The following is a 69,425-nucleotide window of genomic DNA, read 5'->3' on the forward strand; positions in this document are numbered from 1 at the left end:
ATCCAACTTTGTGTTCCAAAGTACAAATACAGTCGCTTCCCCTCGGGACTTGATGGCTGAAATTGCTCGTCCCTCTCGGAACATTCCAGCAGGGTGGAGCCGTGTTACACTTAAACAGCGCTGGGATCGATGTCCTCGCGGGGAGGTTAACTCGTGCTGTGGGGGAAGGGAACAGGGCTGAAGCATCAGAGAAAAGAAACAAGGTGCACAGAGGACCGAGAGAGGCAAACAGCATTAGAATAAAGAGTTCAGGATCAGGCAGGGGGGGAAATGCAAAACAGGCTAAGGCGGGGTTGGCGTGTACGTGTGTAAATGTGCAGAGCCTGGTAAATAAGGTTGGGGAGCTGCAGACACAAGTTGCCACATGGGGTTATAGAAACATAGAAGATAGGAGCAGGAGTAGGCCATTCGGCCCCTCGAGCCTGCCCCGCCATTCAATGAGATCATGGCTGATCATCCAAACTCAGTACCCTGTCCCTGCTTTCTCCCCATATCCCTTGATCCCTTTAGCCTCAAGAAATATATCCAACTCTTTCTTGAATATATTTAATGAACTAGCCTCCACCGCCCTCTGTGGCAGAGAATTCCACAGGTTCACCACTCTCTGGGTGAAGAAATTCCTCCTCATTTCAGTCCTAAATGGCTTACCCCTTATCCTTAGACTGTGACCCCTGGTTCTGGACTCCCCGGCCATCAGAAACATCCTTCCTGCATCTAGTCTGTCCAGGCCTGACAGAATTTTATAGGTTTCGATGAGATCCCCTCTCAATCTTCTAAACTCCAGTGAGTATAAGCCCAATCGACACAATCTCTCCTCATACGTCATTCCTGCCATCCCAGGTATCAGCCTGGTGAATCTTCGCTGCACTCCCTCCATGGCAAGAACATCCTTCCTCAGATAAGGTGACCAAAACTGCACACAATACTCAAGGTGCGGTATAGTATGATATAGTGGCAATAACGGAGACCTGGCTCAAACAAGGGCAGGAATGAGAACTTAACATTCCTGTCTGAAATATATTCAGGAGGAATAAGGAAGGGAAAAAGGAGAGGTGGGACCAGTATTGATCAAAGATACTGTTACAACACTAGAAAGGGATGATGTGCTTGAGGATTCAAAGGCAGAATCTATCTGGCGAGAGTTAAGGAGAAGAGGAGCTGTGTCGCTGCTGGGTGTTTACTATCGATCACCAAATAGTGGGGAGGAGATGGTGGAGCAGGATATCTGCAGGAAAATTACAGAACAGTGTAAAAGCAGTAGAGTAATGATAATGGGGGACTTCAATTATCCTAATATAGACTGGGATAAAAACAATGTAAAGGGAGGGGGAGGAATTCCTGAAATGTGCTCGGGAGAATTTTATTGATCAGAATATTTCCAGCCTAATGAGGAAGGAAGTGCTGGGTCTACTGGGGAATGAAGTGGGACACGTGGCGTGTGTCAGTGGGGGAGGAAGTGCTGGATCTACTGGGGAATGAAGTGGGACACGTGGCGTGTGTTTCAGTGGGGGAGGAAGTGCTGGGTCTACTGGGGAATGAAGTGGGACACGTGGCGTGTGTCAGTGGGGGAGGAAGTGCTGGATCTACTGGGGAATGAAGTGGGACACGTGGCGTGTGTTTCAGTGGGGGAGGAAGTGCTGGGTCTACTGGGGAATGAAGTGGGACACGTGGCGTGTGTTTCAGTGGGGGAGGAAGTGCTGGGTCTACTGGGGAATGAAGTGGGACACGTGGCGTGTGTCAGTGGGGGAGGAAGTGCTGGATCTACTGGGGAATGAAGTGGGACACGTGGCGTGTGTTTCAGTGGGGGAGGAAGTGCTGGGTCTACTGGGGAATGAAGTGGGACACGTGGCGTGTGTTTCAGTGGGGGAGGAAGTGCTGGGTCTACTGGGGAATGAAGTGGGACACGTGGAGTGTGTTTCAGTGGGGGAGGAAGTGCTGGATCTACTGGGGAATGAAGTGGGACACGTGGCGTGTGTTTCAGTGGGGGAGGAAGTGCTGGGTCTACTGGGGAATGAAGTGGGACACGTGGAGTGTGTTTCAGTGGGGGAGGAAGTGCTGGATGTAATAGGGAATGAAGTGGGACACGTGGCGTGTGTTTCAGTGGGGGAGGAAGTGCTGGATCTACTGGGGAATGAAGTGGGACACGTGGCGTGTGTTTCAGTGGGGGAGGAAGTGCTGGGTCTACTGGGGAATGAAGTGGGACACGTGGAGTGTGTTTCAGTGGGGGAGGAAGTGCTGGATCTACTGGGGAATGAAGTGGGACACGTGGCGTGTGTTTCAGTGGGGGAGGAAGTGCTGGGTCTACTGGGGAATGAAGTGGGACACGTGGCGTGTGTTTCAGTGGGGGAGGAAGTGCTGGATCTACTGGGGAATGAAGTGGGACACGTGGCGTGTGTTTCAGTGGGGGAGGAAGTGCTGGGTCTACTGGGGAATGAAGTGGGACACGTGGAGTGTGTTTCAGTGGGGGAGGAAGTGCTGGATGTAATAGGGAATGAAGTGGGACACGTGGTGTGTGTTTCAGTGGGGGAGGAAGTGCTGGATGTAATAGGGAATGAAGTGGGACACGTGGCGTGTGTTTCAGTGGGGGAGGAAGTGCTGGGTCTACTGGGGAATGAAGTGGGACACGTGGCGTGTGTTTCAGTGGGGGAGGAAGTGCTGGATCTACTGGGGAATGAAGTGGGACACGTGGCGTGTGTTTCAGTGGGGGAGGAAGTGCTGGGTCTACTGGGGAATGAAGTGGGACACGTGGAGTGTGTTTCAGTGGGGGAGGAAGTGCTGGATGTAATGGGGAATGAAGTGGGACACGTGGCGTGTGTTTCAGTGGGGGAGGAAGTGCTGGGTCTACTGGGGAATGAAGTGGGACACGTGGCGTGTGTTTCAGTGGGGGAGGAAGTGCTGGATCTACTGGGGAATGAAGTGGGACACGTGGCGTGTGTTTCAGTGGGGGAGGAAGTGCTGGGTCTACTGGGGAATGAAGTGGGACACGTGGAGTGTGTTTCAGTGGGGGAGGAAGTGCTGGATCTACTGGGGAATGAAGTGGGACACGTGGCGTGTGTTTCAGTGGGGGAGGAAGTGCTGGGTCTACTGGGGAATGAAGTGGGACACGTGGCGTGTGTTTCAGTGGGGGAGGAAGTGCTGGATGTAATGGGGAATGAAGTGGGACACGTGGCGTGTGTTTCAGTGGGGGAGGAAGTGCTGGATCTACTGGGGAATGAAGTGGGACACGTGGCGTGTGTTTCAGTGGGGGAGGAAGTGCTGGATCTACTGGGGAATGAAGTGGGACACGTGGCGTGTGTTTCAGTGGGGGAGGAAGTGCTGGATCTACTGGGGAATGAAGTGGGACACGTGGCGTGTGTTTCAGTGGGGGAGGAAGTGCTGGGTCTACTGGGGAATGAAGTGGGACACGTGGAGTGTGTTTCAGTGGGGGAGGAAGTGCTGGATCTACTGGGGAATGAAGTGGGACATGTGGCGTGTGTTTCAGTGAGGGAGGAAGTGCTGGGTCTACTGGGGAATGAAGTGGGACACGTGGAGTGTGTTTCAGTGGGGGAGGATTTGGGAAACGGCGATTACAATATCATTGGGTTTAGAGCAGTTATGGAAAGGGACAAGGAACAATCAACAACAACTTGTATTTATATGGTGCCTTTAACATAGTAAAATGTCCCAAGGCGCTGCACAGGAGGATTATAAGACAAAAAATTTGACACCGAGCCACATAAAGAGAAATTAGGGCAGGTGACCAAAAGCTTGGTCAAAGAGGGAGGTTTTAAGGAGCGTCTTAAAGGAGGAGAGAGAGGTAGCGAGGCAGAGAGGTTTAGGCAGGGAATTCCAGAGCTTGGGGCCCAGGCAACAGAAGGCACGGCCACCAATGATGGAGCGATTATAATCAGGGATGCTCAAGAGGGCAGAATTAGAGGAGCGCCGAGATCTCGGAGAGTTCACAGAATCATAGAAAGTTACAGCACGGAAGGAGGCCATTTCGGCCCATCGTGTCCGCTCCGGTTCTGGGGCTGAAGGAGATACAGAGATAGGGAGGGGCGAGGCCATGGAGGGATTTGAAAACAAGGATGAGAATTTTGAAATCGAGGCGTTGCTTAACCGGGTGCCAATGTAGGTCAGCGAGCACAGGGGTGATGGGCGAACGGGACTTGGCGCAAGTTAGGACACGGGCAGCCGAGTTTTGGATGACCTCAAGTTTACGTAGGGTAGAATGTGGGAGGCCAGCCAGGAGTGTGTTGGAATAGTCAAGTCTAGAGGTAACAAAGGCATGGATGAGGGTTTCAGCAGCGGATGAGCTGAGGCGGGGCGGAGATGGGCGATGTTACGGAGGTGGAAGTAGGCGATCTTAGTTATACTGCGGATATGTGGTTGGAAGCTCATTTCAGGGCCTAATATGACACCAAGGTTGCGAACAGTGTGGTTCAGCCTCAGACAGATGTTAGGGAGAGGGATGGAGTCAGTGGCTCGGGAACGGAGTTTGTGGCGGGGACCGAAAACAATGGCTTCGGTCTTCCCAATATTTAATTGGAGAAAATTTCTGCTCATCCAGAACTGGATGTCAGACAAGCAGTCTGACAATTTAGACACCGTGGAGCGGTCGAGAGAAGTGGTAGTGAGGTAGAGCTGGGTGTCGTCAGCGTACATGTGGAAACTGACGCTGTGTTTTCGGATGATGTCGCCAAGGGGCAACATGTAGATGAGAAATAGGAGGGGCCAAGGATAGATCCTTGGGGGACACCAGAGGTAACAATGTGGGAGCGGGAAGAGAAGCCGTTGCAGGTGATTCTGTGGCTACGATTAGATAAATAAAAATGGAACCAGGCGAGTGCAGTCCCACCCAGCTGGATGACAGTGGAGAGGTGTTGGAGAAGGATGGAGTGGTCAACCATGTCAAAGGCTGCAAACAAGTCAAGAAGGATGAGGAGGGATAGTTTACCTATGTCACAGTCACAAAGGATGCTATTTGTGACTTTGATGAGAGCCGTTTTGGTACTGTGGCAAGGGCGGAAACCTGATGGGAGGGATTCAAACATGGAATTGCGGGAAAGATGGGTACGGATTTGGGAGGCAACAACACGTTCAAGGACTTTGGAGAGGAAAGGGAGGTTGGAGATGGGGCGGTAGTTTGCAAGGACGGAGGGGTCAAGGGTTGTTTTTTTAAGGAGAGGGGTGATGATGGCATATTTGAGGGAGAGGGGGACAGTACCTGAGGAGAGAGAACCGTTAACAATGTCAGCTAACATGGGAGCCAGAAAAGGAAGTTGGGTGGTCAGCAGTTTGGTGGGAATAGGATCGAGGGAGCAGGAGGTGGGTCTCATGGACAAGATGAGCGCGGAGAGGTCATGAGGGGAGATTGGAGAGAAACTGGAGAAAGATGTGAGTTCAGGGCTAGGGCAGGGGGGAACCTTAGAGGAAGTTTGGCCCAGTGGGCTAGGGGAAGGATGGGAAGTGGCAGAGGGAGCTGAATGGATGGTCTCAATCTTAGAGACAGAGAAGTCCATGAGCTCCTCATACTTGTTGACGGAGGTGAGGGTGGAGGAGACAGGGGAGAGGAGTTTAAGAAGACGGTTAGCAGTGGAGAATAGAAGCCGGGGTTTATCTTTGCATTCCAGAGTGATTCTGGAATAGTGAGCAATATTGGCAGACGAGAGCAGGACCCGATAATGCTTTATGGTCCAGCCAGATCTGGCGGTGAATGGCTAAACCAGTTGTCCGCCATATCCCTTAAGGGAGTGAGGATGAGAGCCGTACCAATGGGAACAGCCAGGGTGAGAGTCGGTAATTGTTTTAGTAGGGACTAGGGCATCAAAGGTGAGGGTGTGGCTGAGCAGATCAGTAGCTGCAGAAATGTCATAGTGAATGGAGGGCCAGAGGCTGGACAGTTGGGATTTCATAAGTGCAGTTGTAAGAGAGTTGGGAGAGAGTGTTTTCCAGGGGTGGACACAGAAGGAAGTAGAGTTGGTGGGGGGAAGGGGGATGTGGGTGGAGAGCGATACGAGGAAGTGGTCAGAGATGGCCTTATCTGTGATTGACACGATGGGAGTAGCGAGGCCGAGAGAAACGACAAGGTTGAGGGGGTGGCTGTGAATATGGGTTGGGGAGTTTACATGGAGGGAGAGATTAAGGGAGGGTAGGAGGCTAGTGAACTCAGAGGAGAGAGAGCATGATGGATTGAGATGGAGGTTGAAATCACCGAGGATGAGAAGTCGTTCGGTGCAGAGACTGAGGGAGGAGAGCAGTGAAGATATCTCAGTAATAAAATGTTATGGTACTTGGGTGGGCGGTAGAGAACAAGAATTTTAAATGAGAGGTGAGGGGGGTGGAATAAGGTGAGATGCTCAAAGGAGGAGAAAGTGCCAGAGGAGTAGGGGGACAGACCCAGGTGTGATTTGGTGATGGGAGCCACACCACCGCCACGGCGGTCTGAGCGGGGCAAGTGCTGGAAGGTATAGCCGGGTGGGGAGGCTTCATTTAAGGGTAAGGTGTCATCACCCCTCAAGCAAGTTTCCGTCAGGGCCATGATATCGTGGCAATCATCCACAATAAGTTCATGGATGTGAGTGCAAAAGTCAAGGCTGAAGCATTTGCAACTATCTTCAGCCAGAAGTGCCGAGTGGATGATCCATCTCGGCCTCCTCCTGAGGTCCCCAGCATCACAGATGCCAGTCTTCAGCCCATTCAATTCACTCCTCGTGATGTCAAGAAACGGCTGAAGACACTGGATACTGCAAAGGCTATGGGCCCTGACAACATTCCGGCAATAGCACTGAAGACTTGTGCTCCAGAACTAGCTGCACCCCTAGCCAAGCTGTTCCAGTACAGCTACAACACTGGCATCTACCCGGCAATGTGAAAAATTGCCCAAGTATGTCCTGTCTACAAAAAGCAGGACAAATCCGACCCAGCCAATTACCGTCCCATCAGTCTACTCTCAATCATCAGCAAAGTGATGGAAGGTGTCGTCGACAGTGCTATCAAGCGGCACTTACTCAGCAATAACCTGCTAACTGACGCCCAGTTTGTGTTCCGCCAGGGCCACTCAGCTCCTGACTTCATTACAGCCTTGGTCCAAACATGGACAAAAGAGCTGAACTCAAGAGGTGAGGTGAGAGTGACTGCTCTTGACATCAAGGCAGCATTTGATCGAGTGTGGCATCAAGGAGCCCTAGCAAAACTGAAGTCAATGGGAATCAAGGGGAAAACTCTCCATTGGTTGGAATCATACCTAGCACAAAGGAAGTTGGCTGTGGTTGTTGGAGGTCATTCATCTCAATCACATGACATCACTGCAGGAGTTCCTCAGGGCAGTGTCCTAGGCCCAACCATCTTCAGTTGTTTCATCAATGGCCTTCCCTCCATCATAAGGTCAGAAGTGGGGATGTTCGCTGATGATTGCACACTGTTCAGCACCATTCGAGACTCGTCAGATACTGACGCAGTCCGTGTCCATATGCAGTAAGACCTGGATAACATTCAGACTTGGGCTGACAAGTGGCAAGTAACATTCGCACCACACAAGTGCCAGGCAATGACCATCTCCAACAAGCGAGACTCTAACCATCTCCCTTTGACATTCAATGGCATTACCATCGCTGAACCCCCACTATCAACATCCTGGGGGTTACCATTGATCAGAAACTGAACTGGACCAGCCATATAAATACTGTGGCTACAAGAGCAGGCCAGAGGCTGGGAATTCTGTGGCGAGTGTCTCACCTCCTGACTCCCCAAAGCCTTTCCACCATCTACAAGGCACAAGTCAGGAGTGTGATGGAATACTCTCCACTTGCCTGGATGAGTGCAGCTCCAACAACACTCAAGAAGCTCGACAACATTCAGGATAAAGCAGCCCGCTTGATTGGCACTCCATGTTGTATCCGCGTGTTAATGGAGACACGGAATGCAGGAGTTGGTTTCACAGGTGTTTACTGAACAAAGTCTGGAGGTGAACTAACAGATACAAGACACTATACAGGCTTATATAGCCCGAGTGGCCATTACCGGCATTACAGTACACAGGGGCTCTTAAAGGTACATACACTACAATTCCTCCCCTTTTAGATAATTAGTACATAACATTTTAAGTAATCATTAATGAACATGTTACAAGAACAATAATCTACACATTTGCTGCAGTTAATCAATTATAAGTCAGTCTTTCTGGAGGCTTCCTGACTCGGTCCGGCTAACGCCTCGGTGGTGTAGTAGTTTTTGGTGGTGTAGTAGGTTCTTTTGGCAAGGTCGATTTGGCTTGAATGCCAGTGTCGGGTTCATCTGGTTCCAGTATCATGGGTATCTCTGCTTCATCATTAGGCGTATACAGTTGTGGTGTAGGTTGTCCCTTTTCGGATGACTCTATGATCTGGTCAGCATGGTGCCTTATTATGCTTTCTCCAATGTCCACGGTATACATCAGCGGTCCTAGTCGTGTGCAAATAGTTCCAGGCTGCCATTTCTCGGTATGGTAGTCCCGGGCCAAAACTTGTTGACCTATCTGGAAGGTTCTAGTTGGCCTTTCATTCATGCCTTGAAATTGCCGGTTCTCCACGTCCCTTCTGATGTTTGGCTTGATCAAATCCAGCCGGCATCTTAGGCTTCTATTGAAGAACATCATGGCAGGAGTTTGGTTTGTAACCACGTGTTCCATTCCTGTATGCAAACAAGAAGTTATCTACCTTATGCTGTAGATTTATGTCTTCATTACCCATGGCCTTTATGGCCTTCTTGAAGGTCTGGACAAACCTTTCAGCCAATCCATTGGTGGCGGGATGGTATGGGGCAGACGTGTAGTGCTTAACCCCATTGTTTTTTAAGAACTTCCTGAATTCTTCGGACACAAATTGCGGTCCATTATCAGAACAGATCTGTTCAGGCAGCCCATTCCTGGCAAATATGGTCCTTAATACTGTGATGGTTTTGTCCGTGGTGGTGGAGGACATCTTTATTACCTCCGGCCACTTGGAGTGTGCATCAACCGCGATTAAGAACATTGAGTCCATAAATGGACCAGCAAAGTCGATGTGTACCCTTTGCCATGGAGATGAGGGCCACTCCCATGGATGTAGAGGGGCTTGTGGTGGGGCGTTTTGGACCTTCTGGCATCCTAGGCAGCTCTTGGTCATTTCTTCGATGTCTCCATCGATACCTGGCCACCACACAAACGCTCTGGCTAGGTTCTTCATTTTCACTCCACCCAGATGCCCCTCGTGAAGCTCCTTTAGCACTTTATCCTGGAGTTTGGGTGGAATCACCACTCTGGATCCACACATCAAGGTTCCTCGGCACACTGACAGCTGTTCTCTTCTTTGCGAGAATGCTGGCAACAGTGGTTCGCCATGTGCTGGCCATCCCTTCACCGTTAAATCGTAGACTCGTGAGAGAGTCGGGTCATTTCTCGTTTCCTTTTCAATGGCAGAATTTGTTACTGGTAGACATTCCACTATGGTAGAGTGGAACATCTCCATTGGGTCTACTGTAGGTGCCTCTTCTACCGTTGGCAACGGTAGGCGCGATAAACCGTCAGCATTCCCATGCTGTTTTGATCCTTTGTATTCTATGTCATATTGGTGTGCCCCTAGGAAAAGGGACCACGTCTGTAGCCTTTGCGCTGTCATAATGGGAACACCCTTTTTAGGGTTGAATATGGAGACGAGGGGTTGATGGTCAGTCAACAAGGTAAATTTTTGTCCGTGTAGGTAATGGTTGAATTTCTTCACTCCCCATACCAGGCTGAGTGCTTCCCTGTCAATCTGGGCATAGTTACGCTCAGCTGAGTTCAATGAGCGTGACGCAAAAGCTATCGGCCGCTCTGAGCCATCAGGGAATCTATGCGATAATACCGTTCCTACGCTGTAAGGGGATGCATCGCACGCCAGTCTGATTGGCAGTGATGGGTTGTAATGAGCCAAAACTTCCTTGGACGCGATCAAGCCTTTGCATTTATGGAAGGCACGTTTACAGTCTTCGCTCCATTTCCAAATTACTCCCGTTTGTAGCTGTTCGTTAAGAGGGTGCAGAACAGTTGACAAGTTCGGTAAAAATTTATGATAGTAGTTTATCAATCCCAGGAACGACCTTAATTGTGAGACATTTTCAGGTGCTGGGGCTTTTATGACCGCTTCAATTTTTTCAGGTGACTTATGCAACCCTTCCTCGTTAATTATGTGGCCACAATATGATATTTGTTTCTGGAAAAATTCACACTTGGGGCGATTTGCTCGTAGGCCCCGTTCTCTCAGCCTAGTGAGCACCTGCTCCAAATTGGCAAGGTGCTCGTTATCGTTTTCTCCTGTTACAAGGCTGTCGTCTAGGTAGCATTGAGTCCCCGGAATCCCTTGGAGGACTTGCTCCATAGCTCTTTGCCAGATAGCTGGAGCTGATGCTACTCCGAAAACCAGTCGATTGTACTGGTACAGGCCTTTGTGTGTGTTTATCGTGAGATACTTTTTAGAGGCCTCTTCAACCTCCATCTGTAGATATGCCTGTGCCAAGTCAATTTTGGTGAAACGTTTCCCTCCGGATAGTGAGGTGAAAATATCTTCTATCCTCGGAAGAGGATACTGTACCGTGTGAAGGACCGGGTTTACAGTCACCTTGAAGTCCCCACAGATGCGAATTTTTCTCTGTTCTTCAGATTTATCATTATTCAACGTTTTCTTCATGACCGGGACGATGGGTGTTGCCCACTCGCTTCAATCTATCTTGGATAATACGCCTGCCTTTTCCAAATTCTCCAGCTCTGCCTCGACTGCTGGACGAATTGCGTATGGCACCGGCCTTGCCTTAAAAAACTTGGGAATTGCCGCATCTTCCAATTTTATTGAGGCTGTGACGCCTTTCAAGGTTCCTAGTTCCTGTTGAAACACTTCTTTGGCGTTGGCCAAGATGTCTTTTAATCGTTCAGGTATGACGTCATCATCATTTTTTTTCTTACTGGTCACCGTCAGTGCCTGAATGGAGTGCCAGTCTAAACGTATCTTCCTGATCCATTCACGTCCCAACAGCGGTGGACCACCATCTTGCAGAACGTATAAATACAACTTCTGTATTTCCTTGCCGTTGTATACAACAAGCACCCTTATTTTCCCTTTGGGGTATACTTTCTGCCCCGTATATGTTTTCAAGATAATGGATGTGTCTTTCAAAGGTATATGTGGAAATAGCCGCTCGTAATCCCGTCGACTTATGATGGTCAGAGCTGATCCTGTATCTAGCTCCATTTTAATTGGGGACCCCGCTATCGTGAGGGTAACCCAAATGGTCTGGTAATCTTCTTTGGCAATTACATTATGTAATTTGAGACAGCTTAGTCTCTTGTTTCCGGAGTCGCTATCGCTCTTCTGGTCTTCGGAGCTACTGTCTGTCATCATTTGTACCTTTATGTACTTTTCCTTATTGATTTTTTTCCTGTCTGTGGATTTTTTGTTTCCAGATCGGCATACACGTGCAATGTGTCCAATCTTTCCGCATTGCCTGCATGCTTTGTCCTTGAACCAGCAGTCCCTCTGGTCATGGGTGGATCTGCCGCAGCGATAACATCTCTCGAAACCCTGTGTCATTTCATGGGGGCCGAAGTCCTGTGGCTTTTGCTGTATCTCTGCAGCTCCTCTTGCGGCTGCTTCGTATGATACAGCCACACTGAAAGCCTTGTCCAGTGTCAAATCTTTCTCAGAAAGTAGCCTTTTCTGTGTTCCTTCACTTCGGAGACCGCAGACAAATTTGTCTCGAAGAGAATCTGCCAGTCCTGCCCCGAATTGGCAGTGCTTTGACAGCTTCCTTAATTCGGTGAGGAAATCAGCGTTACTTTCATTCTTGTGCTGATTCCTCCTGAAGAATTTGAATCGTTCCGCTATCAGCAGTGGTGTTGGGTTTAAGTGGTCCTGTAGGGTATCAACAATCTCGTTAAAATTCTTGTCCCTCGGTTTGGCTGGAGTGATTAAGTTTCGTAACAGCCCGTATGTCCTTGCGCCCATTAGATTTAGAAGTACTGATGCCTTTTTATCATCCTCTATTTCATTTGCTGTGCAATATACCTCCACTCTTTCCACATATGTGGTCCAATCCTCTATATCGCTATCGAAAGCAGTAATATTGCCAGTCTTAGGCATCCTGAAAAAAAAATGGCGCCTCCCGCGCTTTCCTTTCTTCCCCGCAGAAAAAAAATGGCGCCTCCCGTGCTTTCCCGCCGCTGCTGACAACGCTGTTCTCCGCGGTTTTTATTTACACGGGTATTTTTTTAATAGGTGGAGACTCGTTCCCGCCGGACTCTCTGGGACTTTACCCTCCCTCTGCTTGGTCCGAACGCCGACCTGCTTTGCAGCACTGGCCGTCTCCCGAGTGCTCCACCCTCTGTCTCTGTTTGCCTCTGTCTTCGCTGCTCGGCCCCGCTGCAGAGCCAGCCGATGGAGCCCCAGCCCGCCACCCAGGAAGGATTATTGCAGTACCTGCCACCAGCTCGGCTAGCTGGTGAAACCACAGTTTTTTGGTTTTTTTCTTTCTTGTTTTTCTTCGACTTTCGTCTGAGGAATCGATCTCCTTGAGGTGCTGCCGAATTGCAGGTAAGTCCGTTTCCAATTCGTCGCCACTGTTGTATCCGTGTGTTAATGGAGACACGGAATCACAGAATCACAGAAACCCCACAGTGCAGATAGAGGCCATTTCAGCCCATCGAGCCTGCACCGACACATATCCCACCCGATCCCTATAACCCCTACACCAACACATATCCCACCCTATCCTGTAACCCCACGTATTTAATCCCCCTAACACTAAGGGTCAATTTATCATAGCCAATCAACCTAACCTGCACATCTTTGGACTGTGGGAGGAAACCGGAGCACCCGGAGGAAACCCACGCAAACACGGGGAGAATGTGCAAACTCCACACAGACAGTCGCCCGAGGCCGGATTCGAACCCGGGTCCCTGGCGCTGTGAGGCAACAGTGCTAACCACTATGCCACCGTGCTGCCCATGCAGGAGTTGGTTTCACAGGTGTTTACTGAACAAAGTCTGGAGGTGAACTAACAGATACAAGACACTATACAGGCTTATATAGCCCGAGTGGCCATTACCGGCATTACAGTACACAGGGGCTCTTAAAGGCACATACACCACACTCCATCCACCACCTTCAACATTCACTCCCTCCACCACCAGCGCACCGTGGCTGCAGTGTGTACCATCTACAAGATGCACTGCAGCAATTCGCCAAAGCTCCTTCAACAGCACCTTCCAAACCCACGACCTCTACCACTTAGAAGGACAAGGGCAGCAGACGCATGGGAACATCACCACCTACAAGTTCCCCTCCAAGCCACACACCATCCTGACTTGGACCTGTATCGCCGTTCCTTCACTGTCGCTGGGCCAAAATCCTGGAACTCCCTTCCTAACAGCATTGTGGGTGTACCTACACCATATGGACTGCAGCGGTTCAAGAAGGCGGCTCACCACCACCTTCTCAAGGGCAATTAGGGATGGGCACTAAATGCAGGCCTAGCCAGCGACGCCCACATCCCATCAATGAATTAAAAAAAAGGGCCTTGTTCACAAGTGAACAGACATTCTGGAGGGAGATGCGGAGAGGGTCGGTGATGGCTGACCCACTGCCAGCATCCACAGGGTCAGTGCTGGGGGGGGGGGTGAGTTGGACGCGGAGGAGATTGGCAAGATTTGCCCCCAGTGTGTGCACTGAGCAGGAAGGTCAGCGAGAGAGTAGGATGGGACAGTTGGGGTTGCTACTTGTGAGGAGGCAGTGATGAGTGCCTCGATGGGCCCTTCGTAGGATGCCAAGAGAGGCACAGAGGGAAGCTGTAGGCTTATCCAAGAGGGAGTCAAGGCTGGAACGGCGGCAGGAGAGTAGGAAGATGGAAGAGTAATGAAGGATTGGGGTAGGGATTTGGGAGGGCAGAGTATCTGAGAGGAGAGATGAAAGGCGGCATGATGACAAGAAAGAGCGATCAGGGAGGGATAGAGAGAAAAGGAAAAGGGGAGAAAAAGTGGAAAAGTATTGAATGGCTCGGGTCTGGAGTGGTGGCCAAAGTGCGCAGGCGAATGGACACGGGGAAAAGCTCAGGTTACATAGGCCTGGTTAAATGTAGTAATTAATGGGATAGATATTTCCTGGTAGCAGGGAATATGTTGGAAACAATAGTAAGGAGACCAGGGTCAAAGTCAGAGGTCCCATGGGAGGACAAAGCCAACGTAGGTGAAGATACTGAACTGGAGGAGGGCTAATTTCAGTGGGTTGAACAGGGATCTGGCCCAGGCGCATTGGAATCAAAGATTGGCAGGTAAAACAGTAATTGAGCAATGGGAGGCCTTCAAGGAGGAGATAGTTCGGTACAGAGTAGACACATTCCTATTAGGGGGAAAGGAAGGGCATCCAAAGCTAGAGCTCCCTGAATGACTGAAGATATAGAGATTAAAATGTAACAGAAAAGGGAGGCTTATGATAAATATCAGATTTATAACTCAGTCGAGAAGCAGGCAGAATACAGCAAGTACAGAGGAGAGCTGAAAAAGGGAATAAGAGGGGCAGAGAGAGAGTGTGAGAAAAGATTAGTGGGCAACATAAAAGGGAACTCAAAAGTCTTTTATAAACACATAAATTGTAAAAGGGGAGTCAAAGGAAGGGTGGGGCCGAGGTACTAAATGAGCACTTTGTATCTGTCTTCACCAGATAAGAGGATGCTGCCAGTGTCACAGTCAAGGAGGTAGAAGAGATATTGGATAGGAAGGAAATAGATAAAGACGAGTTACTTAAAAGGTTGGCAACGCTCAAAGTAGAAAGTCACCTGGTCTGGAGGGAAGTAAGGGCGGAAATTGTGGAGGCTCTGGCCACAACCTTTCAACCCTCCTTAGATTTGAGAGTGGTGCCGGAGGCTTGGAAGATTGCAAATGTTACATCCCTGTTCAAAAAAGAGGGATAAGCCAGTGAAAGAGCTATCCATAAGCACACGGGATTGAGGGTAAGGTACTGACTTGGATAGAGAACTGGTTGGCAGACATGAAGCAAAGAGTTGGAATAAACGGGTCTTTTTCCAAGTGGCAGGCAGTGACTAGTGGGGTACCGCAGGGATCGGTCCTAGGACAACAGCTATTCACAATATATATTAATGATCTAGATGAGGGAACTAGATGTAATATCTCCAAGTTTGCAGACGACACAAAGCTGGGTGGGCGTGTGTGCTGTGAGGAGGATGCAGAGAAACTCCAGTATGATTTGGACAGGTTGGGTGATTGGGCAGAAGCATGGCAGATGCAGTATAATGTGGATAAATGCGAGGTTATCCACTTTGGTGGCAAAAACAGGAAGGCAAATTATTATCTGAACGGCAATAGATTGGGAGAGGGGGAAGTGCAACGAGACCTGGGTGTCCTTGTGCACCAGTCGCTGAAGGTAAGCATGCAGGTGCAGCAGGCGGTTAAGAAGGCAAATGGTGTGTTGCCCTTCGTAGCGAGAGGATTTGAGTACAGGAACAAGGATGTCTTGCTGCAGTTGTACAGGGCCTTGGTGAGACCACACCTTGAGTATTGTGTGCAGTTTTGGTCGCCTTATCTGAGGAAGGATGTTCTTGCCATGGAAGGAGTTCAGCGAAGATTCACCAGGCTGATACCTGGGATGGCAGGAATGACGTATGAGGAGAGATTGGATCGATTGGGCTTATACTCGCTGGAGTTTAGAAGAATGAGAGGGGATCTCTTTGAAACTTATAAAATTCTGACAGGACTGGACAGACTAGATGCAGGAAGGATGTTCCCGATGGCTGGGGAGTCCAGAACCAGGGGTCACAGTCTAAGGATAAGGGGTAAGCCATTTAGGACTGAAATGAGGAGGAATTTCTTCACACAGAGAGTGGTGAACCTGTGGAATTCTCTACCACAGAAGGCAGTGGAGGCCAATTCATTAAATATATTCAAGAAGGAGTTGGATATATTTCTTAAGGCTAAAGGGATCAAGGGATATGGGGAGAAGGCAGGGACAGGGTACTGAATTTGGATGATCAGCCATGATCTCATTAAATGGCGGAGCAGGCTCGAGGGGCCGAATGGCCTACTCCTGCTCCTATCTTCTATGTTTCTATGTTTCCATGTATGTTTCATTTGTCCCACTGCTCTGTTCTTTCCCCAAAGCCCTGCAAATTTCTCTTTTTCAAGTATTTATCAATTTCCCTTCTGAAAGTTACTAATGAATTTGCTTCCACCGCCCTTTCAGGCAGTGAATTCCAGATCACAACAACTCGCTGCATGAAAACAATTGTCCTGGCGGGAGGACTCCGCCGGGCCGGGGGTGGCGCTGTGGCGGGAGGACTCCGCCGGGCCGGGGGTGGCGCTGTGGCGGGAGGACTCCGCCGGGCCGGGGGTGGCGCTGTGGCGGGAGGACTCCGCCGGGCCGGGGGTGGCGCTGTGGCGGGAGGACTCCGCCGGCCCGGGGGTGGCGCTGTGGCGGGAGGACTCCGCTTGGCCGGGGGCGGCGCTGTGGCCGGAGGACTCCGCCTGGCCGGGGTGGCGCTGTGGCGGGAGCGGGGACTCCGCCTGGCCGGGGGTGGCGCTGTGTCGGGAGGACTCCGCCTGGCCCGGGGGGTGGCGCTGTGGCGGGAGCGGGGACTCCGCCTGGCCGGGGGTGGCGCTGTGGCGGGAGGAGTCCGCCTGGCCGGGGGTGGCGCTGTGGCTGGAGGACTCCGCCGGGCCGGGGGTGGCGCTGTGGCGGGAGGACTCCGCCGGGCCGGGGGTGGCGCTGTGGCGGGAGGACTCCGCCGGCCCGGGGGTGGCGCTGTGGCGGGAGGACTCCGCTTGGCCGGGGGCGGCGCTGTGGCCGGAGGACTCCGCCGGGCCGGGGGCGGCGCTGTGGAGGGAGGAGTCCGGGAGGAGCGGGGACTGAAGCGGCTGTCATGGCGGCGGCGGGTTGTTTGCGAGCGGGGTCGGCGCTCCTCAGGGTCGGCAGGGTGAGTAGCCGGGGCCGGGGCCCCGGAGGTGGGGAGCGGGGCCGGGTGAGCCGCGGCTCCCGGAGCCCGGGGCGATGGACGGGCGGTGGGGAAGCGGCCCGGGGAGAGCGGCGGGGCCCAGACACCGGGAAGGTCAAACAGTCCGCGGGCCCCGGGGGGGATTAACCCTCCCGGGAGGGGGTTCCCGACCCGCGGCCTCTGACCCCCCCCCGGGGCCCGACCCGCGGCCTCTGACCCCCCCCCGGGGCCCGACCCGCGGCCTCTGACCCCCCCCCGGGGCCCGACCCGCGGCCTCTGACCCCCCCCCGGGGCCCGACCCGCGGCCTCTGACCCCCCCCCCCCCGGGGCCCGACCCGCGGCCTCTGACCCCCCCCCCCCGGGGCCCGACCCGCGGCCTCTGACCCCCCCCCGGGGCCCGACCCGCGGCCTCTGACCCCCCCCCCCCCCCGGGGCCCGACCCGCGGCCTCTGACCCCCCCCCGGGGCCCGACCCGCGGCCTTTGACCCCCCCCCCCCCGGGGCCCGACCCGCGGCCTCTGACCCCCCCCCCCGGGGCCCGACCCGCGGCCTCTGACCCCCCCCCCCCCCGGGGCCCGACCCGCGGCCTCTGACCCCCCCCCCGGGGCCCGACCCGCGGCCTCTGACCCCCCCCCCGGGGCCCGACCCGCGGCCTCTGACCCCCCCCGGGGCCCGACCCGCGGCCTCTGACCCCCCCCGGGGCCCGACCCGCGGCCTCTGGCCTTTCCCCGGGCTCCCTCTCTGGGCCCAGGCCGGGGAGAGGGGGGGTTACTGGGCCCAGCGATGGGAGCCCCTCCCCCGGGTCCTGAGCACCGGTGCCCGGGGTCGATCCCGGGGTGAAGGGGGTTCCGGCCCCAAAACCCCACTCTGGTCCGGGACCGCCCGAGTGGAGAGGCCCACCTAGTCGCGGGGTGACCCTGGGGTGCGGGACAGTGTAACCACTCCCAGCGACTCCCCTCCCCTTAATAGCAAAATACTGCAGATGCTGGAAATCCGAAATAACAGGGGAGACTGTGTATGGGGGAGAGAGAGACTGGGGGGTGGGAGAGAGAGACCACGGGGGGGTGGGGGAGAGAGAGACCACGGGGGGGTGGGGGAGAGAGAGACCACGGGGGGGTGGGGGAGAGAGAGACCACGGGGGGGAGGGAGGAGACCGCGGGGGGTGGGTGGAGGGAGACCACGGTGGGGGAGAGACCGCGTCGAGCTCACTGAGTGTCTTCTCTATGTTTAGCCGACTCTGTTTGGAGCCCAGCGTTTTCAGAGTGCCGTCTCCTACACTCAGACCATCGAGAACATTCTGGAGACCAAGCTCGCGACGTTGGACAATGGAGTGCGAGTTGCCACAGAGGAGACTGACCACCCCACATGCACGGTGAGTCTGCTCGCTGCTGGTCCAACCTTCCTGCTGCTCGAGGGGTGCCGGGCCCTGATCCTCGGTTGGGGGGGAGGGGGGCAGTGGGCTCAGGCACCTCATTACAGTTCTATTCAGAACTCCTCAAATAATGAAGCGGTCCGTGCCCACATGCAGCAAGTCCTGGACGACAGTCATGCTTGGGCTGATAAATGGCAAGCAACATTCGCTCCACACAAGTGCCAGGCAATGACCTTCTCCAATAAAAGCTGACATTCAACGGCATTACCATCGCCGACCCACGACCATCAACATCCTTGGAGTCACCATTGACCAGAAACTTAACTGGACCAGCCACATAAATACTGTGGCAACAAGAGCAGGTCAGAGGCTGGGTATTCTGCGGCGAGTGTCTCACCTCCTGACTCCCCAAAGCCTTTCCACCATCTACAAGGCACAAGTCAGGAGTGTGATGGAATACTCTCCACTTGCCTGCATGAGTGCATCTCCAACAACACTCAAGAAGCTCGACAGCATCCAGGACAAAGCAGCTCGCTTGATTGACACCCCATCCACCACCTTAAACATTCACTCCCTCCACCACCGGCGCACCGTGGCTGCAGTGTGGACCATCTACAAGATGCACTGCAGCAACTCGCCAAGGCTTCTTCGGCAGCACCTCCCAAACCGGCGACCTCTCCCACCTAGAAGGACAAGGGCAGCAGGCGCATGGGAACACCACCACCTCCAAGTTCCCCTCCAAGTCACACACCAATCCTTCTTCGTCGCTGGGCCAAAATCCTGGAACTCCCTCCCTAACAGCACTGTGGGAGCACCTTCACCACACGGACTGCAGCGGTTCAAGAAGGCGGCTCAACACCACCCTTCTCAGGGTAACTAGGGATGGGCAATAAATGCTGGCATTGCCAGCGCCGCCCACATCCCATAAAAACAAATTTTTAAAAATTGATTTAATTGAGACGCCAGAGCTTTTTCCTTTTATGAACAATGTTTCCCTCCCTCTCTCCTATGGTGCCAATCCCTCGTCTGACCGCAGCTCCACAGGCTCCTGCCCCCCTCCAGACCCTCTCCCAAACGGCCGTTGTTTGTGTGTGAGCCCAGACAGTCACTCTCAGCTGACTGTTTGACAGTGGAGGCCATCGTGGCTGATTGCGATGCTGACCTCACCCGAGGTCAGTGCCGCTGGGCAGTGAGCCGGAGCAGGAGCCTTGGCCGAGTTACCCCTCTCGGTCCAGCGTCCCTGTGGTCAGCTAACTCCGCCAGGACCTTCCTGGTCCGTATGGCCGGCGGCTCACCGCACTTTCGCTGCAGCCCCTAAGCTCAGCGGAGCCGTGGATGTTCCCAGTGTCATGGCGAGCTGCAGCATTCCTGTCTCAGAATCCCCGCTCTCACTCTGCTCCCACTCTCACTCTGCTCTTTGCTCTCCCTGTGTAGGTCGGCGTGTGGGTCGAGGTCGGGAGCCGCTATGAAAACGAGAAAAATAATGGCGTTGCAAACTTCCTGGAACACTTGATTCTGAAGGTATGAGACTGGGTCCTCGTGCCGTGTGCGGGTCCGGGTCCTCGTGCCGTGTGCGGGTCCGGGTCCTCGTGCCGTGTGCGGGTCCGGGTCCTCGTGCCGTGTGCGGGTCCGGGTCCTCGTGCCGTGTGCGGGTCCGGGTCCTCGTGCCGTGTGCGGGTCCGGGTCCTCGTGCCTGCCGTGTGCGGGTCCGGGTCCTCGTGCCTGCCGTGTGCGGGTCCGGGTCCTCGTGCCTGCCGTGTGCGGGTCCGGGTCCTCGTGCCTGCCGTGTGCGGGTCCGGGTCCTCGTGCCTGCCGTGTGCGGGTGCGGGTCCGGGTCCTCGTGCCTGCCGTGTGCGGGTCCGGGTCCTCGTGCCTGCCGTGTGCGGGTCCGGGTCCTCGTGCCTGCCGTGTGCGGGTCCGGGTCCTCGTGCCTGCCGTGTGCGGGTCCGGGTCCTCGTGCCTGCCGTGTGCGGGTCCGGGTCCTCGTGCCTGCCGTGTGCGGGTCCGGGTCCTCGTGCCTGCCGTGTGCGGGTCCGGGTCCTCGTGCCTGCCGTGTGCGGGTCCGGGTCCTCGTGCCTGCCGTGTGCGGGTCCGGGTCCTCGTGCCTGCCGTGTGCGGGTCCGGGTCCTCGTGCCTGCCGTGTGCGGGTCCGGGTCCTCGTGCCTGCCGTGTGCGGGTCCGGGTCCTCGTGCCTGCCGTGTGCGGGTCCGGGTCCTCGTGCCTGCCGTGTGCGGGTCCGGGTCCTCGTGCCTGCCGTGTGCGGGTCCGGGTCCTCGTGCCTGCCGTGTGCGGGTCCGGGTCCTCGTGCCTGCCGTGTGCGGGTCCGGGTCCTCGTGCCTGCCGTGTGCGGGTCCGGGTCCTCGTGCCTGCCGTGTGCGGGTCCGGGTCCTCGTGCCTGCCGTGTGCGGGTCCGGGTCCTCGTGCCTGCCGTGTGCGGGTCCGGGTCCTCGTGCCTGCCGTGTCCGGGTCCTCGTGCCTGCCGTGTGCGGGTCCGGGTCCTCGTGCCTGCCGTGTGCGGGTCCGGGTCCTCGTGCCTGCCGTGTGCGGGTCCGGGTCCTCGTGCCTGCCGTGTGCGGGTCCGGGTCCTCGTGCTTGCCGTGTGCGGGTCTGGGTCCTCGTGAATGTAACAATGGGTTTCTTTTTACAAGCAATTAGAGATTCTTGTGTCCGGACTGTGTAAATGTTTTTAGGAAGACGAAAAGGTCTTCAAACCTATAGAAAGGAAGAACTCCCACTTATATAGCATCTTTCAGATTCTCGAGGTCAGCAAATGCTTCATAGCCAATGACTTAGTTTGAAAGTGTAGTCATTCATTCTTGTAGGGAAAAGTGGCAGCTTCTATTTGTAATGCAAGGTCCCACAAGCAGCAAGTGATCAGATAATCTGTTTTAAAGAAAGACTTGTATTTCTATAGCACCTTTCACAACCTCAGGACGCCGGGTATGGTAGCGTAGTGGTAATGTCACTGGGCTAGTAATCCAGAGACCTGGACTAATGATCCGGAGACGCGAGTTCAAATCCCACCACGGCAGCTGGGGAATTTAAATTCAGTTAATTAAATAAATCTGGAGTAAAAAGCTAGTATTGGTAATGGTGACCATGGAACTACCGGATTGTCGTAAAAACCCATCTGGTTCACTAATATCCTTTAGGGCAGGAAACCTGCCGTCTATATGTGACTCCATCCCACAGCAATGTGGTTGACTCTTAACTGCCCTCTGAAATGGCCACTCAGTTGTACGGACTGCAGTGGTTAAAGAAGGCGACCCACCACCACCACCTCGAGGTGCAATTAGGGATGGGCAATAAACGCCGGCCTTGCCAGCGACGGCAACATCCTGTGAATGAATTTTAAAAAAGGTCCCAAAGTGCTTTACAGCACTTTTGAAGTGTTGTCACTGTTGTAATGTAAAAAAGGCAGCAGCCAATTTGTGCACAGCAAGCTCCCACAAACAGGAATGACGTAAGTGACCAGATGCAAAGGCAAAATACCGCGGATGCATTAAATCTGAAATATAAACAGAAAATGCTGGCAGTGCTCAGCAGGTCAGGCTGCATCTATGAGAGAAACAGAGTTAATGTTTCAGCTCGATGACCTCTCCTGACCAGATAATCTGTTTTAGGTATTGTTTGAGGATTACATGTTGGTGGGAACAGCTCTTCTTCAAAATAGTGCCATGGGATCTTTTGCATCCACCTGAGAGAGCAGACAGGGCCTCGGTTTAACGTCTCATCCAAAAGACGGTACCTCCAACAGTGCAGCGTTCCCTCAGTACTGCCCCTCTCACAGTACAGAGTTCCCTCAGTGCTGCCCCCCTGACAGTGCAGAGTTCCCTCAGTACTGCCCCTCCGACAGTGCAGCACTCCCTCAGTACTGCCCCCCTGACAGTGCAGCACTCCCTCAGTGCTGCCCCCCTGACAGTGCAGCACTCCCTCAGTGCTGCCCCCCTGACAGTGCAGCACTCCCTCAGTACTGCCCCCCTGACAGTGCAGCACTCCCTCAGTGCTGCCCCCCTGACAGTGCAGCACTCCCTCAGTGCTGCCCCCCTGACAGTGCAGCACTCCCTCAGTGCTGCCCCCCTGACAGTGCAGCACTCCCTCAGTGCTGCCCCCCTGACAGTGCAGCACTCCCTCAGTGCTGCCCCCCTGACAGTGCAGCGCTCCCTCAGTGCTGCCCCCCTGACAGTGCAGCACTCCCTCAGTGCTGCCCCCCTGACAGTGCAGCACTCCCTCAGTGCTGCCCCCCTGACAGTGCAGCACTCCCTCAGTACTGTCCCCCCTGACAGTGCAGCACTCCCTCAGTACTGTCCCCCGACAGTGCGCACTCCCTCAGTACTGTCCCTCCGACAGTGCGGCGCTCCCTCAGTACTGCCCCTCCGACAGTGCGGCGCTCCCTCAGTACTGATCCCCCGACAGTGCGGCGCTCCCTCAGTACTGCCCCTCCGACAGTGCAGCGCTCCCTCAGTACTGCCTCTCAGTCCTGCCCCTCCGACAGTGCGGCGCTCCCTCAGTACTGCCTCTCAGTCCTGCCCCTCCGACAGTGCGGCGCTCCCTCAGTACTACCCGTCCGACAGTGCAGCACTCCCTCAGTACTGCCCCTCCGACAGTGCGGCGCTCCCTCAGTACTGCCCCTCCGACAGTGCGGCGCTCCCTCAGTACTGCCCCTCCGACAGTGCGGCACTCCCTCAGTACTGCCCTCCGACAGTGCAGCACTCCCTCAGTACTGCCCTCCGACAGTGCGGCGCTCCCTCAGTACTGCCCCTCCGACAGTGCAGTGCTCCCTCAGTACTATACTGGGAGTGTCAGCCTGGATTATGTGCTTAAGCCTCTCGAGTGGGACCTGAGCCACGACCTCCTGACCTCTTCAGAAACATACCTAGCTGCCCTTGACTGAATTTGCACTATTTACTGGTAACTGATCCTACAACTCAGCCTTTGAGTCAAAGTTCCCCCAGGTTTCTTTCTTACTCCTAACTCAAGGGATGTGGGAATTGGGTGGGAAGGTGGAGTTGAGGTCAAAGATCAGCCATGATCTTATTGAATGGCGCAGCAGGCGCGAAGGGCCGAATGGCTGACTCCTGCTCCTATTTCTTATGTTCTGTGTTCTCTCTGCTGTAACCCATGTCCCTGCAATGTGGCCCCTTCATTATCAGAACTATTTACCTGCATCAACTTGGTCAGTTTCTCCTCTTGTTACTTTAACCCTGAGACTGGGGAGGAAAAGGCCAAGAGAGCGTTTAATTGGCAAACATTAAAATCAGTTTGTATAAAAACAGAAAATGCTGGAAAAACTCAGCAGGTCAGGCAGCGTCTGTGAAGAGAGAAACAGAGTTAACGTTTCAGGTCGATGACCTTTCATCATTAAAATCTGCTGGTGTATTGTATCCAATTCTGGGCACCGTATTTTAGGAAGGACGTGAAAGCTTTGGAGAGGGTACAGAAGAGATTTACTAGAATGGTTCCAGGGATGAGGGATTACAGCTACATGGATAGACTGGAGAAGCTGGGGTTGTTCTCGTTAGAGCGGAGAAGGCTAAGATGAGATTTGATAGTGGTGTTTAAAATCACAAAGGGGGGAAAACTGGTCCCCTTGCGCCATTAGGGCGCTAATGTGGCGTTGAGACCAGAACCGGCAGGGCGAGGCGAATCCAGCGCTGCACGCCAAATCAGGATTTCCCCCCGTAGCACTGCCAGTAACAGCAATCGCCAGGGAGATTGTGACGTCAGTGAGAGTGCAATGCTCACTGAACGCCTGAGCTGCTAAATTACCTCACCACCTGGAGTTAACGACAGGAGAGCTGGTGTGCAGCACCAGGAAGCTGGCTCCAGGGACGTTATTTAAAGGGATCAGCTACAATCACTTGCACCTGACCGGTTAGTGAAGTTTCAGTGCCTGTGTGTTAGTTCCTGATACGACAACAGTTTTATTTAGTGATTTGAAGGTTCTTTGGTATCAGGAGTCTTGTGGCAAGTAGAAAAGTGCAAAATGTATTCTTGAAAGATTCAACCTACAACACTTGCTATAAGTCATGGAGGCTGTATTGGTGAATCCACCTCGCCCTCCAGGATCTACGGCGGAGGGAGCAGAGGCAACAAGGAAGACGGGAACTGTGCGCAGAGGGAGGAGGCAGCGAGACAATCGTCCTTCTGGACCGGCTGTCCGTGACCGGCTCATCAGACTCCGATTCACATGAAGGAAACCCCAGATCCCCGTAGCTCACCACATTACTATCCCTATCTCATGGCATATCACAGTGTATCCTCCTGGGTGCAAAGGTGAAATGAGAGAGACCACAAAATATTCCAAACACCGCTATTAAATTTATCTATAAACATATCACACATATCACATGAATTTTAATAACTAATGACCCTTGTGCCTGCCATAGCTGAATAGCTGTGATTGTGTGCAAGGTGTGAGATGTGAGTGTTGTTAGGTAGAGATTGTTGGTGGGTGAATGCTTGGGGGGGGTCTGGTACATTGAGCAATGTGTGAAGCTCGTGGTACAGATGGTGGTATGTAGCATTTGTTAAAGCCTCACTCACCCTGACCACCCGTGTGAGCTCGTTAAACTTCCTCCTGCACTGGGTGTGGGACCTGGGGATCACAGTGCTGCTCGTGACGTGGTGTGGCGAGGGCCTCCTGCCAGTTGGTACAGGACCGCCTGCCTTCCCTCCACTGCTAAAAGCAATGCCTCCAAAGCTTCCTTGGAAAACCTCTGGGCTCTCTCCCTGGGCGGCAATCTGCCATCAGCATTTGTAAATAAGTGCGCCTTCTCTTTGTCCTCCTTATGGTTGTTGAGGCAGCTGTACACCCAACAATGCTGAGAATGAGGTGCTGCAGCATCAATGGACCGCCCCTTTAAGCAGTGAAAAAAGCCTGTGGCAATCATTACTTGCATTTGGACTACACCCGATATTGGTCCATCTTTTCAGTGTAACACCGATGAGCTTGGGTATTTAGACTATATTTATGGCTCCAGTCATTTTAATGAGGAGTGAGGACGAATTTTGCGTGCAGCCTAGACCATTTTCACCTGGTGCTAATTTACCATTTTTAGTCTTAACATTGCCCATTCCTTGGCTGTAACAACATTCTAGCCCAAAGGGTTTAGATAGAGTAAATAAAGGGAAACTGTTTCTAATGGCTGAAGGGTCGATAACTAGAGGGCACAGATTGAAGGTGATTTGCAAAAGAACCAGAGGCGACATGAGGAAAAACTTTTTTACGCAGCGAGTGGTGAGGATTTGGAACGCGCTGCCTGAAAGGGCGGTGGATACAGATTCAATCGTCGCCTTCAAAGGGGAATTGGATAAATACTTGGAGGAGAAAAAATTGCAGGGATCTGGGGAAAGAGCGGGAGGAGCGGGTCTAACGGGATTGCTCTTCGAAAGAGACTTGATGGGCCCAATGGCTTCTATCTGTGTTGTACTATTCTATGAATTTAATAAATGTGAAGGCGCAGCACCAGGTGTTGCTCAAACCTGTGTATTAACTGTTTCTCGACTGTATATTTCTGAATGTAGTCGATTCAGGGGGGGATAACGGACACCAGTAACTGTGTGATGGGAGAAATGGGTAAGAGGAGTAGAATTGGAAGCAATAAAAAGCTTCGGAAAAAGGTTTGAAATGTTAAACCTTGTTTTCAGGGAACCAAGAAACATTCTCAGGCGGTCCTGGAGAAGGAGGTGGAGAGCATAGGGGCTCACCTGAGTGCGTACACCTCTCGCGAGCAGACTGCCTACTACATGAAGTTGTTGTCCAAGGATTTGCCAAAAGGTGCTGAACATTCCCACCATGTTCTTGGGGATAAATGGAATATTCCTGTGGTGTTTTTATCTGTAAACTGATAGCTGGGATGTAGGATTTCTGTTTGTATAAACTCCATTTCCTTTGCCCACAAGCTTGTGTGATGTTGATCATGACCCTCACAGCACAGAAGGGGGCCATTCGGCCCATCGTGCCTGTGCCTGCTCTGAACAAGCTCTCCAATTAGTCCCACTCCCCCTGCTCTTTCCCCATATGTGATTGCGTGCATCCTTTAGCATTTTAACAAATGCAGCATTTTTGCCTGGGATTCATCTGAAACGTACAGAATATAACTGGACAAATGAATCCTCAAATGCCACACCGGCGGGTAGTTGAAGGCTGCAATTCCTGATCTGTGCAGAGCTCGCTGAACTCAACGGGTGCACAGTACTGGCCTTGGCAACCCCCGGGTTAGGGAGGGGGGAAATCACCAATGTATAAATCTCAGCGAAAATGTTCGAGAGAATCGGGCTCAGATGTGCTTCATGGTTGAAGGGATGGGTGGCACTCACTGTTCTAAATTTACACTCGGGCATTCATCATGGGTGGATGCTGGAGCGGCTCACTGATCCCGAGACAGGAAGAAGCTCTTGGTTGTCGTGGAAACCCTATCCTGCCGTGTGTCTACAGTGAGTGGAGAGGGGTAGGGTGAATGAGTGTCACTGGTTGTAGCAAAGAGATTAGCCACCTGTAAATGACCCGATCACACGCTGCCCCTGTTAAACTGGTCACACGCTGCTAGTTACTGCTCCTGTTAAACTGGTCACACGCTGCTAGTTACTGCTCCTGTTAAACTGGTCACACGCTGCTAGTTACTGCCCTGTTAAACTGGTCACATGCTGCTAGTTACTGCCCCTGTTAAACTGGTCACGCTGCTAGTTACTGCCCCGCTAAACTGGTCACATGCTGCTAGTTACTGTCTGTCACTGTTAACCTGGTCGCATGCTGCTAGTCAAACTAGTGCATTTCCCTTTTGCAGCCGTGGAAATCCTCGGTGACCTGCTACAGAACAGCTCGCTGTCAGATTCTGAGATAGAGCCTGGGCGAAGGCTGATCCTGCAGGAGATGCAAGAGATGGAGAGCAACCTGGAGGAGGTAGTGTTCGATTACCTTCACGCCACCGCCTTCCAGGGAACACCCCTTGGCTACACCGTGGTGGGGCCCACTGAGAACGTCAAGTGAGTGGTTAGGGTGCGAAGGAAGAACTTGCATTTATATAGCGCCTTTCATGACCGTAGGATGTCCCAAAGCACTTCACAGTCACTTTTGCAGTTTAGTCATCGTTGCAAAGTAGGAAAGAAATGTAGGCAGCCAATATGCACACAGCAAGATCCCACCAACCGGGGCGGGGGCGGGTGGTTTTATTTTGAGGGGTATTTGGGTAAACACCCCCTGGTTGTTTTGACGATGTCTACAAGTGTGAGGTGGATGCTGGAGCGCGGCTCAGTGTTCCCCCTCGATAGCTGCTGCAAGACACGCGACCCTCCCTCTGCCTCCACGGTCTCCTTGCTGGATAGCACTCGCTCCGATCTGTACCTGGTGCCAGCTTTTCTTTGGCGCGCTCTCCAGTTTTCTCCCCTGAAGGTGCTGACTAGCCCCACCCTCGCCCCGGCCGTTCTCCATGTGTGAGGCCAGGCGGTGAGTGTCAGTAGGCTAATTGACTGGAGGGCATCGCAGTCTGAGCCTGTCCTTGCCCGACACCCAGCCGCCTTCCAGCGAGGGTGAGGGGCGGGAGTCCCGCCTGACTGACCCTCCTTAACCCACGGAACTGAGGCCAATTGGAGCATCTCTGCTGACCCCGGGAGTGTCGGGATTCTGGTTCAGACGTCGTAATCCTGAGTTCAGATCACACTACGGCAATTTGTGAGCTTGAATTCAGCAACGTCAAAAACTCTGAATTTATATTGCGCCTGTAACGTAGAAAAGGCATCCCAAGGTGCTTCCCAGGATGTGTAATCAGGCAAAAGTCTGGTGCCACGGGCTGGAACCAGACAAAGACAATGAAGACTGTCATTGTTGTACAAACTCAATTGGTTACCGGATCTCCGCCAGGGTCAGCAGGCCCGGCCCGGCCTGGCCTGCACGTGGTCCTGACGGGGCCGAGCAAGCACTCCGATCCGGAATCGAACCTGGAGCTTCCCTGCTTTGTGTGGCTCGGCTATTCACTTGACCTTGGGAAAATGCTTGCTGCACTATTGATGAAGGATGTGGGCAGCTCCCTGTGTGGTGAGGTCTGTTTTAGTGTTCATGTTGTTACGGTTGGTTTTAACTCTGGCCACTGCTGAATTTGTTCCAACATTTGCATTGCAATAAAATCCCCTGATCAGGTGCAGAGGGAAAGGCTGAATCCTGCTTCGTCAGCTAATTTCACCCCACACACTTGTGGCCTATAGGCACAAACCTCCCAGCCTCCCGGTGCCAGTAACGCAATCTTTTTACCAAATTGAGGTTCTAGTGTTAGCAACCTGCCTTTAACGATTCTGGTAAACATCAGTATGATTTCTTTTGATGAATGCATTGTTTTCTTTCTGCTGTTAAGGTCTCTGAATCGCAGCAATCTTGTAGAGTTCATGACCAATCATTATAAGGCTCCCCGAATCGTCGTGGCTGCATCAGGAGGTGAGAAATGATCAACTTCGGCCTCAGCTGGTGTATTGTGGCTAATTCTGGGCACCACACTTTGGGAAGGATGTCAAGGCCTTGAAGAGGGTGCAGAGGAGATTTACCAGGATGGTTCCAGGGATGAGTGATGTGGAGAGACTGGAGAAGCTGGGATTGTTCTCCTTAGAGCAGAGAAGGTTAAGGGGAGATTTAATTGAGGTGTTCAAAATTATGAGGGGTTTTGATAGAGTAAATAAGGAGAAACTGTTTCCAGTGGCAGGAGGGTCGGTAACCAGAGGACACAGATTGAAGGTAATTGGCAAAAGAACCAGAGGGGAGATGAGGAGAATGTTTTTACGCAGCGAGTTGTTGTGATCTGGAACGCGCTGCCTGAAAGGGCGGTGGAAGCAGATTCAATAGTAACTTTCAAAAGGGAATTGGATAAATACTGGAAGGGAAAAAATTCACAGGGCTGTGGGGAAAGAGCAGGGAGAGTGGGACTAATTGGAGAGCTCTTTCTGTGCTGTATCATTCTATAATTACAGTGTAATGTGGGGTAACGGCGGTGTCTTGGGGTAACGCTCTGCTTTCCCCCTCAGGTATTCAACATGACGAGGTGGTGGGCTTGGCTCGCCAGCACTTTGGGGGAGTCCCCTTCAAGTACGAGAAAGATGCAATCCCAGTGCTGGCCCCGTGCCGCTTCACAGGAAGTCAGGTCAGTATCGGCCATCGCTGTGTCAATAACGGGTCAATCTACCCTTCCACCATTTCTCCTGCCTGGTGTGGGGCTGAGCCATACAAAATAGCAAGATCCCAGGTTCCATCCCCACACTCGGTCGCATTAGCTGATGTAAGCAGGGGCAACAGTTGGGACGTTACATTTGACCTCTGCCCCTGGCCGAGGGAAAGACCAGCCAGTGAGAGAGATGGACCTATGCGATCAGACAGCAGATAAGGCGGAAGCCCTGTTAATGGGGGTGAGATCCCTGGGGAAGTGGTGAAGAAGGTAGCTATGTGTGTCCGCTATGGACTCCCCAGTCCGGAGAGGGGATTGGACCCAGAACCTTGTAATAAGAGAAGGGAAACGTGCACAGGATCAAGTGTGGGGAGGGTGAGGAGCCCGCGATTGGTTACTGTGGGGAGGGTGAGGAGCTGGGATTGGTTACTGTGGGGAGGGTGAGTCTATGGATGTTATTTATATGGACTTCCAGAAGGCATTTGATAAAGTCCCACATAAGTGACTGTTAACTAAGGTAGAAGCCCACGGAATTGAGGGCTGGAATACAAGGGGGTAGAAGTTATGCTGCAGCTGTACAAAACGCTGGTCAGACCACACCTGGAGCACTGTGAGCAGTTCTGGGCACCGCACCTTAGGAAGTGTGGTGCCCAGAGGCCTTGGAGGGAGTGCAGCGTAGGTCTACCAGAATGATACCCGGACTTCAAGGATTAAGTTACAAGGAGAGATTACACAAATAGGGTTGTATTCCCTAGAATTTAGATTGTTAAGGGGTGATCTGATCGAAGTTTTCAAGATATTAAGGGCAACAGATAGGGTAGATAGAAATTATATTCACTGGTTGGGGATTCTAGGACTAGGGGACATAGTCTAAAAATTAGAGCCAGACCTTTTAGGGGTGAAATTAGGAAACACTTCTACACACACAGGGTGGTAATTGACGCTAGATCAAATAATTTTAAATCGGAGATTGATAGCTTTTTGTTAACTAAAGATATTAAGGGATATGGGGCAATGGTGGGTATATGGAGTTAGGTAGCAGATCAGCCATGATCTCTTTGAATGGCCGAACAGGCTCGAGGGGCTGAATGGCCGAACAGACTCGAGGGGCTGAATGGCCGAACAGGCTCGAGGGGCTGAATGGCCGAACAGGCTTGAGGGGCCGAATGGCAGAACAGGCTCGAGGGACTGAAAGGCCTCCTCCTGTTCCTGTGTAACAGGCTCGAGGGGCTGAACGGCCTCCTCCTGTTCCTGTGTAACAGGCTCGAGGGGCTGAATGGCCTCCTCCTGTTCCTGTGTAACAGGCTCGAGGGGCTGAATGGCCTCCTCCTGTTCCTGTGTAACAGGCTCGAGGGGCTGAATGGCCTCCTCCTGTTCCTGTGTAACAGGCTCGAGGGACTGAATGGGCCTCCTCCTGTTCCTGTGTAACAGGCTCGAGGGGCTGAATGGCCGCCTCCTGTTCCTGTGTAACAGGCTCGAGGGGCTGAATGGCCTCCTCCTGTTCCTGTGTAACAGGCTCGAGGGGCTGAATGGCCTCCTCCTGTTCCTGTGTAACAGGCTCGAGGGGCTGAATGGCCTCCTACTGTTCCTATGTTGCATGAGGTTGAACACTTCCTTTGCTTGGTTTCAGATTCTAGTGCGGGATGATGCTATGCCGTTAGCGCACATTGCGATCGCTGTGGAAGGAGTTGGATCGACCAGTCCTGACGTGGTGCCTCTCTCAATTGCCAGCACACTCATCGGAAACTGGGACCGCACGTACGGGGGTGGGGCGGTGAGTAGCTGTGTGAAACGAGTGAGTGGGAACCTCTGGTTTGTTCCTGGAACCCAGCCAAGCTGACAGGTGGAGGGACTTGGTGAAAGCCACACACAGCCCCTCATCCTATGAACGGTCTTTCATTCCACAAACAACGTGTGGTCATCAACTGATGGGCGATCACGGCTGCTCCTCACAGCTGCGTATTCTCTGACTTGTGGAAAGTGAAGCAACGCCTCCAATTTAAAATTCTCATCCTTGTTTTCAAATCCCTCCATGGCCCTCGCCCCTCCCTACCTCTGTAACCTCCTCCAGCCCCACAACCCTCGGATCTCTGCGCTCCTCCAATACTGGCCTCTTGTGAATCCCCGATTTTTACCACTCCGCCATCAGCAGCTGTGCCTTCAGCTGTCTGGGCCCCAAGCGTCGGAATTCTCTCCTCCTTTAAGATGCTCCTTGAAACCTACCTCTTCGACCAAGCTTTTGGTCACCTGCCTTAATATCTCTGTGGCTCTGTAAAATTTTGTTTGATAATCGCTGCTGTGATGCGTCTTCAGACGTTTAACTACATTAAAGGCAATATATAAATATAAGTTGTTGTAAAGGGGCGATTGGGTGAGGGGAATGGTGAGGGTAAGGCGCCTGGGGATGGTGGGGGTGAGGGGGATGTTGTTGAAGAGTTTGGGACAGTTTGTAACGTTCCTGATGGAAGTTTGGAATAGACTCAGTTATTTGATACCTTAAGCAGTCAGGCTCCAGGGCAGGTGGATGATTGGCCAGCCAGCCAGCCTCATTAATGGAACCTGAGTGGAACTCTGTATCTAACCCGTGCTGTACCTGCCCTGGGAGTGTTTGATGGGACAGTGTAGAGGGAGCTTTACTCTGTATCTAACCCGTGCTGTACCTGCCCTGGGAGTGTTTGATGGGACGGTGTAGAAGATAAATAGTTACACCTCCATTTTCCTCTCTGCAGAATCAGTCGAGTCGCCTGGCCCAGATTTCAGCTGAGAATAAGCTGGGACACAGTTTTCAGTCCTTCAACACGTGTTACTCGGACACGGGGCTCTGGGGGATTCACCTGGTGTGTGATGGACAGAACATTGAGGACATGCTGCACTTTGCACAGGGAGAGTGGTGAGTATCCTGGTGCTGGGATGTCTGGACCCGCCAGTCTGTAACTGTTAATGGCAATCTGCTGATGACTCAAATTGCCACAAAAATTTAAATGATCCAAAAGTTCAAATTAAACAACATAAATAACGGGAATTTAGTGCAAAGAACTGAAATGATCGAATACGGTCTACTCCTCGTAATATGTGAAATTTATTCCTGTTACACTAACTTGGAGAACCTGCGTTTATCCAGCGGGTCACTGAGCAACCCAGACCAGGGCAGTCGGCTTCATGGAGTCAGTGTTTGCTGATCTCGCTGGGCGGGTTGGGGAGTTCGTGGAGTCAGTGTTTGCTGATCTCGCTGGGTGGGTTGGGGAGTTCGTGGAGTCGCAGTGTTTGCTGATCTCGCTGGGCGGGTTGGGGAGCTCGTGGAGTCGCTGTGTTTGCTGATCTCGCTGGGCGAGTTGGGGAGTTCGTGGAGCCGCCGTGTTTGCTGATCTCGCTGGGCGGGTTGGGGAGTTCGTGGAGCCGCCGTGTTTGCTGATCTCACTGGGCGGGTTGGGGAGTTCGTGGAGCCGGTGTTTGCTGATCTCACTGGGCGGGTTGGGGAGTTCGTGGCGTCGCAGTGTTTGCTGATCTCGCTGGGCGGGTTGGGGAGTTCGTGGAGTCTGTGTTTGCTGATCTCGCTGGGCGGGTTGGGGAGTTCGTGGAGCCAGTGTTTGCTGATTTCGCTGGGCGGGTTGGGGAGTTCGTGGAGTCGCCGTGTTTGCTGATCTTGCTGGGTGGGTTGGGGAGTTCGTGGAGTCAGTGTTTGCTGATCTCGCTGGGTGGGTTGGGGAGTTCGTGGAGTCGCAGTGTTTGCTGATCTCGCTGGGCGGGTTGGGGAGTTCGTGGAGTCAGTGTTTGCTGATCTCGCTGGGCGAGTTGGGGAGTTCGTGGAGTCGCAGTGTTTGCTGATCTCGCTGGGCGGGTTGGGGAGTTCGTGGAGTCGCAGTGTTTGCTGATCTCGCTGGGCGGGTTGGGGAGTTCGTGGAGTCAGTGTTTGCTGATCTCGCTGGGCGAGTTGGGGAGTTCGTGGAGTCGCAGTGTTTGCTGATCTCGCTGGGCGGGTTGGGGAGTTCGTGGAGTCAGTGTTTGCTGATCTCGCTGGGCGAGTTGAGGAGTTCGTGGAGTCAATGTTTGCTGATCTCGCTGGGCGGGTTGGGGAGTTCGTGGAGCCGCCGTGTTTGCTGATCTCGCTGGGCGGGTTGGGGAGTTCGTGGAGCCGCCGTGTTTGCTGATCTCGCTGGGCGGGTTGGGGAGTTCGTGGAGCCGCCGTGTTTGCTGATCTCGCTGGGCGGGCTGGGGAGTTCGTGGAGCCGCCGTGTTTGCTCATCTCGCTGGGCGGGTTGGGGAGTTCGTGGAGTCGCAGTGTTTGCTGATCTCGCTGGGCGGGTTGGGGAGTTCGTGGAGTCAGTGTTTGCTGATCTCGCTGGGCGAGTTGGGGAGTTCGTGGAGCCAGTGTTTGCTGATCTCGCTGGGCGGGTTGGGGAGTTCGTGGAGTCAGTGTTTGCTGATCTCGCTGGGCGGGTTGGGGAGTTCGTGGAGCCGCCGTGTTTGCTGATCTCGCTGGGCGGGTTGGGGAGTTCGTGGAGTCAGTGTTTGCTGATCTCGCTGGGCGAGTTGGGGAGTTCGTGGAGTCAGTGTTTGCTGATCTCGCTGGGCGGGTTGGGGAGTTCGTGGAGCCGCCGTGTTTGCTGATCTCGCTGGGCGGGTTGGGGAGTTCGTGGAGCCGCCGTGTTTGCTGATCTCGCTGGGCGGGCTGGGGAGTTCGTGGAGCCGCCGTGTTTGCTCATCTCGCTGGGCGGGTTGGGGAGTTCGTGGAGCCGCCGTGTTTGCTGATCTCGCTGGGCGGGCTCTGGCCGTTTTGCAATTAGCAGGAGAAGCAGCCAAGGTTCTCTCCTGATCACTGAGCACTCGCCTCTGCTGGGAAGTGTTAAGGTCAGGCTCAGTCCCATCCCCTCCTTGCCACCCCCTCCCTTCCCATCCCCCTTCTCTCCACGCCCCTCACCACGGGGAGCGAGGGGTGGTGGGGGAATTTCATCTTTTCCTGTTTCCGTTCCGTAGAATTTGACTGTTGCACATTTGTGTTTGTGTTCAGGATGCGACTTTGCACAAGTGTGACAGAGAGCGAGGTGACCAGAGCCAAGAACATCCTGAAGACCCACCTGGTCGCCCAGCTGGATGGTAAGATGGAAATGCAGGGTGCAGGAGGAGGTCATTCAGCCCCTTGAGCCTGTTCTGCCATTCAACGAGATCACGACTGATCTGTATCTTAACTCCGACCTTCATTTACTCCGTATCCCTCGATCCCCTCACCCAACAAAAATCTCAGCCTCGAAAGCTCCGATTGACCCTCAGCATCCACAGCTTTCTGGGGAGAGAGTTCCAGATTCCCACCACCCTTTGTGTGAAGAAGTGCTTCCTGACATCACCCCTGAACGGCCTGGCTCTAATTTTAAGGTTCTGCCCCCTTGTTCTGGACTCCCCCCCACCAGAGGGAGTAGTTTCTCTCTATCCACCCGATCAAATCCTTTTAACCACCTCAATTAAATCACCTCTTACATTTTTAAACTCCAGGGAATACAAGCCTCATCTGTAACCTGCCCTCATAATTTAACCCTTTTAGCCCCGGTATCATTCTGGTGAATCTGCGCTGCACCCCTGCCAAGGCCAATATATTCTTCCCGAGGTCCATACGAGGTTGTGTTGTATGAGGCTTGGGAATCTTCCCCCTCAACACCCCTTTAAAAGGGAGTTGCCGGGAATTCTGATTATTTCTATGACATATTTTGAATGCTGAACTCACCCTCCTCCCCCCTGCCCCCCCAGCCCACGGAATGGTCCCTGTTCGGTGGGCCTGAGAACATAAGATCTAGGAGCAGGAGTCGGCCATTCGGCCCCTCGGGCCTGCTCCGCCATTCAATAAGATCATGGCTGATCTGATCTTGGCCTCAACTCCACTTCCCTGCCCGCTCCCCATAACCCTCGACTCCCTTATCGTTCAAAAATCTGTCTATCTCCACCTTAAATATATTCAGTGACTCCGCCTCCACAGCTCTCTGGGGAAGAGAATTCCAAAGATTCACCACCCTCAGAGAAGAAATTCCTCCTCATTTCCGTTTTAAATGGGTGACCCCTTATTCTGAAACTATGCCCCCTAGTTCTAGATTCCCCCACGAGGGGAAACATCCTCTCAGCATCCACCCTGTCAAGCCCCCTCAGAATCTTATATGTTTCAATAAGATCACCTCTCATTCTTCTAAACTCCAATGAGTATCGGCCCAACCTGCTCAACCTTTCCTCATAAGACAACCCTTCCATCCCAGGAATCAACCTCGTGAACCTTCTCTGAACTGCCTCCAATGCAAGTATATCCTTCCTTAAATAAGGAGACTAAAACTGTACGCAGTACTCCAGGTGTGGTCTCACCAACACCCTGTACAGTTGTAACAGGACTTCCCTACTTTTACATTCCATTCCCTTTGCAATAAAGGCCAACACTCCATTTGCCTTCCTAATTACTTGCTGTACCTACATGCTAACTTTTTGTGATTCATGTACGAGGACCCCCAGATCACTCTGTACCGCAGCATTTTGTAATCTCTCCCCATTTAAATAATTTGCTTTTTTATTTTTCCTAACAAAGTGGATGACCTCACATTTTCCCACATTAAACTCTATCTGCCAGATTTTTGTCCACTCACTGAACCTGTCTATATCCCTTCGGAGATTCTTTGTGTCCTCCTCACAATTTGCTTTCCCACCTATCTTTGTATCAGCAGCAAATTTGGCTACATTACACTCGGTCCCTTCATCCAAGTCATTAATATAGATTGTAGTTGAGGCCCCAGCACTGAACCCTTCGGCACCCCACTAGTTACCGTTTGCCAACCTGAAAATGACCCATTTATCCCGACTCTCTGTTTTCTGTTAGTTAGCCAATCCTCTATCCATGCGAATATATTACCCCCAACCCTGTGAGCTCTTATCTTGTGTAGTAACCTTTTATGTGGCACCTTATCGAATGCCTTCTGGAAATCCAAATACACGACATCTACTGGTTCCCCTTTATCCACCCTGCTCGTTACACCCTCAAAGAACTCTAGTAAATTTGTCAAACATGATTTCCCTCTCATAAAACCATGCTGACTCTGCTTGACTATATTAGGATTTTCTAAATGTCCTGCTACCACTTCCTTAATGATGGACTCCAGCATTTTCCCAATGACAGATGTTAGCCTAACTGGTCGATAGTTGCCTGCTTTCTGTCTCCCTCCTTTCTTAAATAGGGGCGTTACATTTGCGGTTTTCCAATCCACTGGGACCTCTCCAGAATCCAGGGAATTTTGGAAGATTACAACCAATGCATCCACTATCTCTGCAGCCACCTCTATTAAGACCCTAGGATGCAGGCCATCTGGTCCAGGGGACTTGTCCACCTTTAGTCCCATTACTTTACCTAGTACTTTCTCTCTAGTGATAGTGATTATTTTAAGCCACCCCCCCCTCCCTCCCCCCCCCCCCCCCAATAGCCCCTTGATTATCCATTATTGGGATACTTTTAGTGTCTTCTACCGTGGAGACCGATACAAAATATTTGTTCAAAGTCTCTGCCATTTCCCTGTTTCTAATATTAATTCCCAGACTCATCCTCTAGGGGACCAATGTTTACTTTAGCTACTCTCTTCCTTTTTGTAGACCTGTGGAAGCTCTTACTGTCTGTTTTTATATTTCTTGCTAGCCTACTCTCATAAGCTATCTTACCTCTCTTTATCATTTTTTTAGTCGTCCTTTGCTGGTTTTTAAAAATTTCCCAATCCTCTGACCTTCCAATATTCTTCGCAACACTGTATGCCTTTGTTTTCCATTTGATACCATCCTTTACTTCCTTAGTTAGCCACGGATGGTTCATCCTTCTCTTAGAGTCTTTCTTTCTCTGGAATATATCTTTGCTGAGACGTGCTGTGTGCGTTTACCAGTCCGTGCTGCGCTCCACAGGGGCACTGATTGGGGCACAGCAATTGACTTAAGTGCCCCGGGGTTATAGAGAGGAGGTTCAGACAGGGTTCCTGCTCCTGATTGGCTGGCAGGGTGCATTGAACAGGATTGGGCCCCACGGTTTAATAGCCGGCCCACTGACACTCACTGTCCAGGCTAATATGTTGCAAATAGCCAGTTGGACCGGGTATAAGAAAGCAGCTAGTGCCCACAGACTGCACCCGAATAACAGTACCAGAGGGCAGTGCCCACATACTGTACCCCAATAACAGTACCAGAGGGCAGTGCCCACAGACTGCACCCCAATAACAGTACCAGAGGGCAGTGCCCACATACTGTACCCCAATAACAGTACCAGAGGGCAGTGCCCACAGACTGTACCCCAATAACAGTACCAGAGGGCAGTGCCCACAGACTGTACCCCAATAACAGTACCAGAGGGCAGTGCCCACAGACTGTACCCCAATAACAGTACCAGAGGGCAGTGCCCACAGACTGTACCCCAATAACAGTACCAGAGGGCAGTGCCCACATACTGTACCCCAATAACAGTACCAGAGGGCAGAGCAAAATCAAAGGATATGGCAGCACACACAGACCCGTACCCCAGGGAGATTGGGAGAGAAGGAAAGTGTCGAATGCTGTGGCTGGGCTGGAGCTCACTGACGTACACATTTATTCACAGGCACCACACCAACCTGTGCGGACATCGGGCGCCAGGTCCTCAGTTACGGCCGGCGAATCTCATTGGCTGAGTGGAACGCCACGATTGATGTACGTATTGATTTCTGAATGATGATCTCCGTCATTGTGTAACCAGCTTGTTCACGCGTCTAAAGACTCACCCGATCCGAGCCGGCTTGAAGGATGTCTGCTGAAGACAAAGCTGTGATGTCCGATAATCGAATGCAGGAACTGTACCCCAGTGAGAGTCAGTGTCTGTGGAACTGTACCCCAGTGAGAGTCAGTGTCTGTGGAACTGTACCCCAGTGAGAGTCAGTGTCTGTGGAACTGTACCCCAGTGAGAGTCAGTGTCTGTGGAACTGTACCCCAGTGAGAGTCAGTGTCTGTGGAACTGTACCCCAGTGAGAGTCAGTGTCTGTGGAACTGTACCCCAGTGAGAGTCAGTGTCTGTGGAACTGTACCCCAGTGAGAATCAGTGTCTGTGGAACTGTACCCCAGTGAGAGTCAGTGTCTGTGGAACTGTACCCCAGTGAGAGTCAGTGTCTGTGGAACTGTACCCCAGTGAGAGTCAGTGTCTGTGGAACCGTACCCCAGTGAGAGTCAGTGTCTGTGGAACTGTACCCGAGTGAGAGTCAGTGCATGTGGAACTGTACCCCAGTGAGAGTCAGTGTCTGTGGAACTGTACCCCAGTGAGAGTCAGTGTCTGTGGAACCGTACCCCAGTGAGAGCCAGTGTCTGTGGAACTGTACCCAAGTGAGAGTCAGTGTCTGTGGACCTGTACCCCAGTGAGAGTCAGTGTCTGTGGAACTGTACCCCAGTGAGAGTCAGTGTCTGTGGAACTGTACCCCAGTGAGAGTCAGTGTCTGTGGAACCGTACCCCAGTGAGAGCCAGTGTCTGTGGAACTGTACCCAAGTGAGAGTCAGTGTCTGTGGAACTGTACCCCAGTGAGAGTCAGTGTCTGTGGAACTGTACCCCAGTGAGAGTCAGTGCCTGTGGAACTGTACCCCAGTGAGAGTCTGTGGAACTGCACCCCAGTGAGAGTCAGTGTCTGTGGAACTGTAGCCCAGTGAGAGTCAGTGTCTGTGGAACTGTACCCCAGTGAGAGTCAGTGCCTGTGGAACTGCACCCCAGTGAGAGTCAGTGTCTGTGGAACTGTACCCCAGTGAGAGTCAGTGTCTGTGGAACTGTACCCCAGTGAGTATCAGTGTCTGTGGAACTGTACCCCAGTGAGAGTCAGTGTCTGTGGAACTGTACCCCAGTGAGAGTCAGTGTCTGTGGAACTGTACCCCAGTGAGAGTCAGTGTCTGTGGAACTGTACCCCAGTGAGAGTCAGTGTCTGTGGAACTGTACCCCAGTGAGAGTCAGTGTCTGTGGAACTGTACCCCAGTGAGAGTCAGTGTCTGTGGAACTGTACCCCAGTGAGAGTCAGTGTCTGTGGAACTGTACCCCAGTGAGAGTCAGTGCCTGTGGAACTGTACCCCAGTGAGAGTCAGTGTCTGTGGAACTGTACCCCAGTGAGAGTCAGTGTCTGTGGAACTGTACCCCAGTGAGAGTCAGTGCCTGTGGAACTGTACCCGAGTGAGAGTCAGTGCATGTGGAACTGTACCCCATTGAGAGTCAGTGTCTGTGGAACCGTACCCCAGTGAGAGCCAGTGTCTGTGGAACTGTACCCAAGTGAGAGTCAGTGTCTGTGGAACTGTACCCCAGTGAGAGTCAGTGTCTGTGGAACTGTACCCCAGTGAGAGTCAGTGTCTGTGGAATTGTACCCCAGTGAGAGTCAGTGCCTGTGGAACTGTACCCCAGTGAGAGTCAGTGTCTGTGGAACTGTACCCCAGTGAGAGTCAGTGTCTGTGGAACTGTACCCCAGTGTGAGTCAGTGCCTGTGGAACTGTACCCCAGTGAGGGTCAGTGTCTGTGGAACTGTAGCCCAGTGAGAGTCAGTGTCTGTGGAACTGTACCCCAGTGAGAGTCAGTGCCTGTGGAACTGTACCCCAGTGAGGGTCAGTGTCTGTGGAACTGTACCCCAGTGAGAGTCAGTGTCTGTGGAACTGTACCCCAGTGAGAGTCAGTGTCAGTGGAACCGTACCCCAGTGAGAGCCAGTGTCTGTGGAACTGTACCCAAGTGAGAGTCAGTGTCTGTGGAACTGTACCCCAGTGAGAGTCAGTGTCTGTGGAACTGTACCCCAGTGAGAGTCAGTGTCTGTGGAATTGTACCCCAGTGAGAGTCAGTGTCTGTGGAACTGTACCCCAGTGAGAGTCAGTGCCTGTGGAACTGTACCCCAGTGAGGGTCAGTGTCTGTGGAACTGTACCCCAGTGAGAGTCAGTGTCTGTGGAACTGTACCCCAGTGAGAGTCAGTGCCTGTGGAACTGTACCCCAGTGAGAGTCTGTGGAACTGCACCCCAGTGAGAGTCAGTGTCTGTGGAACTGTACCCCAGTGAGAGTCAGTGTCTGTGGAACTGTACCCCAGTGAGAGTCAGTGCCTGTGGAACTGTACCCCAGTGAGAGTCAGTGCCTGTGGAACTGTACCCCAGTGAGAGTCAGTGCCTGTGGAACTGTACCCCAGTGAGAGTCAGTGCCTGTGGAACTGTACCCCAGTGAGAGTCAGTGTCTGTGGAACTGTACCCCAGTGAGAGTCAGTGTCTGTGGAACTGTACCCCAGTGAGAGTCAGTGTCTGTGGAACTGTACCCCAGTGAGAGTCAGTGTCTGTGGAACTGTACCCCAGTGAGAGTCAGTGTCTGTGGAACTGTACCCCAGTGAGAGTCAGTGTATGTGGAACTGTACCCCAGTGAGAGTCAGTGTCTGTGGAACGGTACCCCAGTGAGAGTCAGTGTCTGTGGAACTGTACCCCAGTGAGAGTCAGTGTCTGTGGAACTGTACACCAGTGAGAGTCAGTGTCTGTGGAACGGTACCCCAGTGAGAGTCAGTGTCTGTGGAACTGTACCCCAGTGAGAGTCAGTGTCTGTGGAACTGTACCCCAGTGAGAGTCAGTGTCTGCGAAAGTGTACCCCAGTGAGAGTCAGTGTCTGTGGAACTGTACCCCAGTGAGAGTCAGTGTCTGTGGAACTGTACCCCAGTGAGAGTCAGTGTCTGTGGAACTGTACCCCAGTGAGAGTCAGTCCCTGTGGAACTGTGCCCCAGTGAGAGTCAGTGTCTGTGGAACTGTACCCCAGTGAGAGTCAGTGTCTGTGGAACTGTACCCCAGTGAGAGTCAGTGTCTGTGGAACTGTACCCCAGTGAGAGTCAGTCCCTGTGGAACTGTACCCCAGTGAGAGTCAGTGTCTGTGGAACTGTACCCCAGTGAGAGTCAGTGTCTGTGGAACTGTACCCCAGTGAGAGTCAGTGTCTGTGGAACTGTACCCCAGTGAGAGTCAGTGCCTGTGGAACTGTACCCCAGTGAGAGTCAGTGTCTGTGGAACTGTACCCCAGTGAGAGTCAGTCCCTGTGGAACTGTACCCCAGTGAGAGTCAGTGTCTGTGGAACTGTACCCAGTGAGAGTCAGTGTCTGTGGAACTGTACCCCAGTGAGAGTCAGTCCCTGTGGAACTGTACCCCAGTGAGAGTCAGTGTCTGTGGAACTGTACCCAGTGAGAGTCAGTGCCTGTGGAACTGTACCTCTGTGAGAGTCAGTGTCTGTGGAACTGTACCCCAGTGAGAGTCAGTGTCTGTGGAACTGTACCCCAGTGAGAGTCAGTGTCTGTGGAACTGTACCCCAGTGAGAGTCAGTGTCTGTGGAACTGTCCCCCAGTGAGAGTCAGTGTCTGTGGAACTGCACCCCAGTGAGAGTCAGTGTCTGTGGAACTGTACCCCAGTGAGAGTCAGTGTCTGTGGAACTGTACCCCAGTGAGAATCAGTGTCTGTGGAACTGTACCCCAGTGAGAATCAGTGTCTGTGGAACTGTACCCCAGTGAGAGTCAGTGTCTGTGGAACTGTACCCCAGTGAGAGTCAGTGCCTGTGGAACTGTACCCCAGTGAGAGTCAGTGTCTGTGGAACTGTACCCCAGTGAGAGTCAGTGTCTGTGGAACTGTACCCCAGTGAGAGTCAGTGCCTGTGGAACTGTACCCCAGTGAGGGTCAGTGTCTGTGGAACTGTACCCCAGTGAGAGTCAGTGTCTGTGGAACTGTACCCCAGTGAGAGTCAGTGCCTGTGGAACTGTACCCCAGTGAGAGTCTGTGGAACTGCACCCCAGTGAGAGTCAGTGTCTGTGGAACTGTACCCCAGTGAGAGTCAGTGTCTGTGGAACTGTACCCCAGTGAGAGTCAGTGCCTGTGGAACTGTACCCCAGTGAGAGTCAGTGCCTGTGGAACTGTACCCCAGTGAGAGTCAGTGCCTGTGGAACTGTACCCCAGTGAGAGTCAGTGCCTGTGGAACTGTACCCCAGTGAGAGTCAGTGTCTGTGGAACTGTACCCCAGTGAGAGTCAGTGTCTGTGGAACTGTACCCCAGTGAGAGTCAGTGTCTGTGGAACTGTACCCCAGTGAGAGTCAGTGTCTGTGGAACTGTACCCCAGTGAGAGTCAGTGTCTGTGGAACTGTACCCCAGTGAGAGTCAGTGTATGTGGAACTGTACCCCAGTGAGAGTCAGTGTCTGTGGAACGGTACCCCAGTGAGAGTCAGTGTCTGTGGAACTGTACCCCAGTGAGAGTCAGTGTCTGTGGAACTGTACACCAGTGAGAGTCAGTGTCTGTGGAACGGTACCCCAGTGAGAGTCAGTGTCTGTGGAACTGTACCCCAGTGAGAGTCAGTGTCTGTGGAACTGTACCCCAGTGAGAGTCAGTGTCTGCGAAAGTGTACCCCAGTGAGAGTCAGTGTCTGTGGAACTGTACCCCAGTGAGAGTCAGTGTCTGTGGAACTGTACCCCAGTGAGAGTCAGTGTCTGTGGAACTGTACCCCAGTGAGAGTCAGTCCCTGTGGAACTGTGCCCCAGTGAGAGTCAGTGTCTGTGGAACTGTACCCCAGTGAGAGTCAGTGTCTGTGGAACTGTACCCCAGTGAGAGTCAGTGTCTGTGGAACTGTACCCCAGTGAGAGTCAGTCCCTGTGGAACTGTACCCCAGTGAGAGTCAGTGTCTGTGGAACTGTACCCCAGTGAGAGTCAGTCCCTGTGGAACTGTACCCCAGTGAGAGTCAGTGTCTGTGGAACTGTACCCAGTGAGAGTCAGTGTCTGTGGAACTGTACCCCAGTGAGAGTCAGTCCCTGTGGAACTGTACCCCAGTGAGAGTCAGTGTCTGTGGAACTGTACCCAGTGAGAGTCAGTGCCTGTGGAACTGTACCTCTGTGAGAGTCAGTGTCTGTGGAACTGTACCCCAGTGAGAGTCAGTGTCTGTGGAACTGTACCCCAGTGAGAGTCAGTGCCTGTGGAACTGTACCCCAGTGAGAGTCAGTGCCTGTGGAACTGTACCCCAGTGAGAGTCAGTGCCTGTGGAACTGTACCCCAGTGAGAGTCAGTGTCTGTGGAACTGTACCCCAGTGAGAGTCAGTGTCTGTGGAACTGTACCCCAGTGAGAGTCAGTGCCTGTGGAACTGTACCCCAGTGAGAGTCAGTGTCTGTGGAACTGTACCCCAGTGAGAGTCAGTGTCTGTGGAACTGTACCCCAGTGAGAGTCAGTGTCTGCGGAACTGTACACCAGTGAGAGTCAGTGTCTGTGGAACGGTACCCCAGTGAGAGTCAGTGTCTGTGGAACTGTACCCCAGTGAGAGTCAGTGTCTGTGGAACTGTACCCCAGTGAGAGTCAGTGTCTGCGAAAGTGTACCCCAGTGAGAGTCAGTGTCTGTGGAACTGTACCCCAGTGAGAGTCAGTGTCTGTGGAACTGTACCCCAGTGAGAGTCAGTGTCTGTGGAACTGTACCCCAGTGAGAGTCACTGTCTGTGGAACTGTACCCCAGTGAGAGTCAGTCCCTGTGGAACTGTGCCCCAGTGAGAGTCAGTCCCTGTGGAACTGTGCCCCAGTGAGAGTCAGTGTCTGTGGAACTGTACCCCAGTGAGAGTCAGTGTCTGTGGAACTGTACCCCAGTGAGAGTCAGTGTCTGTGGAACTGTACCCCAGTGAGAGTCAGTGTCTGTGGAACTGTACCCCAGTGAGAGTCAGTGTCTGTGGAACTGTATCCCAGTGAGAGTCAGTGTCTGTGGAACTGTACCCCAGTGCGAGTCAGTGTCTGTGGAATGTACCCCAGTGAGAGTCAGTGTCTGTGGAACTGTACCCCAGTGAGAGTCAGTGTCTGTGGAACTGTACCCCAGTGAGAGTCAGTGTCTGTGGAACTGTACCCCAGAGAGAGGCAGTGTCTGTGGAACTGTACCCCAGTGAGAGTCAGTGTCTGTGGAACTGTACCCCAGTGTGAGTCAGTGTCTGTGGAACTGTACCCCAGTGAGAGTCAGTGTCTGTGGAACTGTACCCCAGTGAGAGTCAGTGTCTGTGGAACTGTACCCCAGTGAGAGTCAGTGTCTGTGGAACTGTACCCCAGTGAGAGACAGTGTCTGTGGAACTGTACCCCAGTGAGAGTCAGTGTCTGTGGAACTGTACCCCAGTGAGGGTCAGTGCCTGTGGAACTGTACCCCAGTGAGAGTCAGTGTCTGTGGAACTGTACCCCAGTGAGAGTCAGTGTCTGTGGAACTGTACCCCAGTGAGAGTCAGTGTCTGTGGAACTGTACCCCAGTGAGAGACAGTGTCTGTGGAACTGTACCCCAGTGAGAGTCAGTGTCTGTGGAACTGTACCCCAGTGAGAGTCAGTGTCTGTGGAACTGTACCCCAGTGAGAGTCAGTGTCTGTGGAACTGTACCCCAGTGAGAGTCAGTGTCTGTGGAACTGTACCCCAGTGAGAGTCAGTGTCTGTGGAAATGTACCCCAGTGAGAGTCAGTGCCTGTGGAACTGTACCCCAGTGAGAGTCAATGTCTGTGGAACTGTACCCCAGTGAGAGTCAGTGTCTGTGGAACTGTACCCCAGTGAGAGTCAGTGTCTGTGGAACTGTACCCCAGTGAGAGTCAGTGTCTGTGGAACTGTACCCCAGTGAGGGTCAGTGCCTGTGGAACTGTACCCCAGTGAGAGTCAGTGTCTGTGGAACTGTACCCCAGTGAGAGTCAGTGTCTGTGGAACTGTACCCCAGTGAGAGTCAGTGTCTGTGGAACTGTACCCCAGTGAGAGTCAGTGTCTGTGGAACTGTACCCCAGTGAGAGTCAGTGTCTGTGGAACTGTACCCCAGTGAGAGTCAGTGTCTGTGGAACTGTACCCCAGTGAGAGTCAGTGTCTGTGGAACTGTACCCCAGTGAGAGTCAGTGTCTGTGGAACTGTACCCCAGTGGGAGTTGAATCTTCTATAATAAAGTGTTGCATCAGACTTGCAGTTCACTTTCGTTGCCGCTGCTGCTTTTTGCTGTGTGATTCTGATTTGTCTCTTTTCCTGGCGCAGGCTGTTGATGCCCATACTCTGCGTGAGGTTTGCACCCGTAACATCTACGACAAGTGTCCCGCCGTTGCTGCTATCGGTAAGTTTAACTCGCTTTCATTGAGCAGTTATTCCCTGCCCACAGATCACTGCCCGTGGGCTTTTTCAGCTGATTGTGTCGAGCCGTGGGGAGATCGAGGAGAAGCTGTGCTGAAGGGCCGAGGCGTTGGTGTAGGATGATCACAGGAATGGGTGTTCAGCGTAGGACGGTCACAGGATTGGGAGGTTCAGTGTAGGACGGTCACAGGATTGGGGGGTTCAGTGTCGGACGGTCACAGGCTGGGGGGTTCAGTGTAGGATGGTCACAGGATTGGGGGGTTCAGTGTAGGACGGTCACAGGATTTGGGGTTCAGTGTAGGGCGGTCACAGGATTGGGGGGTTCAGTGTAGGACGGTCACAGGATGGGGGGTTCAGTGTAGGACGGTCACAGGATTGGGGGGTTCAGTGTAGGACAGTCACAGGATTGGGGGTTCAGTGTAGGACGGTCACAGGATTGGGGGTTCAGTGTAGGACGGTCACAGGATTGGGGGGTTCAGTGTAGGACGGTCACAGGATGGGGGGTTCAGTGTAGGACGGTCACAGGATTGGGGGGTTCAGTGTAGGACAGTCACAGGATTGGGGGTTCAGTGTAGGACGGTCACAGGATTGGGGGGTTCAGTGTAGGACAGTCACAGGATTCGGGGGTTCAGTGTAGGACGGTCACAAGATTGGGGGGTTCAGTGTAGGACAGTCACAGGATTGGGGGTTCAGTGTAGGACGGTCACAGGATTGGGGGGTTCAGTGTAGGACAGTCACAGGATTCGGGGGTTCAGTGTAGGACGGTCACAGGATTGGGGGGTTCAGTGTAGGACAGTCACAGGATTGGGGGTTCAGTGTAGGACGGTCACAGGATTGGGGGGTTCAGTGTAGGACAGTCACAGGATTCGGGGGTTCAGTGTAGGACGGTCACAAGATTGGGGAGTTCAGTGTAGGACGGTCACAGGATTGGGGGTTCAGTGTAGGACGGTCACAGGATTGGGGGGTTCAGTGTAGGACAGTCACAGGATTCGGGGGTTCAGTGTAGGACGGTCACAAGATTGGGGAGTTCAGTGTAGGACGGTCACAGGATTGGGGGGTTCAGTGTCGGACGGTCACAGGGTTGAACAGCAGAGTGTTGGTTTTAAACACCTGTTTTTTTTTGTATTCGTTTATGGGATGTGGGTGTCGCTGGCAAATCCAGCATTTATTGCCCATCCCTAATTGCCCTTGAGATGGTGGTGGTGAGCCGCCGCCTTGAACCGCTGCAGTCGGCATGGTGAAGGTGCTCCCACAGTGCTGTTAGGTAGGGAGTTCCAGGATTTTGACCCAGCGACGATCAAGGATCGGCGATATACGTCTAAGTCAGGATGGTGTGTGACTTGGAGGGGAACTTGGAGGTGGTGGTGTTCCCATGCGCCTGCTGACCTTTTCCATCTCGGTGGAAGAGGTCATAGGTTTGGGAGGTGCTGCCGAAGAAGCCTTGGCGAGTTGCTGCAGTGCATCTTGTAGATGGTCCACACTGCAGCCACGGTGTTGAGCTCCTTGGGTGTTGTTGGAGCTGCACTCATCCAGGCATGTGGAGAGTATTCCATCACACTCCTGAATTGTGCCTTGTTGATGGTGGAAAGGCTTTGGGGAGTCAGGAGGTGAGACACTCGCCGCAGAATACCCAGCCTCTGACCTGCTGTTGTTGTCATAGTATTTATGTGGCTGGTCTGGTTAAGTTTCTGGTCAATGGTGACCCCCAGGATGTTGCTGGTGGGGGATTCGGCGATGGTAATGCTATTGAATGTCAAGGGGCGGTGGGTAGACTCTTGCTTGTTGGAGATAGTCATTGCCTGGCACTTCTGTGGCACGAATGTTACCTGCCACTTATCAGCCCAAGCCTGAACGTCGTCCAGGTCTTGCTGCATGCGGGCATGGACTGCTTCATTATCTGAGGAGTTGTGAATGGCACTGAACACTGTGCAGTCATCAGCGAACATCCCCATTTCTGACCTTATGTTGGAGGGAAGGTCATTGATGAAGCAGCTGAAGATGTTTGGGCCTAGGACACTGCCCTGAGGAACTCCTGCAGCGATATCCTGGGGCTGTGATAATTGAGCTCCAACAACCATCTTCCTTTGTGCTAGGTATGACTCCAGCCATGGGAGAGTTTCCCCCGATTCCCATTGACTTCAGTTTTACTAGGGCTCCTTGATACCACACTCGGTCAAATGCTGCTTTGATGTCAAGGGCAGTCACACTCACCTCACCTCTGGAATTCAGCTCCTTTGTCCATGTTTGGACCAAAGCTGTAATGAGGTCTGGAGCCGAGTGATCTTGGCGGAACCCAAACTGGGCATCAGTGAGCAGGTTATTGCTAAGTGCCGCTTAACAGCACCGTCGATGACACCTTCCATCACTTTGCTGATGATTGAGAGTGGACTGATGGGGCAGTAATTGGCCGGATTGGATTTGTCCTGCTTTTTGTGGACAGGACATACCTGGGCAGTTTTCCACATTGTCGGATAGATGCCAGTGTTGTAGCTGTACTGGAACAGCTTGGCTAGAGGCGCGGCTAGTTCTGGATCACAAGTCTTCAGCACAATAGCCAGGATGTTGTCGGGGCCCATAGCCTTTGCTGTATCCAGTGTGCTCAGCCGTTTCTTGATATCACATGGAGTGAATCGAATTGGCTGAAGACTGGCTTCTGTGATGGTGGGGACCTCAGGAGGAGGCCGATATGGATCATCCACTCTGCACTTCTGGCTGAAGATGGTTCCAACGCTTCAGCCTTGTCTTTTACACTCACGTGCTGGGCTCCACCATCATTGAGGATGGGGACATTCATGGAGCCTCCTCCTCCTGTTTGTTGTTTAATGGTCCACCACCATTCACGACTGGATGTGGCAGGACTGCAGAGCTTTGATCTGATCCATTGATTGTGAGATCGCTTAGCCCTGTCTATAGCATGCTGCTTCTGCTTTTTAGCATGCATGTAGTCCTGTGTTGCAGCTTCCCCAGGTTGGCACCTCATGTTTAGGTACTCCTGGTGCTGCTCCTGATATGCTCTTCTACACTCCTTATTGAACCAGGGTTGGTCCCCTGGCTTGATGGTAATGGTAGAGTGAGGGATATGCCGGGCCATGAGGTTACAGATTGTGGTGGAATACAATTCTGCTGCTGCTGATGGCCCACGGCGCCTCATGGATGCCCAGTTTTGAGCTGCTAGATCTGTTCTGAATCTATCCCATTTAGCACGGTGGTAGTGCCACACAACACGATGGAGGGTGTCCTCAGTGTGAAGACGGGACTTTGTCTCCACAATGAGTGTGAGGTGGTCACTGCTACCAATGCTGTCATGGACAGATGCCTCTGCGACAGGTAGATTGGTGAGGAGGAGGTCAAGTAGGTGTTTCCCTCGTGTTGGTTCTCCCACGGAGGAAGAATGAGGAGAAGAGCAGCAACTATAAGGAAAATCCTGCAATCCAGGATTTGGTATAGTGGGGATATGGTAGTGTCCCTGTACACAATCCCGGTATCCGGGGTGTCCCTGTACACAATCCCAGTATCCGGGGATTACCCTGTACACAATCCCGGTATCCGGGGTGTCCCTGTACACAATCCCAGTATCCGGGGATTACCCTGTACACAATCCCGGTATCCGGGGTGTCCCTGTACACAATCCCAGTATCCGGGGTGTCCCTGTACACAATCCCGGTATCCGGGGTGTCCCTGTACACAATCCCAGTATCTGGGGTGTCCCTGTACACAATCCCAGTATCCGGGGATTACCCTGTACACAATCCCGGTATCCGGGGTGTCCCTGTACACAATCCCAGTATCCGGGGTGTCCCTGTATACAATCCCAGTATCCGGGGATTACCCTGTACACAATCCCAGTATCCGGGGATTACCCTGTACACAATCCCAGTATCCGGGGATTACCCTGTACACAATCCCAGTATCCGGGGTGTCCCTGTACACAATCTCAGTATCCGGGGTGTCCCTGTACACAATCTCAGTATCTGGGATGTCCCTGTACACAATCCCAGTATCTGGGGTGTCCCTGTACACAATCCCAGTATCCGGGGATTACCCTGTACACAATCCCGGTATCCGGGGTGTCCCTGTACACAATCCCGGTATCCGGGGTGTCCCTGTACACAATCCCGGTATCCGGGGTGTCCCTGTACACAATCCCAGTATCCGGGGTGTCCCTGTACACAATCCCAGTATCCGGGGATTACCCTGTACACAATCCCAGTATCCGGGGTGTCCCTGTACACAATCCCAGTATCCGGGGTGTCCCTGTACACAATCCCAGTATCCGGGGTGTCCCTGTACACAATCCCAGTATCCGGGGATTACCCTGTACACAATCCCGGTATCCGGGGTGTCCCTGTACACAATCCCGGTATCCGGGGTGTCCCTGTACACAATCCCGGTATCCGGGGTGTCCCTGTACACAATCCCAGTATCCGGGGATTACCCTGTACACAATCCCAGTATCCGGGGTGTCCCTGTACACAATCCCAGTATCCGGGGTGTCCCTGTACACAATCCCAGTATCCGGGGTGTCCCTGTACACAATCCCAGTATCCGGGGTGTCCCTGTACACAATCCCAGTATCCGGGGATTACCCTGTACACAATCCCAGTATCCGGGGTGTCCCTGTACACAATCTCAGTATCCGGGGTGTCCCTGTACACAATCCCAGTATCCGGGGTGTCCCTGTACACAATTCCAGTATCCGGGGTGTCCCTGTACACAATCCCAGTATCCGGGGTGTCCCTGTACACAGTCCCAGTATCCGGGGTGTCCCTGTACACAGTCCCGGTGTCTGGGTCGGTGCAGTGACTGGGTCAGTGCAGTGAGGGCTCGCTCTTCCATCTCCCTCCCTCCTTCACCGATAACTCCCCTCTCAATTCCTGATTTTGCTCGAGTCAGCACATTGTGGGAGAATCACGCATACCCCACGTGGCTCTCGAACACAGAGGTGCCCAGTTCTATCAGTGTGTGTTTGTAACCAGAATCAGAGACCGATACAGCACAGTGATGACGAGCTCTCCTGTATTACACCTTGTTCGTATTGACACCACCTTCCCTGACGGTGCCACACTCTGTATTCTTTCACTGACTGACCTTTTTCTCTCTGACAGGTCCAATTGAGCAACTACCGGATTACAACCGGATCCGGAGCGCCATGTACTGGCTGCGTCTATGAGCCAGGTCCAGAAGCAGAGAGGATTGGGGCTGTTCCTACTTTGAGCCCCTCGGTCTCGGGGGGTCTCATCCCCTCATTGTGTACCGTTTGTTTGGTGGTGTAATTTGAAATGGTGGAAAACTTGTTTGAATTGCAGGAGATTGTTATTAAACTGAGACACTGTAACCCAACTGTACAGAACATAAATAATTAAAGGTTCTATTAAAGCAGACTGTCTACTGATCTCGATGCATTCACTGCAGCAGAATTCATTACCACAACTTGATTTGTTTATTGGGGGGAAGGAAATTCGTGTTCCTTAAGCTGGGGTTTGAGAGGGTGGAGGGGAATGCCTGATGGAATACTCCGACCCAGACCCTGAGTAGAGCGGGACTGAGCGACGTCCCTCACTCTGCATTTTCTGACTGCAGTCTCTGCACTCCAGGAAGGTCACACACTTGCTGGTTGACCTCCGTGTAGAGCACGTTCTGGACCAACTGTTGATCACAGAGAGTGCCCACAGATCCTCCTGCACTCATAGACTCGGGCAGCACAGGAGGAGGCCATTCGGCCCATTGTGTCTGTGCCGGTTCTTTCAAAAAGCTATCCACCGCCCCCCCCACCACTCTTTCCCCACAGCCCTGCAAATTCCCTTCAAGTATTTCTCCAATTCCCTTTTGAAAGTTACTATTGAATCTGCTTCCACCGCCCTTTCAGGCAGCGCATTCCAGATCACAACAACTCGCTGCGTAAAAACATTCTCCTCATCTCCCCTCTGGTTCTTTTGTTAATTATTGTAACTCTGTGTCCTCTGGTTACCGACCCTCCTGCCACTGGAAACAGTTTCTCCTGATCTACTCGATCAGGAGCCAATGTAGGTCAACGAACACACAGGTAATGGGTGAATGGGACTTGCTGCAGATTAGGATACGGGCAGCAGAGTTTTAGACGAGCTGATTTATGGAGGATGGCAGGTCAGCCAGGGGAGCAGTGGAATCATCAAATCTGGAGGTGACAAAGACATGGGTGAGAGTTTCGGCAGCGGATGAGCTGAGGTGGGTGATTTACAGAGGGCTGGAAGAATGTGCTCTTTATGATGGAGAGGATATGAGGTCAGAAGCTCGAGCCATCCAAGGTTGGATAAGCAGTCTGACAGCTCAGAGGTGGGAGTATGGGGCGGGGCACAGAATCATATAGATATATTTCTTAAAGCTAAAGGGATCAAGGGATATGGGGAGAAGGGGTATGGGGAGAAGGCAGGGACAGGGTACTGAATTTGGATGATCAGCCATGATCTCATTGAATGGCGGAGCAGGCTCGAGGGGCCAAATGGCCTACTCCTATCTTCTATGTTTATCATAGAATGGTTGCAGCACAGAAGGAGGCCATTCGGCCTGTCGAGCCCGTGCCGGCTCTCTGCAAGAGCACTTCAGCTTGTCCCACTCCCCCGCCCTTTCCCTGTAGCTCTGCAAATTTCTTCTTCAGATACTGTGAGGATTGATGTGCCGGGCATCCAATGGCAGGTGGGTGGGTGGGGTGGGGCGACGAATTGTAATGAAACCTCCAGGATTATGTCCAGCCATGTTAGCAACCCTGCTGGGCACGGATTTGTGAGACGATGACAAATTCAAGGACTTTGGAGAAGGGGGTTAGGTGATGGGCGCTAGTTTGCAGAGGGCTGGAGACGGCTCTGAGGAGTGGGAGGCATTCACAATGTCCGCTAGCATAGCGGCAGGAAGGGGGGGTCAGGGGAGAGAAGGGGGTGAGACCGAGAGAGCCAGTTAGTGTGGCACTGGGGGAGTTTGCAGAGTGGGAGCGGGGGGGCTGGGGAGGAGTTTTTCGAGCGGGAGGAGTTTGCAGAGTGGGGGCTGGGGGGAGTTTGCAGAGTGGGGGCTGGGGGGGGGGGGAGTTTGCAGAGTGGGGGCTGGGGGGGAGGAGTTTGCAGAGTGGGGGCTGGGGGGGAGGAGTTTGCAGAGTGGGGGCTGGGGGGGAGGAGTTTGCAGAGTGGGGGGAGTTTGCAGAGTGGGGGCTGGGGGGGAGGAGTTTGCAGAGTGGGGGCTGGGGGGGAGGAGTTTGCAGAGTGGGGGCTGGTGGGGAGGAGTTTGCAGAGTGGGGGCTGGGGGGAGGAGTTTGCAGAGTGGGGGCTGGGGGGAGGAGTTTGCAGAGTGGGGGGAGTTTGCAGAGTGGGGGCTGGGGGGGAGGAGTTTGCAGAGTGGGGGCTGGGGGGAGGAGTTTGCAGAGTGGGGGCTGGGGGGGAGGAGTTTGCAGAGCGGGGGCTGGGGGGAGTTTGCAGAGCGGGAGGAGTTTGCAGAGCGGGAGGAGTTTGCAGAGTGGGGGCTGGGGGGGGAGTTTGCAGAGTGGGGGCTGAGGGGTGTTTGCAGAGTGGGAGGAGTTTGCCGAGCGGGAGGAGTTTGCAGAGTGGGAGGAGTTTGCCGAGCGGGAGGAGTTTGCAGAGTGGGGGCTGGGGGGGGGAGTTTGCAGAGTGGGAGGAGTTTGCAGAGTGGGGGCTGGGGGGAGTTTGCAGAGTGGGGGGAGTTTGCAGAGTGGGGGCTGGGGGGAGTTTGCAGAGTGGGGGCTGGGGGGGAGTTTGCAGAGTGGGGGCTGGGGGGGAGTTTGCAGAGTGGGAGGAGTTTGCAGAGTGGGGGCTGGGGGGGAGTTTTTCGAGCGGGAGGAGTTTGCAGAGTGGGAGGAGTTTGCAGAGTGGGGGCTGGGGGGAGTTTGCAGAGTGGGGGCTGGGGGGGGAGGAGTTTGCAGAGTGGGGGGGAGGAGTTTGCAGAGTGGGGGCTGGGGGGGAGGAGTTTGCAGAGCGGGGGCTGGGGGGGAGTTTGCAGAGCGGGAGGAGTTTGAGAGCGGGAGGAGTTTGCAGAGTGGGAGGAGTTTGCAGAGCGGGAGGAGTTTGAGAGCGGGAGGAGTTTGCAGAGTGGGAGGAGTTTGCAGAGTGGGGGCTGGGGGGGGGAGTTTGCAGAGTGGGGGCTGGGGGGGGGAGTTTGCAGAGTGGGGGCTGGGGGGGGGAGTTTGCAGAGTGGGGGCTGGGGGGGGGAGTTTGCAGAGTGGGGGCTGGGGGGTGTTTGCCGAGCGGGGGGAGTTTGCCGAGCAGGAGGAGTTTGCAGAGTGGGAGGAGTTTGCAGAGTGGGGGCTGGGGGGGGGAGTTTGCAGAGTGGGGGCTGGGGGGGGGAGTTTGCAGAGTGGGGGCTGGGGGGTGTTTGCCGAGCGGGGGGAGTTTGCCGAGCGGGAGGAGTTTGCAGAGTGGGAGGAGTTTGCAGAGTGGGGGCTGGGGGGGGGAGTTTGCAGAGTGGGGGCTGGGGGGGGGAGTTTGCAGAGTGGGGGCTGGGGGGTGTTTGCCGAGCGGGAGGAGTTTGCCGAGCGGGAGGAGTTTGCAGAGTGGGAGGAGTTTGCAGAGTGGGGGCTGGGGGGGGGAGTTTGCAGAGTGGGGGCTGGGGGGTGTTTGCCGAGCGGGAGGAGTTTGCCGAGCAGGAGGAGTTTGCCGAGCGGGAGGAGTTTGCAGAGTGGTGGCTGGGGGGGAGTTTGCAGAGTGGGAGGAGTTTGCAGAGTGGGGGCGGAGTTTGCAGAGTGGGAGGAGTTTGCAGAGTGGGGGCTGGGGGGGGAGTTTGCAGAGTGGGAGGAGTTTGCAGAGTGGGGGCTGGGGGGAGTTTGCAGAGTGGGGGGAGTTTGCAGAGTGGGAGGAGTTTGCAGAGTGGGGGCGGAGTTTGCACAGTGGGAGGAGTTTGCAGGGTGGGGGCTGGGGAGGAGTTTGCAGAGTGGGGGAGGAGTTTGCAGAGTGGGAGGAGTTTGCCGAGCGGGGGCGGGGTTGGCCAAGCCTGCTGCACACCGGGGGCAGTGAGACGGCGCTGCGGATCCTGGCGCTGCAGTTGCGCGGAGCGGCCAGGGGCGGCGGCGGAGAGCGCGGGCCCGGGGGCTGCTCTTGCCGCGCGGATCCTTGGCGCTGACCCCTCACCCTGACCACCATGGCGGCCATGTTGTGTCGCGGCCTCGGGCCTCGGGTCCGGCTGGTGGCGGCCCTCCGGTAAGACCGACAGTACGGCGCTCCCTCAGTACCGCCCCTCCGACAGTGCGGCGCTCCCTCAGTACCGCCCCTCCGACAGTGCGGCGCTCCCTCAGTACCGCCCCTCCGACAGTGCAGCGCTCCCTCAGTACCGCCCCTCCGACAGTGCAGCGCTCCCTCAGTACTGCCCCTCCGACAGTGCGGCGCTCCCTCAGTACCGCCCCTCCGACAGTGCGGCGCTCCCTCAGTACCGCCCCTCCGACAGTGCGGCGCTCCCTCAGTACCGCCCCTCCGACAGTGCGGCGCTCCCTCAGTACCGCCCCTCCGACAGTGCGGCGCTCCCTCAGTACCGCCCCTCCGACAGTGCAGCGCTCCCTCAGTACCGCCCCTCCGACAGTGCGGCGCTCCCTCAGTACCGCCCCTCCGACACTCCCTCAGTACCGCCCCTCCGACAGTGCGGCGCTCCCTCAGTACCGCCCCTCCGACAGTGCGGCGCTCCCTCAGTACCGCCCCTCCGACAGTGCGGCGCTCCCTCAGTACTGCCCCTCCGACAGTGCGGCTCTCCCTCAGTACTGCCCCTCCGACAGTGCGGCGCTCCCTCAGTACTGCCCCTCCGACAGTGCGGCACTCCCTCAGTACTGTCCCTCCGACAGTGCGGCGCTCCCTCAGTACTGCCCCTCCGACAGTGCGGCGCTCCCTCAGTACTGCCTCTCCGACAGTGCGGCGCTCCCTCAGTACTGCCCCTCCGACAGTGCGGCGCTCCCTCAGTACTGCCCCTCTGACAGTGCGGCTCTCCCTCAGTACTGACCCCCCGACAGTGCAGCACTCCCTCAGTACTGACTCTCAGAGTTGACGTCTTTCACTCACTGGTCATTTATCGCTGCGTTTAGCCATTTAACAACAGTGGAACTCTCTGGAACTTCTTGCTCAGCTGTTGTGTATAATTGCTAATCTTTCTTTCACAAGGGACGGAAGTAATGAGGGAATAATAGGTGAACTTCATTTTAAAAAGGTGGAATGCAACAACAACTTGCATTTATAAAGCGCCTTTAATGTAGTAAAATGTCTCAAGGTGCTTCACAGGAGCGTTAACAAACAAAATTTGACACCGAGCCACATAAGGTGGTGTTCGGGTAGGTGACCAAATGCTTGGTTAAAGAGGTAGGTTTTAAGGAGGAAAGAGACATAGCGAGGCGGAGAGGTTTAGGGAGGGAATGCAGTTTTTAATTCTTGTGTATCTCTACACCAAACACAGGAACAGAATGTGGGTGCGGAGCCGGCCTGTGATGCATCCAGGGTGAGCCGCGATTCAGCACCATTCCCCTCTGACTCGATCCTATCTTTTGCAGGCAGCCCTGTCGGGGTCACAAGATGACACCCTCGGATGATGAGCTGTACCAGCGGACCACAGTGAACGCTCTGAAGCGAGAATCCCCCGACACCATGTTCATCGACAGTTACAGCAAGCACGGCTTCACTATCAACGGGAACCAAGTGTTTGGCCCCTGTGCTGTGATCCCACAGGCACTACTTCAGTGGAACGTGAGTTCGATCAGCCTGTGCGGGATTGTATCTCCTTCTCTGTAAATTTATAAGTAATTCCTCAAGATAATAGGGTTCAGGGAATAAAGGCCCCTGGACAAGGACGTTGCACAGCTGGCCCCGGAGGGTTCACTATCTGAAGCTATCACTTCTCCACTTGATGTCCGTGCAGGTACAGCAAGCAATTAGGAAGGCAAATGGTATGTTGGTCTTTATTGCAAGGGGGTTGGAGTGCAAGCGTAAGGAAGTCTTACTACAGTTATACAGGGCCTTGGTGAGACCACACCTGGAGTACTGGGCACAGTTTTGGTCTCCTTATCTAAGGAAGGATATACTTGCCTTAGAGGCGGTGCAACGAAGGTTCACTAGATTGATTCCTGGGATGAGAGGGCTGTCCTATGAGGAGAGATTGTGTAGAATGGGCCGATACTCTCTGGAGTTTAGAAGAATGAGAGGTGATCTCATTGAAACATATAAGATTCCGAGGGGGATTGACAGGGTAGATGCTGAGAGGTTGTTTCCCCCGGCTGGAGAGTCTAGAACTAGGGGTCACAGTCTCTGGATAAGGGGTCGGCCATTTAGGACCGAGATGAGGAGAAATTTCTTCACTCATTGTGAATCTTTGGAATTTTCTACCCCAGAGGGCTGTGGATGCTGAATCGTTGAGTAGATTCAAGGCTGAGATCGATAGATTTTTGGACTCCAGGGATATGGAGATCGGGCGGGAAAGTGGAGTTGAGGCAGAAGATCAGCCATGATCTTATTGAATGGCGGAGCAGGCTCGAGGGGCCGTACGGCTGACTCCTGCTCCTAATTCTAATGTTCTTATGATACGGTGGCATAGTGGTTAGCACTGTTGCCTCACAGCGCCAGGGACCCGGGTTCAAATCCGGCCTCGGGTGACTGTCTGTGTGGAGTTTGCACATTCTCCCCGTGTTTGCGTGGGTTTTCTCCGGGTGCTCCAGTTTCCTCCCACAGTCCAAAGATGTGCGGGTTAGGTTGATTGGCCATGATAAAAATTGGCCCTTAGTGTTAGGGGGGATTAAATACGTGGGGTTACGGGGATAGGGCTTGGGTGGGATGGCTGTCGGTGTAGGGACCGGGTGCTAGGGTTTGGATGATCAGCCATGATCTCGTTGAATGGCGGAGCAGGCTCGAAGGGCCGAATGGCCTACTCCTGCTCCTATCTTCTATGTTTCTATCTCACTGCCGAGCTCACAAAGCCAGTTTGTGGTCCCTGCTGAATCTCCTGATCAGCTGAAACTCTGTGACTGGAATCCCTTTTACTAACTGGAGATTGCTAACCAACACTCACTGAAAGGCTAAAGCCATTAGAAAGAATGAAGCCAGCCTGTGCTGAGCTGGGGTTGAGTGGGGGGGCTACAGGTGAGCTGGCCCTCCCTGGGCTAGGCTGGGGAGGATTGGTCAGTGCTCTCTATCCACTGACCGCGATGTTTCTGATCAAACACCCAGCCAGCACTCTCACAATCTGGGCCCAGACGTGAAGAACCGAGACTGTGTGAGGCGGTGGGGAGCTGACGTGGTCCAGGAACGGTGGCTCAGGAGAGAGAGAAATCTTGCTGCAATAGGACAGAGTGAAAGTGGAAGCGGAGAGGTTAACATTCTTGGATTTTTCTCTCTCTGTCTAGGTTGGAAGTTACAAAGACATCAGTGAGGACAGCCTGGCTCTGTTTTACATCCTGGAACCCAAAATAGGTGGGGAAATATCCTCGGCCTGTATTCTCTCGAGTTTAGCAGATTGAGGGGAGTCGGGGGCCCCGCACCCTGTATATTCCTATGTGCTGGGAGTCGGGGGGCCCGCACCCTGTACAGGAAACTTTGGTTTATCCGGAGGTTGTATATCCGGAAACCTCGAACTAACGGCAGAAATCAGCAGCCGTTTTGTTAGAAAAAAAACCTAACAGTCAGGCTCTGGTAAGCATCTCTGTAGCATAGCAACAGCTTCAGAGACGCTTCCAAGGTACGGGCCGAGTGTTTACAAGCTGTTGCTAAGCAACAGTGTTTGTTGTCAGATACAGGGATGAAAACCTCCGTATCCTTCAACATTAGTGCTGGTCTATCCGGAAATTTTGATAGATTGGCAGCAGCTCGGTCCAGTCGGTGCCGGATATCGCGAAGTTTCCTGTACATTCCTATGTGTTGTGAGTCGGGGCCCCGTACCCTGTATATTCCTATGTGCTGTGAGTCGGGGCCCCGTGCCCTGTATATTCCTATGTGCTGTGAGTCGGGGCCCCGTACCCTGTATATTCCTATGTGTCGGGGCCCCATACCCTGTATATTCCTATGTGCTGGGAGTCGGGGCCCCATACCCTGTATATTCCTATGTGCTGGGAGTCGGGGCCCCGTGCCCTGTATATTTCTATGTGCTGGGAGTCGGGGCCTCGTACCCTGTATATTCCTATGTGCTGGGAGTCGGGGCCCCGTACCCTGTATATTCCTATGTGCTGGGAGTTGGGGGCCCCGCACCCTGTACAGGAAACTTTGGTTTATCCGGAGGTTGTATATCCGGAAACCTCGAACTAACGGCAGAAATCAGCAGCCGTTTTGTTAGGTTTTTTTTTCTAACAGTCAGGCTCTGGTAAGCATCTCTGTAGCTTAGCAACAGCTTCAGAGACGCTTCCAAGGTACGGGCCGAGTGTTTACAAGCTGTTGCTAAGCAACAGTGTTTATTGTCAGATACAGAGATGAAAACCTCCGTATCCTTCAACATTAGTGCTGGTCTATCCGGAAATTTTGATAGATTGGCAGCAGCTCGGTTCTGTCGGTGCCGGATATCGCGAAGTTTCCTGTATATTCCTATGTGTTGTGAGTCGGGGCCCCGTACCCTGTATACTCCTATGAGTTGCTCTACAGCTGACGTGTATTGTGTTGCAGAGATTCTGGTTTTAGGGTTGGGTGAGAGAATCCGGAGACTGGACCCCAAACTGTTGGCATTTATGAGGAGCAAGGGGATTGCTGTGGAGGTACAGGACACGGTGAGTGCCACAGCACACAGACACAGGACTTAACCGGTGGGCACTAGAGTGAGTGGGAATGTTTCAACGACTTCGGTTTACCTTTTTACCCAGGCCTGAGACAAATTTGTTTCCCTCTCCATCAGACACTGAATCTCACTGGGGTACAGTTCCACAGACACTGACTCTCACTGGGGTACAGTTCCACAGACACTGACTCTCACTGGGGTAGTTCCACGGGTTCCCTTCAGTGTCTATTGTAGTCACCCAGAGACTGTAGGAACGGAGACAGGAACTCATGGCCCCAGTATGTCAGAGCAGTAACACGGTGCAGGTTTGATTCCTGTCTGTGCTGCACTGAATCACTGATTGCAACCTCACTGCCTGGATGGAGGGAGGAATTAGTGGAGGTGTCATCACCAGGCTTAGTGGGGGCTTCACCGACACAGAGTCCATCGCCGAGGCTGAGACTTACTCCAGCCATGCTGACCTTTCCGCTTCTCTCCACAGCCAAATGCCTGTGCGACCTTTAACTTCCTAACAAGCGAGCGAAGATGCACAGCAGCCGCACTGATCCCACCTCTCCACATCTCCGGGGACTTGGAGTAGGACTCGTAGCAGTGTTTGAAGAGGCTTTATCTGATTGTACAGAATAATTAAACTGTGTGTCAAGAAGTTGTCGGGACGTCTCTCCTTCCACTTCCAGGAGGCAGAGGGTCGAAGGTTGTTTTTGTGACTGGAAGCCTGTATCCAGTGGTGTACCGCAGGGATCGGTGCTGGGTCCTTTGCTGTTTGTAGTGTACATTAATGATTTAGATATGAATGTAGGAGGTATGATCAGTAAGTTCACAGATGACACGAAAATTGGTGGAGTGGTAAATAGCGAGGAGGGAAGCCTCAGGCTACAGGATGCTATAGACGGGATGGTCAGATGGGCAGAACAGTGGCAAATGGAATTTAACCCTGAAAAGTGTGAGGTGATGCATTTTGGGAGGACTAACAAGGCAAGGGAATACACAATGAATGGTAGGACCCCAGGAAGGACAGAGGATCAGAAGGACCTTGGTGTGCATGTACATAGATCCCTGAAGGCAGCAGGACAGGTAGATAAGGTGGTTAAAAAGGCATATGGGATACTTGCCTTCATTAGCCGAGGCATAGAATATAAGAGCAGGGAGGTTATGATGGAGCTGTACAAAACGCTAGTTATAGGCCACAGCTGGAATACTGTGTGCAGTTCTGGTCGCCACACTATAGGAAGGATGTGATTGCATTGGAGAGGAGATTCACCAGGATGTTACCTGGGCTGGAGTGCTTCAGCTATGAAGAGACTGGGGTTGTTTTCCTTAGAGCAGAGAAGGCTGAGGGGGGACCTGATTGAGGTGTACAAAATTATGAGGGGGGTAGATAGAAAGGAACTTTTCCCCTTAGTAGAGGGGTCAATAACCAGGGGGCATAGTTTCAAGGTAAGGGGCAGGAGGTTTAGAGGGGATTGGAGGAGAAACCTTTTCACCCAGAGGGTGGTTGGAGTCTGGAACTCACTGCCTGAAAGGGTGGTAGAGGCAGGAACCCTCACAACATTCAAGAAGCATTTAGATGAGCACTTGAAACGCCATAGCATGCAAGGCTACGGACCAAGTGCTGGAAAATGGGATTAGAATAGACAGGGCCTGATGGCCGGCGCGGACACGATGGGCCGAAGGGCCTCTTTCCGTGCTGTATAACTCTATGACATCTGATTTCACGTTTTGAAAGTCACTCATTAATATCAGTGGAGAAGCTAAGATCCGATTCCTGGCTGTGTCTTCCCCCGAGTTTCTCTCCCGTCCTGAAGCCGCTCCATACAAATGGTCATCTTGGTCACGGATGACCATTTGTATGGAGCGGCTGTCCCACAGCACAGACTGATGCCACCCTCCTGCGTTTATCACCAGCACTCGGCCCGTGTTACATCATCACCCCACGGCCTCAATCATCTGCACCATTCCGAAGCTGGATAAACACACGAGGGAGAAAGGAATAGGATATGTTGATAAGGTGAGAGGAGGCTCATGTGGAGCAGGGGCTCGGAACTGAGGGGCCAAATGGCCTGTTTCTGTGCTGGTTCAGATTGTCTATGAAAAATTTTACATTTCCTCTCATTGATTCAACAGATTCATGATTTTTCTAAGTCGCTGTATGAAATGAACATTTGCTTTTACAGTGAATTTCCAGATTCCGGAACAAAAACCAAATGAGCACCAGTTAGATGGAGAGCAGAGACAGGGTGAGAGGCGATTCCAGTGGCAGGATCAGTAACCAGACCTCTGAAGCATCATTTCCTCCTCCTCCTTGTATTTTAACACCCTTGAGCTAAAGGCCAATGGTCCATTCGGCTTTTAGTGATGTGTATCCTTGGAGCCGGACATTCCTGCGTCCGATCTCTCCGGCTGTAGCGGTTTTCCTTCAGCTCTGTGGCCCAGGAGAGCGTCACGCACATAATCTCACAAAGTTACAAATACAGCACCTCATGTAAAAGGCAGATTTTATTTTCGGTGGTACAAAGCCGGTTACTGTGGCGAGGGAACGACAGAGTCTTTGACTGAGCAAAGAGCAGACTTAACCAGAGACTCCAGCAAACCAGTGTTACCCTCGCAACGGGTCGGTACCAGGGGTCAGTGCTTGGGGTGTCGGAGCAGAGTCTGTTGTTTAACGGGAAGCTCAGCTGTTGCTGCTCACTGCAGGCACTGACCCTGCCGACTAAAACTGGACGATTGAGATCAGAACCCGAACTGGGCCCGAGCTGCTTTCACCAAATTCTTTTTTAACACAGTGTGTATGTGTGTCTAAAAAGAGAAAATGTTTGCATGACTGTTACAGCAGCTTAAACTCAGGCTCAGACCCCTATGTAAGATGGTGTATCAGCAGTTCCACGCCTGGACCGGACCAGAGATGCAGCCGTGGTTTGAAGCAGTAATCCCATCTTTAAAATCAGTGTTACTCATCAGTAGACATCTTAAACCATTAATTACTTTGCAAACAAGGATCTTCCAGGCAAACCGCTTCACGGACACGTGTCCTGGTTTAGATCTCATTTCACAAATTACCCGTTAACTTCAAAAGCCCAACTCTCTCAATGCGCTTCAGTAACTGTGGCAGATGCAAAGACACAGGTTACAGTAATAAACAGGCCGCGGACGGATGCAGTTTGAGTTGCCGATCAGGAAACCAAACCCCCAGCCTCAGATAACCCAGCTACTGGCTAACAACAGCACACTCAGGCCGTGCAGGGCTGGGAGAACCCAACAAACCGCCTCGGTGGCAACAACACTGACTGAACAGTGACATCAAAGTGTCACGCTGAGCAGCGCGGGTTAGAGGTGTGCGCAGTTTAAAGGCTGTGGTTACATTATGCCAAACAATCTCATTCCACTTTAACAAAATAAAACACATTTGGTGAAAGTATTTGTACAATGAAGAAACCAGAGACATGCAGAATCCCAGAGTCTCACATCCTTCGGGTTGAGATATTAGTTTGAAACTGATGGAAGGCAAACAGGATTTGGAAATTTGTCCAGAAAGGATCGATGAGAAACAATCCCAGAGTGTGAGACAGGAATTCTCGGGCAGGATTCAGAAAAGTCTCTTCTCGTATCTGGAAAAAAGGAACAAAAAGAAAATTCACTCACTGTCCAGTACGATAGCTGCACAAGTTTGGACAGAGAACGGTGCCCAGGTTGGAGCTGGGCTTTAGTGACTGGTTAATGTTCCATTGGGGAGGAGATAAAACAATCCCTGCACAACATAACTCCTGTGAGACTCCATGTGAGGAGAGACATGCCTGGTGTGGTGCTGAGGCACACACAGCACATCATGCGGTCTGTGAGCTAAATAGGAAGACGTGGGTGAGGAGGGAGAAACTTCAGAAAAGATCAAATAAAATCAGCTCAAATTATTCCAATGGAAAACATTCCCAGAGACTCCTTCTAGATCATCTGGAGTGGACACGTTACAAGACTAATTCCACGGGATGGGATTCGCTGCGGGCAGCACCGTGTGTTTATATAAAATGTCTTCAACACAGAAAAAGCAGCCAAGGCTCACTGAGACTCGAAGCGGAAACAGACACCGCACCAGAGGAGGAGATACTGGGAGAGGTGACCCACAAGCTCAGCAGAGAGAGATGGGGGGGGGGGGGGGGTGGAGGCAGAGGGGTTTAGGGGAGGGAAAAAGATACTTACGAGTGCATCCCATGAACCCCTCCTTCCATCTGAGCACAGAGGGTCCTCTTTTCAAACTTCAGCTCTCCAGAATACATCATTGCCCTAGAAACAGCACAGAAAGAGGTTAGTCACTGACATCAGATCAAAGAGAAGGGGGAGGGAGAGGAGACGAGAGGGAGGTGGAGGGGAGAGTGGAGGAAAGGGAGGGGAGAGGAGACGAGGGAGGTGGAGGGGAGAGTGGAGGAAAGGGAGACGGATAAGAGGAGGGGAGGGGAGGGGAGAGGAGACGAGGGAGGTGGAGGGGAGAGTGGAGGAAAGGGAGACGGATAAGAGGAGGGAAGGGGAGAGTAGAGGAAAGGGAGGGGAGAGGAGACGAGGGAGGTGGAGGGGAGAGTAGAGGAAAGGGAGGGGAGAGGGGGAGGAGACGAGGGAAGGGGAGAGTGGAGGAAAGGGGAGGAAAGGGAGGGGGGAAAGGGAGGGGGGAAAGGGAGGGGGAGGGGGGGAAAGGGAGGGGGAGGGGGGGAAAGGGAGGGGGAGGAGACGAGGGAGGTGGATAAGGGGAGAAAAGGGAGGGAGGGGAGAGGAGACGAGAGGGAGGTGGATAAGAGGAGGGAAGGGGAGAGTGGAGGAAAGAGGAAGAGGATATGGGGAGAAAAGGGGGTCCTGGTTCTACCTGAGCTGCGTCAGACTCTTGGCCCCAATGTCCTGGCAGCCATGTTGGATTCCAGCGATCAGGTACGGAACGAACTTGTGGATGGAGCCCTTGTCCTGGACAGCACCAGACACACCCTGAGCCACTTTAATCTTATCCGACTCGCTGGGTAAGAGGAAGAGAGAGTTACCTTGGGTCCGTCAATAGATGATTCCACTTCAGTCGCAGCAGTCCCCTTGTACTCCTGGAGTAAAGCTCCCCCAGCAACACTCAGCCTGTCCAAACAGCCCGCCGAGGAATGCTGTCCTGCCTGGCTCCCTTCCCTGAAGGACGAGTTGGGTTTTTACGACAATGCAACAGTGTTTTCTCTGGCACCGCCCCAGAAATCACCAGATTTATTAAATTTACTTCAACAACTTGCCGCAGTCGGAATTCAACTCACGATCTCTGGGTTCATGCTCCCCCCGCTAAACCGCCGCGCCCCCGCTAAACTACCTTGTCCATTGTGAGGAGGTCTACATAGTTACTAAGGCCAAGTATTGATGTAAATTTCTTTCCATTGGCAAAGTCAGAAACTCTTGTGAAATTCAGGAACAACTTTTTTTTGTCTGCATGGCGATTTAAAACGTTTGTATAAATAGATTCAGTGTAGATCCACTGGCAAATCTCTGAGATTCACCACACGTGCACAAACCTGAAGTAGCGGTTCCGACTCCCCAAGTGCTTGTCCATAGCGTCTAAAGATCCCATTCCTCGATATTTCTTCAGCCTCACTCCATCCGTGAAGAAATACTCACCAGGGGCTTCACTGGTGGCAGCGAGGAGAGATCCCATCATCACTGAAAGGCAGGCAGGGAATAGAAGGATCAACATTACAAACCACGCACTTCCACCCACTCACCACCCTCCTTTGAAGCAGCATTTCCCTCCGGCACCTCCCAAAAACAAAGACTCCCATCTCTCCAGCGCCTTTCATGACCTCAGGACGTCCCAAAGCGCTTTACAGCCAATGAAGTACTTTTGAAGTGTAGTCACTGTTGTAATGTAGGAAACGCGGCAGCCAATTTGCGCACAGCAAGCTCCCACAAACAGCAATGTGATAATGACCAGATCATCTGTTTTTAGTGATGTTGATTGAGGGATAAATATTAGCCCCAGGACACCGGGGAGAACTCCCCTGCTCTTCTTCCAATAGTGCCGTGGGATCTTTTACATCCACCTGAGAGGGTAGACAGAGCCTTGGTTTAACATCTCATCCAAAAGACAGCACCTCCGACAGTGCAGCATTCTCTCAGTACTGCCCCCTGACAGTTCTTCACATACAGGCAGCCTGATCAACCATGTGAGGCATCACAGCCACCCCCGGTCTTGTCGCCACACAGACACGTTCCGATGGGGATCACTGATTGGCAGTCAGTGGAACCCTGGCTCAAGCCCAAATTGTACTTCGACTGCTCGTTTAGCTGAGGTCAGTAAGTCAGCATGGACGGGGAGTGGGACTGGGACTGGGACCTCAGCCCTTCGTGCTGTTTGACGGTGAATTTATTCAGAGATAAGTAGAGTTTTGACTCTTCTCTCCCCGCAGTCAGTGATTCACTCACCTGTCGATGCTCCCAGTGCCAAGGCCTTGGCGATATGGCCCACGGTCTGAATCCCGCCGTCTGCTATCACCGGGACTCCGAATCTCCTCGCGTACTCAGCGACCTTGTAAACTGCAGTGGCCTGAGGTCTCCCGACAGCCAGCACTGGACCGAGGAACAAACAGGAGGTCAGTCAGTGTTAGGGCTCGTGCACTCCGACCTCTGAGACACTCGGACCATCCCACCCACAGATCATCACCACCAATGTGACTCGACATTTCATAATTAATTTAGTTCATTCTCGGCCAGGCCGGCGTTTATTGCCCATCCCGAGTTGCTCTGAGAAGGTGGGGGTGAACCTTCTTGAACCGCTGGGAGCGGGTTTGATACAAACGGAATGTCTCACTCGGCCGCTTCAGAGCAGTTAAGAGTCAACCACGTTGATGTGGGACTGGAGTCACCTATAGGCCCAGACCGGGTGAGGACGGCAGGTTTCCTTCCCTAAAGGACATCAGTGAACCAGTTGGGTTTTTACGACAATCCGCGGATTCACGGTCACTTTTACCGAGACCAGATTTAAAACTCAATTTCGATCTCAAAGTGTTGTGTGACTGCTTTGCTGCCATCTGGGGGCAGGGACACAGAGCTTCAATGGAATAGACATCACAGGCTTTTCGAAAACCTGCAGCCCGAATTCCCCAAACCTGCCGTCCTCACCTGGACTTTTTTCAACTGAATTCAAACTTTGAAACTCCGCTGGTGCGATTGGATTAGTTGTCCAGTAACATTAACACTGCACAACCATATCCACAACAGCTTACTGCAGAGTTAAAAACTAGAAAAATAGAGTTCGAATCAAAGCACCTGCTGCAATCTCAGTAATTTGTTGCAATATTTGAGGTTTGCATCGATTTAAAACTGAACTCGTTTACGGAGATGAACCCAGAAATCTGTACCCGTCTCACCGACACTACACCGTGTGGGCTCGGTAACCGTCTCACCGACACTACACCGTGTGGGCTCGGTAACCGTCTCACCGACACTACACCGTGTGTGGGCTCGGTACCCGTCTCACCGACAGTACACCGTGTGGGCTCGGTAACCGTCTCACCGACAGTACACCGTGTGGGCTCGGTAACCGTCTCACCGACACTACACCGTGTGGGCTCGGTAACCGTCTCACCGACAGTACACCGTGTGTGGGCTCGGTAACCGTCTCACCGACAGTACACCGTGTGGGCTCGGTAACCGTCTCACCGACAGTACACCGTGTGGGCTCGGTACCCGTCTCACCGACACTACACCGTGTGGGCTCGGTAACCATCTCACCGACACTACACCGTGTGGGCTCGGTAACCGTCTCACCGACAGTACACCGTGTGGGCTCGGTACCCGTCTCACCGACACTAAACCGTGTGTGGGCTCGGTACCCGTCTCACCGACACTACACCGTGTGGGCTCGGTAACCGTCTCACCGACAGTACACCGTGTGGGCTCGGTAACCGTCTCACCGACAGTACACCGTGTGGGGGCTCGGTACCCGTCTCACCGACAGTACACCGTGTGGGCTCGGTAACCGTCTCACCGACAGTACACCGTGTGTGGGCTCGGTAACCGTCTCACCGACAGTACACCGTGTGGGCTCGGTAACCGTCTCACCGACAGTACACCGTGTGTGGGCTCGGTAACCGTCTCACCAACAGTACACCGTGTGTGGGCTCGGTACCCGTCTCACCGACACTACACCGTGTGGGCTCGGTAACCGTCTCACCGACACTGCACCGTGTGGGGGCTCGGTACACGTCTCACCAACACTACACCGTGTGGGCTCGGTAACCGTCTCACCGACAGTACACCGTGTGGGCTCGGTAACCGTCTCACCGACAGTACACCGTGTGGGGGCTCGGTACCCGTCTCACCAACAGTACACCGTGTGGGCTCGGTAACCGTCTCACCGACAGTACACCGTGTGTGGGCTCGGTAACCGTCTCACCGACAGTACACCGTGTGGGCTCGGTAACCGTCTCACCGACAGTACACCGTGTGTGGGCTCGGTAACCGTCTCACCGACAGTACACCGTGTGTGGGCTCGGTAACCGTCTCACCGACAGTACACCGTGTGGGCTCGGTAACCGTCTCACCGACAGTACACCGTGTGTGGGCTCGGTAACCGTCTCACCGACAGTACACCGTGTGTGGGCTCGGTACCCGTCTCACCGACACTACACCGTGTGGGCTCGGTAACCGTCTCACCGACAGTACACCGTGTGGGCTCGGTAACCGTCTCACCGACACTACACCGTGTGGGCTCGGTAACCGTCTCACCGACAGTACACCGTGTGGGGGCTCGGTACCTGTCTCACCGACACTGCACCGTGTGGGCTCGGTACCCGTCTCACCGACACTACACCGTGTGGGCTCGGTAACCGTCTCACCGACACTACACCGTGTGGGCTCGGTAACCGTCTCACCGACACTACCCCGTGTGGGGGCTCGGTACCCGTCTCACCGACACTACACCGTGTGGGGGCTCGGTACCCGTCTCACCGACACTACCCCGTGTGGGGGCTCGGTACCCGTCTCACCGACACTACACCGTGTGGGGGCTCGGTACCCGTCTCACCGACACTACACCGTGTGGGGGCTCGGTACCCGTCTCACCGACACTACACCGTGTGGGGGCTCGGTACCCGTCTCACCGACACTACACCGTGTGGGGGCTCGGTACCCGTCTCACCGACACTACACCGTGTGGGGGCTCGGTACCCGTCTCACCGACACTACCCCGTGTGGGGGCTCGGTACCCGTCTCACCGACACTACACCGTGTGGGGGCTCGGTACCCGTCTCACCGACACTACCCCGTGTGGGGGCTCGGTACCCGTCTCACCGACACTACACCGTGAGGGGGCTCGGTACACGTCTCACCGACACTACACCGTGTGGGGGCTCAGTACACGTCTCACCGACACTACACCGTGAGGGGGCTCGGTACACGTCTCACCGACACTACACCGTGTGGGGGCTCGGTACACGTCTCACCGACACTACACCGTGAGGGGGCTCGGTACACGTCTCACCGACACTACACCGTGTGGGGGCTCGGTACCCGTCTCACCGACACTACACCGTGAGGGGGCTCAGTACACGTCTCACCGACACTACACCGTGTGGGCTCGGTACACGTCTCACCGACACTACACCGTGTGTGGGCTCGGTACACGTCTCACCGACACTACACCGTGTGGGGGCTCGGTACACGTCTCACCGACACTACACCGTGTGGGGGCTCGGTACCCGTCTCACCGACACTACACCGTGAGGGGGCTCGGTACACGTCTCACCGACACTACACCGTGTGGGGGCTCGGTACACGTCTCACCGACACTACACCGTGTGGGGGCTCGGTACCCGTCTCACCGACACTACCCCGTGTGGGGGCTCGGTACCCGTCTCACCGACACTACACCGTGTGGGGGCTCGGTACCCGTCTCACCGACACTACACCGTGAGGGGGCTCGGTACACGTCTCACCGACACTACACCGTGTGGGGGCTCGGTACCCGTCTCACCGACACTACACCGTGAGGGGGCTCGGTACACGTCTCACCGACACTACCCCGTGTGGGGGCTCGGTACCCGTCTCACCGACACTACACCGTGTGGGGGCTCGGTACCCGTCTCACCGACACTACACCGTGAGGGGGCTCGGTACACGTCTCACCGACACTACCCCGTGTGGGGGCTCGGTACC

At 53.5% G+C, this 69,425-nt stretch overlaps 3 protein-coding genes across 3 annotated transcripts in view; 2 read left to right on the forward strand and 1 right to left on the reverse strand.

Annotated features, from left to right (window-relative positions):
- The first annotated feature begins 16,820 nt into the window (after positions 1-16,820).
- Positions 16,821-50,948, forward strand: LOC147111366 (mitochondrial-processing peptidase subunit beta-like). The gene is made up of 13 exons (XM_086002190.1): positions 16,821-16,947; positions 18,196-18,336; positions 19,771-19,857; positions 25,987-26,116; positions 27,126-27,324; positions 28,686-28,765; positions 29,347-29,462; positions 31,114-31,257; positions 32,213-32,373; positions 34,492-34,577; positions 38,077-38,165; positions 45,477-45,552; positions 50,675-50,948. Exons 1-13 carry the CDS (start codon positions 16,894-16,896, stop codon positions 50,737-50,739), a joined length of 1,428 nt encoding a protein of 475 aa, XP_085858316.1. The 5' UTR covers positions 16,821-16,893; the 3' UTR covers positions 50,740-50,948.
- A 3,646-nt stretch (positions 50,949-54,594) lies between these two features.
- ndufaf3 (NADH:ubiquinone oxidoreductase complex assembly factor) lies at positions 54,595-59,913 on the forward strand. The gene is made up of 5 exons (XM_086002192.1): positions 54,595-54,742; positions 56,071-56,263; positions 57,913-57,979; positions 59,159-59,259; positions 59,749-59,913. The coding sequence occupies exons 1-5, from the start codon at positions 54,684-54,686 to the stop codon at positions 59,845-59,847; spliced, it is 519 nt and encodes a 172-aa protein (XP_085858318.1). The 5' UTR covers positions 54,595-54,683; the 3' UTR covers positions 59,848-59,913.
- A 1,832-nt stretch (positions 59,914-61,745) lies between these two features.
- LOC147111368 (inosine-5'-monophosphate dehydrogenase 2-like) overlaps positions 61,746-69,425 on the reverse strand; it is an 11,800-nt gene continuing 4,120 nt past the window's right edge. Inside the window, exons 2-6 of the mRNA XM_086002191.1 lie at positions 65,694-65,837; positions 64,787-64,931; positions 64,114-64,257; positions 63,459-63,542; positions 61,746-62,872 (exon numbers count right to left, since the gene is read on the reverse strand). Coding sequence (XP_085858317.1) covers positions 62,851-62,872; positions 63,459-63,542; positions 64,114-64,257; positions 64,787-64,931; positions 65,694-65,837 — 539 coding nt within the window. The 3' untranslated portion in view covers positions 61,746-62,850. The remainder of the gene's footprint in view (positions 62,873-63,458; positions 63,543-64,113; positions 64,258-64,786; positions 64,932-65,693; positions 65,838-69,425) is intronic.

The sequence above is a fragment of the Somniosus microcephalus genome, chromosome 11, assembly GCF_052327205.1.
Source record: "Somniosus microcephalus isolate GS21.2 chromosome 11, FLI_Smic_1.0, whole genome shotgun sequence".
In the NCBI taxonomy this organism is placed as follows: Eukaryota; Metazoa; Chordata; class Chondrichthyes; order Squaliformes; family Somniosidae; genus Somniosus; species Somniosus microcephalus.

What these genes read in the sequence shown, in the direction of transcription:
- LOC147111366 (XM_086002190.1), top strand. Translation starts at nt 16,894, where the DNA reads ATGGCGGCGGCGGGTTGTTTGCGAGCGGGGTCGGCGCTCCTCAGGGTC. An exon ending in CGCTCCTCAGGGTCGGCAGG is followed by an intron (nt 16,948 to 18,195) that starts GTGAGTAGCCGG and finishes CTCTATGTTTAG; the next exon opens with CCGACTCTGTTTGGAGCCCA. An exon ending in TCCCGCCGTTGCTGCTATCG is followed by an intron (nt 45,553 to 50,674) that starts GTAAGTTTAACT and finishes TCTCTCTGACAG; the next exon opens with GTCCAATTGAGCAACTACCG.
- ndufaf3 (XM_086002192.1), top strand. Translation starts at nt 54,684, where the DNA reads ATGGCGGCCATGTTGTGTCGCGGCCTCGGGCCTCGGGTCCGGCTGGTG. An exon ending in AGGCACTACTTCAGTGGAAC is followed by an intron (nt 56,264 to 57,912) that starts GTGAGTTCGATC and finishes CTCTCTGTCTAG; the next exon opens with GTTGGAAGTTACAAAGACAT. An exon ending in CTGTGGAGGTACAGGACACG is followed by an intron (nt 59,260 to 59,748) that starts GTGAGTGCCACA and finishes TTCTCTCCACAG; the next exon opens with CCAAATGCCTGTGCGACCTT.